This window comes from Fukomys damarensis, unplaced genomic scaffold, assembly GCF_012274545.1.
Source record: "Fukomys damarensis isolate Sample0158 unplaced genomic scaffold, DMR_v1.0_HiC HiC_scaffold_22, whole genome shotgun sequence".
In the NCBI taxonomy this organism is placed as follows: Eukaryota; Metazoa; Chordata; class Mammalia; order Rodentia; family Bathyergidae; genus Fukomys; species Fukomys damarensis.
In genome coordinates, this window is record NW_022900934.1 from 9,281,117 (window position 1) to 9,353,205 (window position 72,089).

Here is a 72,089-nt window from a genome sequence, read left to right on the forward strand (position 1 = left end):
CGTGGCCAAGCCACTCATAGCTCACAGAGGCCACTCACACTCCTTACCATGTGACCTCCGCCATCTTCGTAGCAGCAGTGAAGTCTTATTCTTTGACTCTCTCTCTACTCAGAAATAAGCACGGTTCTCTTCAAGGGCTTACCTGAATAATCTCCCTACTTTAAGGTGAACTAATTATTTATTAAAGTTCCAGTGGCAAAGTCCTTTTTACTCATGATAGTCCTGGGTTCTTCCCATGTTCAAGGGGAGGGAGTCAAGCAAGGGTGAGGACCATTTTCAAATTCTGCCAACATCACCTGGCAATGCCTAGCATGAGACATAAGATGGTCACACAGCAAGGGAACTGGCTCACACAGCTTCCTAATAAGTCACACATACATGAAAGTCATTAACAAGCCTTGCAACTCTTGAGTCAGACTATGGGAATCTTCCCAAGCTTAGTCTGTGTGATTAGAGTTGTTTTATTTCCCTGCGTCTCAGAGCTGTCTCTTGCTCTGATGTCAGGTAAGTGGTAGTGGACACCTCATAGGGTACCATGAGGAGTGACAGATGCAATCACGAGACACCCAAGCACTGTGCCTGCCAAGGAGTAGTCACTGAGTAGCCCTGAGCTATTAGGGCTGATATTAGCATTGCTGTTCATATATCCATTGCTGTTCCTATTAAAGTTACATAACCAGAACTGAGACAAGCCTAGGCTGAGTGAATAGCATATCTGAGCAAGGTTCTGTAGCGCGTGCAGTTTAACATGGGTTCTGGGAGCGAAAGCCCCAGTCACTGATGCATCAACTCAGGGGTAAATGCCAGTGGCCCCTGGCAAAAAAGGAAAAAGAACATCTGGCGTGTCAGCTCCATTTTCAAGATGACAACTTTTTATAGATTCCTCACACGATAACCAAAGGTTTCTATAGAAGAAACCCTGAGATAGTCTAAAATACGGATGGGAACACTTGTAAGATGTAAAAATCTTCAGAGTATAGTCTCCACCCAAAACGTACAAGCAGCTAGAAAGAAAAAAAAAAAAAAAGGCCTCCTCCCTCTATCTATCTAAGCTGTAACTAGATTATCTTTTGCATTCTCTTTCATTCAGACAAGATTGTGTGTCAGGCTCTATCCTGCAAGATACAACTTATTTCAGTTCCTTTTGCTATATCACCCAAGAGAAGGCACTACAGGGACAAAGTGTGGGGTTGTCCCATCCTTGGGGACTGTGTCCTTTCCAGGAGCATCATCTTTCTTCACTGGTGAGAGACAAACAAATGTTTTCTATTTTTGCCTTCAGCAGTGGCTTCTAAAGTGCAAAATATCAGACCTTCATTTATATTTATTTTTATACTAAAATAAGAAAGAAATTAAACTGCGTTATCCTTGAATAAGCAGCTTGACACTTCTCTCACCCAGTCTGCATTGGTTGCATGTGATATTGCAGGAATTCTGAGACAAGCTGGGAAATCTACCACCCAGGAGGTGCGGGAGAAGCAGGGAGACTACAGAGTTCTCCCTCCAGCCTACAGCTTAGCCAGGTTTCTCCCAATTTACAGGTGCTCAGTAATATGGTGGCACAGACTGCACCAGCTGCACTTACCTATAGCAGCTCTCACAAAAAGCACTAGTGATTTAAAGATTACCGAAGAGCCACCCGAGTTGAAGGAAATGCTAGAAACACTAGCATCTATGTACAACAAAGAAAGTGCCTCCGTTTTATCTTCTCCCACTCCTGTTAGGAGCTCTTTGTCACTTACATCGTGACAAAATAGTAGTGACCAGTGATCTGTTAAGAAACTAAGCAAAACAAAAAATGAAGTTGGTAAGATTATTTTAAAACATAGATTTACATTGAGACTTGTGGTTCAATATTTTCTATACTGGCTCCAAAAGGTCAGGGACTTTGTATTTATCCATGTTGATTCCCTAATCCTTTTTAAAGGAGGCATAAAGAGGGTTATTTAAAGTATACACTCAAAGAAATAGAGAGTGGGCCCTCGAGAAAAGAGCTCTATAGTTTGGAGATGGGAGTATTTATGTGTTTTTGGCAGTGAAAATCTGTAGAATTTGTGAATGTATAGAAAATTTGTGTTTGGTTTACAGTAAAAAGTAATGGCCCACCCACAGGTTTTAAAAAAATACATTTTACAAGTGTAAAGATGACCCATTTTACAGGGGAAAGGTAGGGCACAGTCTGGTGTATTTTTAAGATCTAAGGGTCTAAGAGACAATCTACAATGTGGGAAAAAAATTTTACCAGCTGTTCCTCAGACAAAGGACTATTATCAAGGATATATAAAGAACTCAAAACAATCAGCCCTCCAAATATAGAGACCCAATTCAAAAATGGGCATCCAAAATGAACAGAAATGTCTCAGACAAAGAAGTAAAAGCAGCAAGTAAATATATGAAAAAATGTTCCACATCACTGATCATTCGAGAGATGCAGATGAAAACAACACTGAGATTCCACTTCACCCCAAAAAGAATGGCTGCTATCAAGAAATCACACAATAACAAATGTTGGCAGGGTTGTGGGGAGAAAGGAACCCTTCTCCATTGTTGGTGGGAGTGCAGACTGGTGCAACCACTATGGAAATCAATATGGAGATAACTCAAAGAGCTTGGACTGGAGGTCCCATTTGACCCAGCCTTCCCTCTGCTGGGTATCTTTCCAAAAGAACTAAAAGAATCATATCACAGAGAAGTATGCATACCTATGTTTATAGTGGCACAGTTTGTAATAGCTAAATCTTGGAAACAGCCCATTTGCCCATCCGTTGGAAACTGGATAAAGAAGATTTGGTTTTTCTATAAAATGGAATATTACTCAGCCATAAAGAATGAGAAATGGATTCATTCATAGGAAAATTGATACATATTGAAGATATACTCCTAAGTGAAATAAATAAGTCACACATGTGTAAATACCGAATAGTTTCCCTGGTGTGAATAATCTGCAATAATATATAAGATCCTAATAAGATTACTGACATTTAGAAATGGGAAGAAAGGAGCTAAAGGTGTAGGGAAGGTGGGATGGGTAGGGGAAGGGTAATAAGGGAAAAGAAAAAAATGTGAGATAATGAAAAGATGAAAATAAAGTGTTTGTAGATGGGGAGGGGAAGAGGGGGTGAAGGGAGGGCAGGGGTAAGGGGAAAAACTGAGAATCAAGACTTGTCATGTAGAGGTACAAGATCCCAACAATGAATGTAACTGTACTATATCCCTAAAATGTACCAATAAACTCAATTAAAGCTGAAAAAAAAAGATCTAAGGGTGATCCTCATGATCCTCAGCTAAACCTGTAGTGACGAGTGGAGCAGATTATATTTTCCAGAGATGCCTCAGCAATGTCTCCCATTCCTTCACTATGCTGGCTTATAATATCATCCTGATCCTCTGTCATCAAAGGGTTTAGACCAACTCTCCAGACCTTAAATCTGAACAGGTGGTAACTGCTTTGTGGAACAAACTGTACTAGAAGGAAAACTGTATGACTTCTGAGGCTAAGTCAGGAAAGGCTACACAGCCTCCCCTTTAGATGCTGGGTCAAAGGGAAACAAGATGCTAGGTAAGAAGCTCAGCTACACCAACACCACTATGGACTAAGCTCCCAGACAAATGGACACCTGAGACATCAGCCAGTTGAGCCTTCAGGTAACAACAGCCTTAGCCAACATGAGGCTGCAGCACATGAGAAACTCTGAGTGAGAACCGGCCAGCTGAGCCTTTTCCTAATCCTCACGCACAGCTCATGAGCAAAACAAAATTATGGGTTGAATCTGGGAATAAGCTGTAACATAATAGTAGGTAACTAGAGCAATGAACTTCATCCTAACTAGATGTTATATCTTGGGGTATTTCTAATTAATGACATGAAGGCATCACAATTCATGAAATATGTAAAGCTAAGTATGCAGTCCATTTTAATACTAATGTTGTTAGTGAGAGCAGAGTTTTATACACTATTAGCGCATCTAAGTAGATTTAAAGTCATTTGTTTCAGTTTTATCTTTTCCATTTGCAACAGACTGAATATTTGTGTTCATCCAAAATTTATTTGTTGAAATCCTAAATCCTAAGGTGATGGGATTAGAATTAGGATCTTCAGTGACACTCTCGTGAATGGATTCATGTCCTTACAAAAGGAAGAGATTCTTTGCCTCTTTAGTCACATCAGGCTACATTGAGAAGTCTGCAACAAGAAGAGAACACCCACCAGATCCAATCATGCTGGCACCAGGATCTTGAATTTTAGCCTCCACAGCTGTGAGAAACAAGTATTTGATGCATCAATCACTCACTCTGTGGTGTTTTTACTGCAGCAAACCCAGACGGACCAAAATGCCATTTAAAATCCCAAGTGTTTATTTATGCTTTACTGTACATATGTCAATATTTCAGTGCAAGTGTATCATTTTAAGCAAATACCCAACTGTTGGGAGTCCATATTCAAACTATTCAAAAACTAGGGTACCTGATTAAATTCCTAACCACTGAAAAATAAACAAAATAAATCAAACCATGTCCAAAAGTCTGCACAAAATTCTAAGGGACTCTTGGACTTCTGTTGCCCACACCCAAGCCTCCTATTAAGAAGTCCCATCTTCCATACTCCAGAAAGAAACACACATAGAGCTGAAGCACCATCTAGGTTGTGATTTTCACTTCTCTTGGGTTCAAATCCTTATTTTACTCTTCTCTACCTCTGTGTGTCTATGAAAGTTACTCTGTCCTCTCTCTCTGAGCTTCAGTTTCCCAATCTGTACAAGCATATTTTTAAGAGCAGCTCCTAAGATCATGATGAAGATCAAGGAAAAAATTTCAGTAAAGAACCTACTTGATGCAGTACCTGAATGGCAGAGCAAATGGTCAGTGCTCAATGAATCACAAGTGTCAACATTCAGTAAACCTCAACTGCCACCTCCAAGGTCACCCTAGGGGGACAATGTGCAAACCTTGCCACATAAATGGCAAGAACAGCAGGAAAACTTGAGACCATATATGAGACTCTTAGTGATGATTTTAAAGGCTAAAAATGGGAAGGCAGTCAGTCCCACAATGATGAAAAAGAATAACTATAATGATTCCAAAAAAGGTCTCTGGGCATAGTAAGTGTCACAGGATACTTGAAGCAACTAAACTGTAGGTAGAGAATCAAAGTAAAAATGCTTAGTCCAAGCCTTGAATATGTTCTAGATGCTATTCATCTTTATTTTATTTTTAAAGGAGAAGGAGGAGATACCTAAGATTTTGATTGGCTTGATGATGTAAAGCCATGGACAGGAACTTGGAATCTACCATGGTATCTGTGTGAGACTTTCACCTCTACTCATCTTCAAGCCTCTACCCTCCATGGCTAAGTGGTAGCCATCTCTGGAGCAGAATGAACATTTCTTTATTTTTGAAGACAAAATAGCACAGTTTGGGAAAGAGTGGAACTCCCAGGAGAGAGACTTTAATTTAAAGAAAGAGGAGTTGGTTGCCTAATTTCCATTAAAGAAAATTTGTATAAGAGTATATAAGAAGACAAGATTTTAAAGAAACTTCAGTAGCCATAAGTCATATAAAAGTTGGGTTCTCTTTGCAACACAAGAGTGGATCTGAAATTTTCCAGGTAGCCCAGGAAGAAGATGCAGAAATAAAACAGGATTATCACATCTCACAGGGATGGACTGGGCATCCTGAGTTCCTGAGTTCATGACTATTGTGCTCTCTCTCTCTTTCTCTATCTCTCTCTCTCTCTCCATTATGGCTTTTCAAAATTTCTGTGAAATGCTTAAACACTGATGACCTGAATGAGTTTGTTCTCCTCTTAAACCCAGTTATCATCCAAGATCTTCATCTAGTTTTTTCTTCCCTAATCTGCTGGAAGTGCCCACCTCCATTTTTAACAAGGTGTTGAATCGGATAAAAGTGTACCCATGCTGCCCAGTAAAATAGGTCATAAATGACATATTTATGACAAACAATAGACCAAGAAGAATATTTGTAACACATATGACAGAGTGATACTCATTAAAGTGTTAATAGTTCCTACAAATAAATAAGAAAAAGCAACAATCCATTAGCTAAATGGACAATAACAGGAAAAGAAATCCAAACTATGCTGAAGCATTAATAAAAAATATAATAACAACAACAAAATTGAACACATGCTACCCATTAACCTGATAGACATTACTAAATGCAAAAACACTCTGGGTTGGTGGTAATTTGGGAAAATAGACTGATAAGAATATCAAGTCTTGTAAGCTTTCTGAAAAGCAATCTGCCATGTACACTTAGGTTCAAATCATACCTACCTTTTGAAGTAGCAATCTCACCTTTGGAAATATACCCAAAAGCAACAGTGTACAAAAGTACATGCAGAGGTATATTTGTGTGTGTGTTTATGTATGCATACAAACATGCCTTTGCATCTGGTCATAAAACTATAGAGAAAGAAATAGAAGGATGTGATTTAGCCTGCTATAGCTGTTACTTTAATAGAGATGGTGATAAGAAAAGTATAGAAAATAATCCCTTATACACTACATTGCTCCCCTTGCTATATTGAACTAGCATTTGTTTTATAATTTTTTGAAAATTAAGAAAAAAAATAGCCTTGCAACTTTACTGTGTGATCTTCAAAGAAGTTGCATGTCAAGCACACTGTTCCTTCTCATGGATATGGATTTGCAGCCTAAATATCGCAGTTCTAAATGGTGGATCTTTGCACTTTGGACCACTGAGAACTGAAGGGGCCAAATAAATGCAGCTGCCTGTTCTAGTGAACTGGCTGATACAGTTGTCACATGGCAAGCCAGGGAAGTGGAGCCCTATCAGCTCGAGCCTCATGGGTTTGAACTAAAAACAAACAAACAAAAAAATCACATGACTTCCCCACAGTACTTGAGATGCTACTGCCGGAAGTAGGAGAGCTGGACTCTTCAGGCTAAACAAGGAGGGGCGATTGCCGCATGAGCTCCCAGACTCCCGGGGACCATGCTGTAGCACAAAACCTGCCATGCAGTGGACATAGATATGAATGAAGTCAGCGTGCTCAGGACGGTGGAAACACCTGGCCTGCTGAGTCAGAGTCAACACGGGCAGTTCTACACACTAAGAGTGGGAAAGTCCTGGATGCCTCTGCTACTGTCCACACACTTACTAGCTTGAGGAGGAGACCACGGAGGCAGCACTTGGGGACATGTCTGGAGGCCAATCACTGTGTCCCTCCTGCCCTGCCACCCGTTGGCTGTGTGACCCACAGAAGTGAATTCACTTCTCTGAGTTTCAGGAAAGTGGAGTTGATGATCAGTGGCAGGGACCGTGGCAGCTTCACCTGAGATGTTGTTTGCTTCAAAACTTGCTCAAAGAAATGGAAATCCTGCTTGAGAGGCATCCGCTGCTCCCTTGCTCACCAGTTAGGTGAATTTGGGCAACTTACACTCAAACTTTGTTTCTCTACCTGGGAAGAAGTGAACCTTTTGTAAGTTCTGTTTTGTTGTTTTGCTTTCTGGTGTTAACGTTGCTGATATTCTACCCTGTGCCCCAAACAAAGCAAGCACTGGAAGTAAGTGAGCTGGGGAGTTGTGGGGATTCTTCTCTTCCTCAGACTTAAGTCCAGTGAGATCAAGGACGTGCATCTGTCTTAGCTGAGCGCTAACGTGGCGGGTAATAGGTGTTCCATACATATTGGGTACACAACTAAATTCTTACCATTGAGTAGATGCTATTTCAATACTCAACTTTCTCTTCTGTGATGTCCTTTATTTCCCACATTTCCAGGTGGGGATTTTACATTTCATGAATCTTGATCCAATAGCTGTTTTGTCTTGGGTACTTGTCTGTCCTGTACCTACAGGACAGTGAACAAGGCACAGAGTGGCTGCTCCTGGGGGTTGACATACCCAAGAAGAGGGTTCAGATGTCAGTGATGGCAAAGCCTAAGAAAGAAATCCAGTAGAAAGGGAGTTCCAAGCACGTGGTCAGCAAAGCCTCCTAAGAAAATGGCCTTTGAACTGACCCTGAAGAGACATGGAGGAGCCAGATATGGGGAGCCAGGTAGAAGTTCAGAGCTAGTGTTGTAGATGGAATTGTCTTCAGAAAGGTATGCTGAAGTCCCACCTGTCAGGGCCAGGGAGTGTGATCTTACTCGGAAATGGGGCTTTTGCAGTTGTTACCAAGTGAAGATGAGATCATACTCGAGTAGGGTGGCTTAAAGCCTAATGACTGGTGTCCCTGTAAGAAGAGAAGAATGGAGAAATACACAAGAAAAACATCATGTGGCAACAGAAACAGCTAGGGCGATGGGGTCGCAAGCCAAGGGCCACCAAGGACTGCAGGAAACACCTTCCGTTCAGAAAAGGTACAGAGAAGATTCACTTAGGGTCCTTGGGGTAGAGGGGAGTAGAAAAATCCTGAGACACTTTAATTTTGGGTTCTGCTCTCCAGAATAAACTCCCATCGCTCTAGCCATCCAGTGTGTGCTGCTTCCTTGAGTAGCCCCAGGAAACAAACGCAAGTGGGAATGAACTTGGCATGTTCAAGGAGCAGAAGGAGGAGCCCCAAAGGTTGACTGCAGAGCAGAAGGTCAGGGAATGAGGGCAAAGAGTTAGAAGAGACAGTTCAACATCAAAGCACCTGCTCAGCCAGGGCAGGAAGAACGCCTGCCACTCCGCTGCGATGGAAAACTGGGATGGGATCTACCAGCAGGAGAAGGGTGTGGTGTGACTCACATTTCTCAAAATTCCTCAGGAATCTGGGTTCTTGGGATTCATGCAGATACTGGTCACTGGTTAAGAACACGGGGTGCTTTTACTACCTTGCAGCAGTAGCAGTAACACGCTAACAGGAGTGACCATCAACTCCTAAGCAAGCCCAGAAGCATCCTTCAGAATCCAGAACAGCACGTCAGATGCTCATGCTCCTTGAGCCTTCAGATGTTTCTCCCTCAAACCATAATCTGCCATCTCTTTCCTATCTAAATTTACTTATAATGTTCCAGACGGGGAAGCCTGTGTTTTCTGTGAACGTGGATTGACACAAGCATGTACACTGCACATTTTGCTCAATGGCCTAAAATTATCAGGGCACACTCAAGGGAGAAACATGTAACAGTTCCTGCTACATATGGCCAACCTGTTTTCTATTTCTGAGTATGAAAATGCTGCATTTTGTATGGGCTTTTCCCCCCACTGTGATTATTCTGTTTTTGTGACTGTGTATTAGTTACCCTGGCAACATGGTAGACTCCGATCTGATTGGCCAGGTTGTCAGGTTCATTGCGGGAGCCAGGGGCCCAGTTTTGAATGGCGCATGTGTACGTGTTAACCGGAGTTTCTGACAAGCTTGGTCAGGAAAACCTGATGGTGCAGAACATCTGCATCATTCTGCCTGCCAAGGGAACCCTTCCGCTACCTGCTGTGCAAATGTGCCCCACATTATTTCTGAGAAGATACAAGGGCTCAATTCTGACTTTCAAATATCTGCTAGGCAATGTGTATAGCATTAGTATGTGCAGCCCATGGCACAGAATGCATTTCTTTGTGATGAGAAATTAATTCTCAAAGAAGCTAAATAGTCCGATTGCTGGAGCATGGGAATAGAACCTGCTACAGAAACTTAATTCAAGCTCGCTGTGCAATCCAGAGGAAGTCACAGACTTAGCCAAATCCTTCATCTTCTGTAAATAAATGTCACTCACAAAGAAAGAGCCTCGTCTTAAGAAGGAGATCCTAGGAGCACAATGCGCTAAAGATTTAAACTGGGGCAAAAATTATATCCCAGTTAGCCACCAGTATTGAGTCATTTATTTATTCAATTTATCAGACATCTCCTTTACTTATTAGTCTAGCTCAATTTATGTACCAATTACCAAGCAGGGGGGACCAAACCTCTATCCATAACTGAAAAATCTTTCTTGGCTAATGAATAAATAATTCCAACCTAGAGTAGAGTTAAGTACAGACTGGTGCCTAAAAATGCCGTAACTACATATTTCCTTATTTGCATAAATTTCTAGGTAGCCATCCCCGACTCGTTTCTTTTCAAGGCTTGCATTTCAGAGGAAGTACTGCTGCCTACATCTACTACATTCTCCACTTGAGCATATTTTATTTAATGGTGCTATGTAACCAGCATAGTCTTAATATAGACATAAAAATCATTGGCAAGCAGTCATTTTTCACCTGGGCTAAGTGTTACAGGATGTTCAACTTGGATAAAACTAACATTTAGGCTGTCCAATTCAACGAGGTAAAGAATCTGAAGAGAAAAGAGATAAGAAGCGCATTCCAAATATTCTTCTCCAAAAGAGCTGATTGGCAAGGTAATAATTAATTCTTTTGCTAAAGTTAAGAGAAAAAAATGTAAGCCTTCTAAAACTCATACTACCACACCCCTCAGCCCCAAGAGGCTCAGTGTGATCAGGGAATCAGCCAATTTCTTCAGGCTTTAGCCAATAAACCCAATGATATTTAACTCCCAAATATCACTTGCTTTCTGAGATGTCTTGTGTGGCCAGATTTGGTGAGAAAGTCTTATTAGCAAGGTTACCACTAGTGAATACGCATTAAATGCTGATACCTCTGCTAATTGGCCCAGACATGGCACAATGACATAGCCTTAGATTTGTGAGAGGAGTGTTAATTTGAGTGTAAATACTTTCACTGTGTCACAGTTATGATAGCTCTCCTTTGCTCTGTCTATGTTGTGTCCATGGCCTCCTAAAATGGCAGTGGCCTAGGACTCTTGCCCCCTATGATGTCTGCTTACCCTAGGATCTGTGTGCAAGGACATATATGTGGAATGATCCTTACTTGGTCCTGTGGTATTGGTTAAGACAAGTTCTCCTGCAGGAGACCCAGCTGTGAACTGCTCCCCACTGCTAGGGGTGGTGGACTTGGAAGCCATCCTCCTGACTCCCTCTTTCCTAGACCTTTGAGTCATAGGCAAGAGCCACAGCATCGCAATCAGATCTTCAGAAAAGATCCAGCAAGGCAAGGAAATGAAAGATGCCATGCAAGTCTTTTGGGTTGGAATTAGTTTTAGAAAAGTCACAGTGAGGCCAAGGTAGGGAGTGGGAGTGGGAAACAATAACCTCATTTGGAGCCAACAGAGATCATCTGAGAGAAAACAAGAACAGACCGCAAATGAAAGATTCTGTAAAAGCCTGGAGACTAGACTCCGGGACGTGTGAGAGACAAAGGACTCCGGCATCAACAAAAGACAGGAAAAAACTTAAAACATTACACACAAAGCCCTGCAGTCCTACATACAAGCCAAGGTACATACACGCACCAACAAAAGCAGGAAAGTGGAGAACAAAGGATGTCATAGCAACCTCTCCGAGCCGTGTTGTTCAGACTGCAGCACACACGGTCATCCATCAGGGTGCCGCCTTACCCCAGCGCCACCTCCACGCAGGGACCACGGGGCCTCCAGCCAGAGGTCTCCGGGCCCTTGCAGCCCACTTGTCTCCCTTCCTCTCTTCCTCCTTCCTAAAAGGATCCAAGCCAGGTCTGTGCCAAGTCTCTCACTTCTTTGCCCAACAGATTTTCCTGCGAACAACAGAGAAATGCAACCTGGGCCCAGCATCCTAATACACACAGCCCCCAAAGGATGTTTCCCAAATGGTCCCAGATCCGGATGAAGTCGGGGAGGCGTCCCCTGTGCCCTCAAAAATAATCCCCTGCTCCTTTGAAAACAAAGAAATGATAATAGCCAAAGGAAAAGCACATAAACACGCTTTGGTTGCCATTACGAAATCCAGCATCCCACTGTTCAGATTCACTGGGGATTGCGGATTTCCAGTGGGATGTAAAGCTCATTTACCTGTGCCTAATTCAGAAGAGAAAGACTCATTTCTTCTCCTCTCTCTTCCTCTTAAACTATAGGTCCCTTCTGTATTAATAGACCATCATTTCTTTCTACTTGCCTGTGGCTGGGGTGGGAAAATACTGTGCCACTGGGAAAGCAGGTGGGGTGGCCTGCTGCTCCACCAGCAAGATGGAAAAGCAAAGAGAACTTTCACAGAGACCTAATGGAGCTATTGACATGTGTGTCTGGAAATCTAAACTTAGCAAAGTGTAAGGCAAGAGCAGGCTTTCTCACTTTATTTCTGTATCTGGAAAGTTTCAGCGGCTGGTACTGTATGAATATTTATTAATGCATTGTGAATCAGAACCTGTGATTATTACTCAAACTATCTTTTTACCTTACAAGCTTCAACTCAGAAGAATAAAAACACATCTGCTTTTGCTCTTCCCATATTTTATTCAATGTTTTAACATCTTTGCTGTAAATATCTCATCCATTACGATTCAGTTGTGACTATATTGGCTTCACATCTCCTGTTTTATTACTGTCATCACAGTGGAACAACGCACTGTTAATTCTGTTAACTAACAAGTTTATTGTTCGAGCTAGTCAGCGATCTCCCATTTGTTGGGTCCACGTGTTAAAAACAGAACTGGTTATAAATCAAAGAACGGCCTGAATGAGGCACGTTCCCTTTGTTCAGATGAGTGAGTCTTTATTTGAGATTGTCGCTTACTCTGCTGTCAGAGAGGAAATCAGCAAACCCAAAGACAGGACCAAATCCATCTGTATCAGATGAAGAAGTTGCACGACCCTGAAAGAATTTGGCTCTGGAATATGCAAGCACGCTCAAACTTTCTGGGTCTCAGCATGCAACCTAGAGCTCTTGCATCGTTCTGTTCCAATTTAGACCTTGCCAGCTGCCTTCTGTCAGGTTCTTTCCGTAGGTAACTTGCTACTTTCTCTTTCTCCTCGGTGTGGAAACTGAGCCAGTGAGCATGATCTGACAGTGAAGAAGGTGTGCTTGCGAGTCCAGAAAACCTCTCTTCTCTTTCCAGCTCTGACATTTCTTACTGAAACAGACTTGCAGGATTTACTTACTACCCGGGAAACCTGCTGCCTAATGGGAGCAGCAACAACACCTATCCAACAGGGAGCGGAGGTGATCAAATTAGCAAATGGGTACGTAGTTTCTTATCCATTCTCACTCAACACAGGAAATAGGAATCTCCAGATATCTCAAGCACATACAGCAGCCGCCCCCACCCCTTATCTGGAAGAGAGATGTTCTGAGACCCCCAGTGGCTGTCTGAGACACAGAGTACTGAGCCTTCTGTACGTACACACCTACAGAAATGTTGGCACAGAAACGTTGGCACACTAATAACACTAATAGAGGGCCGGGAATTTAGCTCAGTGCTTGTGCATCACAAGCACAAGGTTCTGAGTTCAATCCCCAGTACAAAAAAAAAAATACTAACAAAACAATTTTAATAATATACTATCATAAGTTATGTGAATGTTGTCTCTCCCTCTCAAAATAGGTTTACATATTTTAATATTTCAGATGGTGGTTGACTAAAGGAAATGAAGCTGGGATAATGGGAGGAGGCTACTGTAATGAGTTAGTTTGGGTATCAGGTGTGCGGCAGTTGTTTAGTACTAAAATGATGTTTGAAAACACACCACACACACACACACATAGTGGCTTAGAGCAATTAGCATTTATTTAAAGTTTAGTCCTGCAGGTGAAATGTTTGGGCTGGGTTGGGCTGCACTAAGCAGTTGAGGCCATTCTAAGCTCATTCCATGTGTTACCTGTTATGGCTGTTGTGTCTGGGCTGAATGTGTATCTCCCCGATGCATAGTTTGGACCATTTCTTAGCCAAGACAGAGGAGCCAAAGGACCTTGGGTGAAGTCTGCTCACATCCCATGGGCCACATCAGGCTGCATTTTGCTTGCAGGGGGATAGGAAGGAATAGATAAAATGCACCATCCAGAGTAGCTGGCTCATAGGGTGACCACCATCCTGGATTCCCAGAGTGTGAGATGTTTTCCAGGAAGGACTTTCCGCACTAAAACGGAGCAAGTCCTGGCAAATCCAGGACAAAGTTAGTCACCTCTGGCATTGCACATTTGCACTGCAATGGCATAGTTGTAAGGTTAGTTGAAGAACTAAAGTCTCAGCAAGTAGGCTTCAAAGTTTTCCTGTGGAATTGTTAGAAGAGGGACTTCCGGTTTGAAGGTCAAATCACAGTTGAGTACCATTTCTGCTACCCTCACAGAAATACTAACAATTGTGGTGGGTCCAAGCTCGTGATACAACCTGCTCTTATTCCTCCAGTGTTAATCTTCTCCCTGGTGTAGCTAAAATTATAGGTGGACAGGTTACTTTCTGAGATAGCCGATTCTTACAAGGCTGCCCTCAAAAGGACAGAGTCAGCTTAAAGAAAATGTTTTTAGAGTATTTCTATTCCCAAAGACAAATAGGAATTTTGAAGACGGTAAAAGCCTGTTTCACCTTGTTTTGCTTCAGCTATTACTGTACTTTTTTTATTCCTCTTTCTCCGAATATCTAGGCATTGGCAACCTCTAATAAGTTCTGTCAAATCCTACCACATTAGCTCAACCCTTTCTTTGTAATCCCATACAGTTACAAAATAAGAAGAAAGAATGTGATCCAAAAGCATCTGAAAGACACACCATAGATCTTGGCCTGTACCTGACCTATTCTTAAGAAGGGAGGAAAAAATTTTCTTAAGGTCATTGGAGTCCACTACTATCAAAGCACAAATGAGCTGAATTTATTAGGGAAAATTCTGTTTCATTACAGCTAATTTTTCTAAGATACAGTTCCTTAAGGAAAACATACCTTAGCTGTGATTCTAAATCTGCCTCCTGAGAAATCTTGGATGCATGCTGATCATTTTGAATTCCTTGACGCCCTTAACTTTCTGGCTGCATGTTAGAAATCATTTTTAAATGAATTGAATAAAATTCACAAGTGTTATATGCCAACAAATGATGAACTCACAGGAAATATGACTCAAATCTACTTTTTTCATTTTGTTTTTCCCCCATAATAAATAGAAATGAACAAATGTGGTTTTAATGATATCTTGGAGTGAGGGCTTTTATTGATATATTATCACTTGGAAGCGTGTAATGCTTTGGTGAAATAAACTCCATTCTGCATATTTATAACCAGATTGAGAAAGGTGTGTTTGTTATTTTGCATGACAGTTCCTAATGATAGTGAAGTTTTATATATGAAGATATACATGCACCATCATAAAAGTGAACAATATTTCAGCTTACAAAATGTTTCTTGGATTGAAGATGCTTTTGTACTTACTTAGTTTCCAATTACTTTTTTAACCTGCGCTCACAAACTTACAAACACCTTTCCTTCCTTCCTGTAGAGCTATAAACATGCTCCAAACTGTGTCCATTGAGACAAAATTTGGAGGATTCTTCTTAGAGGGACAAGGCTTTCCTTGGACAGCTGAGCTTCTTCCGGTCATCAGCCACTTGCAGTTTATGCCAGATTAAAGTATTTGGCTTTCCACACACACATAGAAAGTATACTGGCTTCAGGAGAAAAAGGAGTCCACGGGATCCGCTGTGTAGAGGGCTGGCTGCAGAACAATGGTGCCAGGATATGGTGTCTCCCGACTCTCACATCACCTCTGTCAGCTTTCTTCTGAGATGGCCTCTCCCCACCAAGTCCCGAGACAAGAACACCCCAGAGCAGCTTCTTGGTTTCACATGTGCTATGGAATAGAGTGCCCACCCCCACCCCTTCCTCCTTCCTTCCAATGGAAGAAAAGTCAAAGGTCAGCCTACCGATGGCTCAGCTGCTCACATGCAATCTCCAGACCACCTGCTGTAACCAAGGGTGTATCTGTTATCTACTGCTGCATAACAAATTACCACTGTCAACCTTAGCAGCTTAGAGAATATACACTTATCGTGACTAAGAGTCAGATAATAAAGTATCCAACTACAGTTTCTCTACCTCCTCCAGCTCAAGGTCTTTTAAAAGCTGCAATACAATGGGTTAGGATGCCAGTCATCTTAGGTTCACCTGAGGCAGGATTTTCTTCCACATTTGCTCACTGGCCACTGGCAGGATTCAGGTCCTTGTAGGAAGTTGGGCTGAGAGCCTCAGTGCCTCACTTCCTGTTGGGCAGGGATCACTCCCAGCTCTTTGCTGATTGGCTCCTACATAGTGCAGTTCACAGCAAGGCAGCTGGCTTCCCCAGAGAACGGAAATCAAAGAAAAAAAAAGTGTAAATCACAGTTTTCGGTAACATAATCATGGAAATGGTACCCTATTGCTTTTGTCCTATTTGACTCATTAGTAACAAGTCAAAAGTCCATCTCCCATTCCAAGGGAGCGATCACACAAGGTGAGGCCAGCAGGTGGAGGTCATGGCAGTCAGCTGTATCAGGAACTGCCCACAACCAATATGTATATCAGTTTAGGTGAACAGGGGCTCACCCAGGCCTGAGGTGGGAGGGGCAAATTGACCACAGCACTTCCAGAACTATCAGTGGGGTTACCATCACAAAAGGAAATCTGCATGCAACCACCATGTTTGCATGCGGTGTGCCTGTGGCTGAGTGGACACCTTCGACCACTTCTCACGGAACACAGTCTGTGGCTGGGTCATCACCATTATACCACCAGCCACCTTTTCCTGACTCCGATGGCTCTGTGAGTTACGAGACAACATCTTCAGAAACAGAAAGTTAGAACTATAGGGAAAACAACTACGTAACAAAACAGACCTGACAATACTGGAGTAGCAGTTGAGATGGAGCAGATTCGTGTCTGTCACTGAGGCTCTAAGGTCCCACACAAAGGGTCTGATGTTTTGATTCCTGTACCATTGGCCCCAAGCCATGTCCTACTGTTCTTTAGCACTTGAAAATCGTGTGTATCCTTTCATCTGTCGTGAGAAAGGAGACCTGACGGCAGCCATTTCCCAATCCTAGGGGTCTGAACCCCCATATCAGTATATCAGTATGGATGTTCTTTGCTTAGGAAACCTTCGCAACAGCTGTGAAAGGCAGCATCAGGGGTTGATGCTACAAAGAACCAAAATCATCTGTCTAAGAAGCAGGGAAATTTTCAGGTGTCCATTAGCCCTGGCATGGAATGAGAACTCGAGAAATGCTATGTAATCTGCAAAGGAGAGGGGAACCTCAGGCCACTGGAGCTGGGCATCCCTGACACCAGGGTCACGTGATGTCACTGCAGCCTAACTACTAACCATCCCTTTGCACTTTGTGCATAATGAACAATGAACTGCGTTCCATAGGACAGAAGTGCTCAGTAAGATCCACTGATGCCTTGGTTCACGTACGCTTGTCAGATTGCTCCCTAATGTATTTATTTAGAACTGAACTTCCTTCTTTCCATCTCTTCTTACCAGGACCCAGGGACGGGAGCTTCCATTTACCCCTTCAAATGTAGCACATGTTGGAAATAAGAAATCCAGATGGAACCATAGGTGATGAGTGCGTCAGAAGATCATGGCCAAGGTCAATCATGCAGGTCATTTGTTCTGTTTTGATGACTTGCCTGGCCTCAGATGCCACATTCCAGGAAAGAACCTAGGGGAGCGGAACACACAGGGCTATACTCCTGCTCTTTTGTTTGTTTGTTTTTGGGGGGGTACCGGGAATCGAACACAGGTCCCTGCATTTAGCAAAGCAGGCAGCAGAACCACTGAGCTAAATCCCCAGCCCCTCAGGGCTATACTCCTAGATCTATTTCCCACTGCAATTCTAACTTCAGAGACATTTCTTTTGACATAGGAGGGCTCTGTTTGAATATTGCAGATTGACAAGCTCATGCACTGTAAACTGTGGACTTGGAGTAACATTGTGTTGCTGTAGGTTCATCCTGTAAAACCGTACCTCTCCCACACAGGGCACTGAAAATGGGGAAAGATATGAAGTCAGGAAGCACACAGGACCCTGTACTTTCCACTCAATTTTACTCTAACCTTAAAACTGCTCCAAAAGATAAAGGTTATTGGAATATCAGGGAGTATAACTCTGTAGGCAGCCTAACCCAAGTATATAAAACAAATAATTATAACTTTATACCAAGCTATGACTCTGGAGGAAATATATTTATGATATCAACAAATGCCTTTGAAGAGTGAGGTTATGCGTAAATTTTTTTCTTTAGTGCCGATTCCTAAATCTTTGTCAACCAGCAAATCATCCAGGCCGTCCTCGCACTAGAAAGCGAGGTGGGCCACACAATGACTCTGTACTCTGCAAACACGCAAAACCGCATTCTTCACCAGCAGTACGAACCCCGACTTTTCAGAGGCTTTAAGATTGTCAAGAAGGGAAGGAAAGAGAAACATGACCAGCAGGTGCTAAGGGGTAGTTAGACAGGAGAAAAAAGCTCTGATACGCTGGCTGACTACAGATAATAATAATCTACTGCACAGTTTTCAAAGTCAGAAGAAAGGATTTTGAGGGCTGGGGATTTAGTTCAGTGGATCCATGCCCAACTGCAAGGTCCTGAGTTCGATTTCCAGTACTGGGGGAACAAAAGGATTTTCAAAGTGAAGAAAGGATTTTGAGGGCTGGGGATTTAGTTCAGTGGATCCATGCCCAACTGCAAGGTCCTGAGTTCGATTTCCAGTACTGGGGGAACAAAAGGGATTCTGAAAGTTTTCACCATAAAAAATAGTAAGTGATGACATAGATATTTTACCCTGATTCAAACACTCCACAATGTATACGGGTACTGAAACATCACCCACTAACCTACTGATAGATAAAATTTTTACATTTTTTGTATCAGCTAAGATAAATTTAATTTGAAAATATTTTTCAAAACATTAAAAACCGTCTTGTTGCCTATAAATGCCTATAGAAATAGAAAAACAGGCAATTAATATTTACTGTATACACTATAATTTAAAACATGAGACTTTGAGAACTAAAGTGTTTATTTCTTCTTGAAAAACCCATCATGAGCACTTTGAACAGCGAGCACTTGGCTTCTCTGGCTGCATAAATGACAAAATGGGCCTCTTTCCCACGCTGTGAAGGTCACACTCACTTCCAGGCTCGCATCTGCCTCCTGCAATGTGCCTTCAGTGCTCTCTGCTTCGTGAGGTGTCTCTGCAGGTTCTCCTCGCAGGTGGGTATTTGCTGTGGGACTTCGTCCTGGCTGTCCCCACGGTGCCCCTTTCTGTGGATACACACAGGGCACCGGCCCCTGGCCCGCCCACACTCACAGTGTCCCCAGCAGCGTCGTCTCTGCCTCCCTGAAACTCCTTCCTTCCGCTGTTTCTTCCATTGCTCTACTTAAGGTCAATGAGCTCTCACTTCCGCTTGGTCTCTCTGATCCTCTTTTGTCTTTGTCACTGATTCTCTTTTGGGATCACTCCGTTATAAAATATCATGTGGATGAAGCTCTGGGAGAGGAGAGGAACACAGCCGTGTGCTTTGCTGTCTGTGCAGGACTGAAGTCCACACGCAGTGACCAGTCGCTGAGGGTCTTTGAGGCAGGAGCGTGAGCTGTGCCTCATACACGTGTTACTTACCCTGGGACTTGTAGGCTGAAGATCCAGCACGGAAATTTGCACTCACAGTTAATGTGTTCTGGTGACTGAAAACTGAACTGTACTGTTGAGTTCTATTTATTGAAAATACCAAAGTTTGTACATACTGGACTCCTGCAAAGCAGTGGTATACCTCAATATTGGGAGGGAAAAGCTTATTGTAAGTAATGATTCCTTGTTCTATTTTTTTGGTCCACAGAAGACACACAGACTAAAGACAGGCTAGGGAGGAAGACACGGGACTGGTGGAGTTGGCTGATTTATGGCCCTAGAGACCTCATAGAACATTCTGTAATGCTATTTTGTTCTGACTCCCTGTGAATCCATACATCTGGAGACACATATATTTATGGAAAATGCTAAATATTTTTTTCTCCTACCTTATGTCTAAGTGGGTCATGTTGGTAATATTTTGAGTAGTTATTACATTGAAGCCATGGTATTTGCAAGTGTATGCTGAATGTAGCTGCAGGAAGCACATGGCCGGGACACTGAAGGCCCCACACAAAGTCTTTTAAATATGACCATTCGCTGAGAAACTAGAACATCTTGGATCAAAGCAGAGAAATGCAAAGTCAACCCACACTCAACATTTTTAAAGCTATCTGATTTCCTTAATATAAAATGGATGGAACTCAATCATTTTAAATGATTTTTATAATACAAATAGGAAATCTAAAGAAATATGAAATTCCAATGCAGCGGTAGAAAAGAAATCCTTCATAGGATAAACATGTATGGCAAACATTTTTCTTAATGGATAACTTAGTCTGCCCAGACTGTTATAACAAACTACTATAGACCAGGTAACTTATAAAGGGCACACATGTATCACTTACAGTTCTGGAGGGGAAAGTCCAAGATCAAAACATCAACAGGTATGGTGTCTGGTGAGGACCAACCTCTGGGTTCATGGATGGCCATGTTCTCACTTCTCCTCACATGGTGGGAGAGTTAAAGGGATTCCCTGGATCTGTCTGAGAACACTAATCTTACTCATGAGACTGCTCCCCTCGCAACTGAATCACCTACCAAGTCCCCCACCTCCTAATATTATCGTATGGTATTTAGGACTACAACATACGAATTTGTTGAGGTTATAAATAGTCTGCAGCCATTGTGAAAATGTAGAAAAATTGCTGTCAAAACTAGCAATTAAACAAATTATTTCACAACACTCTTTGGAAGTTCCCAGCTTGTACATTAAGAGAGCAAATGAAAAACATAGGCTTTGAAAGAAGCCAAGTACATCAAAATCTGCTGCTAAAAACTCACCAGTGAGAGTAGAGTTAACAAGTGATTACATTTAAGGGGGGTAGTTACCAAAGTTGACACACAGAAGATGGGCATTTAAAATGCCCTACATATTAGAAATAATCACTTAGAAAGTATACAGAAGCACCAATGTGATTCCTAAACCAGCAAAACTGGAGGCAACGGATTGAAGACATTAACACAGATAAATACACATGTCAATGTTTAGGGGACTAGGTGACCCGTGAATTCAGGGACAGTGACATCCAGAGGACAATATCAGGAATGCGCAGGCAAATATTGCCTTTGTGACATGATTCTGTCCATTCTGTGAAGCCAATTAGTACCTGAAGTCATTAAGTTTACTAGTCATATGTAACTTAGTGACCTTAGGTCTCTCGGTGCTCTAAAATATTATTAATTTGCTTAGTGCCCTTTGTTTAACAGTCCTTGGAAGCTTAAGGCAGCCTTGTGATTTATCAAGTTCAATCAATGCTCAGAGACTGAGTCAGGGTTTTTGGGTCCATTAGTGAAGAATCACATCTTTCCAGAGAGGCAGGCTTCTCCGGGGCCCTAAACCTCTCCTTTCCTTGAGAGTCAAGACCAAGGTGTTCATAGATTCTCCATGTATTGCTGAATGTAAACCCCTTTAAAAGATTTTGACCATTTGTGCCACATCACCCTACCCAGAAAGACGCACAATCATGAAGTCCTGCGAATGTTTCCAGGAGCTCACGGGCTCCCTGAAGCCTCTCTCAGTTCAAGCATCCTCCTTCCGCTGTATCTGGCACATCTGTTCTTAGCCTCATTAAGCCTCATCATAATGGTTCAAAACCAAGCAGTCCTTCCATGCTCTGCCTGCAATTGAGTCTGTGTGGTGCTTATTAGCCATGTGACCTTGGTTACATTACTTACCTATGGGGGCTCCATTTTATTATTTGCCATAGGGATCATAACTCTTCCTACTTCATAGAGTAATTATGAGGATCAAAGGAGGGAAAGCTCCTGGTGTAGTTACTGTCATCTAACAAATGATTAATCTGTGTTGATTACTATTTTTTTTCTTAATAACTGTCTTTGTCTTTCGGTTTTTATGATGCTGGAGATTGAACATGGGGCCTCGTGCTTGATTGATAGGCAATGCTCTAACACTGAACTACATTTCCAGAGGTGTTGATTACTATTTTTTTTCTTAATTAACTGTCTTTGTCTTTCGGTTTTTATGATGCTGGTGATTGAACATGGGGCCTCGTGCTTGATTGATAGGCAATGCTCTAACACTGAACTACATTTCCAGCTCTACCTTTTACTTTTTGTTTTGTTTCAGTTTTTTCAGGTAAATATATTTTATAATTCCTACCACAGTTTCTGAAAGTCAGCAGTATTGACACTAAAGACCAAGTAATTCTGTGATGAGAGGGGCAGCTAACCGAAACTATCTTCAGATATTTGCAAGTGTCCCTTTTGGGGCAAAATTATCTGATTGAGAATCTGTGGACTACTGAGGGTTTTTGTTTAATGGCCGAGGAACACAGAATCATACACAAAATGTTACCATTGCTGATAAAAACTTGGTGCAGTCAAGAAATCTGTATTCAAGATGGAGGAATAAAGCTCAGAGTGGGGAAGAGGAAGCCATATGTGACTGAGGGTGAGAATTTCAAGGATCAATATATGTATATAGGGAAAGGGTTGATTGATGTGAAGCATACAGATTGTGAAGGATACCAAGGGAAAAAGAAATTCTGGCAGTGGAAGGAATAAATTGGAAATGTTCAGGAGGGGAAAAATATGACTTAGCCTACAGAACACACAACATGAACCACACCTGGAAGGAGCCAACAGAGGCTGCGTGTAAAAACCAGAGAAGTGAGGGAAATGGTTCTGCGGATTCCACAAGAGGTCCCCACCATTGATTCAGGACAAGACCTCTGAAGGGCATATTAAATGGATCTGGGATTAGAGGGGAAACCCAGTAAATAAGAAAGAGAGGTTAAGAGCTCTTAGACAAGGACCAGAACTAACGATGGGCAGACACTACTGTTAACTTTAAACAATTAACACAGTGGACTTACTGCCACAGCAGATGAGATCAATGCCTTGTGTGTGTATCCCTGTACATAACCATACGGTCATGTTGTTTTGTATTCTAAGTAAATAAGTTTATTTAGGGCTCAACATGAATCATATTTGGAAAGTTCTAGCAAAATGCTAAGGAAAGGCAACTTGGAGAAGTTAAAAAGCCGGGCCTGATCATCAGTTGTGCAGTCTGTGGATGGGATACATGGGCCTCCCATTGGATAGGGATAGGCAAAGCCTGTTGCTTTCCTGGTGATATTGGGAGTGCCCATTTCTGGAGCACTCTGCATGCAGCAGGTGAAGTTGTTCACCTGTCCCACCTCCATCACCTCATGGCAGTCTTCTGAGACAGCAACAGTTATGATCTCCACTTTACAACTGAGGAAACCTAGAATGCACGCGGTAAAATGCCTGCCTGCAGCTGCTGGCTTCTAAGTGAAGATCTGAGGCCCTGCGGTCAGGCTGAAGGACTGACCCCTTAGCTCCTGCACTGCATTCTTCTGAGGCTCTCACTGATCAGAGGGGCCGGGCTGTTCAATTCACAGGGTCCAAAAGTGCTCAAGCCAGGGTTAAACAGATGAAGAACTTGAACAATGGCCTCTGCTCTGTCTAGAATTTAATCTTATCTCATTGGTTTGTCACTTTGCAATAGAACAGCATCTCTAACATGTTATCTGTGTCACAAAGGTGATGGGGTAGAAAAGGGAAGGGAAATATGTAAGTGTGTGTGTGAGTCGGGGGGTGCGGTGGTTTCTCCTTCATTAGTTCACCTTTTCAGTGATCTAAACCAACCCACAGAAGACAACTTCTTCAACAACTACTATTTGCTTTTCCATACACCAGACATCCCCATGTAAATGATCTCGCTTCTAGAAACATTTTTAAAAATCTTCCAAGATTGGCATTATCCTCACTGTTCAGAGAGCAAATCAAGCAAGCTCAGCTATCAAGAGATGGAACTGAGACTAGAACCGAACTAGATATGACCCCAGAGTCTAAATTCTTTCCATTTGACCACAACAAATATATTAAAACAGAGAATCCTGTCCTCCAACATCATTTCCATGTCTCCAAATTTTTTGCCATGTGTGACCAATTAGCACACTTGGCTGGAACATGGTGCTAATGAGGCCAAGGTCAGAGGTTCACTTCCCTTGTGGGCCAAAACTTGATGCTTCCCTTCCCACAGTCACAGGCCCTGGCCTGGACCACAGCTTGTTCCCTCCAAGGAGCGTCATACTGGTCATAAATGCAGTGGAGAAAGTCTTAATAAATCACACTAACTCCAGCCGTGCTGTTGGAACAACTCTGAACTCGTGCCACACTGACAGTGTGACTGTAAACATAAACAAAACCAACACTGTTAGTAGTTGAGTAAATTAACCAGTTTTGCTTACATTCTATAAATTTGTAAATGCAATCTTTATGGCTCAATGGAAATGTGACAATATTTTTAACACTCAAATATATTAAAAGAGATGGTAAAATTTTCAAGATATTGAATAACATGTGTAGTAGCACCTCAATTACTTAAATTCATCAAGAAATGAGTTATTCTGTATATGTAAATTAGCTCGCATAATGCAAGTGTCTCCCAACACCCAGATATTATATATTAGAAATGATAATGGAAATCTTTCAAAATAGAATTCACACTTTTCTGCATATGAGAAAAGGGGCACAATTTATCCTTGATTTTTATTATTTATAAGAAACACAATTTAAACAAAGTAATTTTTTAATTGGGAATAAAGTTATGAGCAAAGTTACATGAAGCTGAAAAGTTGACGTTAATAGCAACCAAGGTAGAATTTAAGGTTAAAGTTATAACAGAATAAACAGAAATATGGCAATGTTAAAAGATAAGTTTTCCAAAGGAAATACAATAATCATAAACCCATGTGCACCAAATAATGCAGTACCTTCACTAAGTTCCAGTGTTTTTCCTATGTATTAGTATTTCTTATTTATTAAATCGTTCTTAACACAAGGCTCTTATGGCTACAGCTTCCTTTGCAAAAAGTCATATACTGCAAGTTTGTATCTTCACATTTTCCTATTCTCTGTCCAAATATTACCATGTAGACAGGACTGGCCACTCTGACTACTCATCAGTAATCCTGAGATCTGGAGTTGTTTGATAACTGACCCCTAATATATAGGAAATCTTACTGTCACAGGAAAAATTAAAGATATCCAGAGCCCTGAATTCACCTATGAAATTTCATGAGGTTCCCAAGTAGAGTCTACCAAGCTTGGAATCTGCTCAGCAAATCCTCCTGCCACCTAAGACTACTCTTTTTCTGAATAACATAACATTTAAAGGTTCCAGGTATTAGACCAAAGCCCTATGGAAAAAGAAGCCTCAGATGTCTCTTGGCCCCTTTCTTAATAATCAGTCTTGATCCAGATCATTAAGTTTTTACCACCTTAAGAGTCACAGAAACAATGAATATAATAAAAAAAATACTATTTCTTCCTGTATTAGCTTCCAGTGACTACTATAAGAACATAGCACAGATTTGGGAACTTAAACTGACATAAATGTATTTATTCTCTCTTATTTATGGACACAGAAAGCCTGGCGTGAAGGTCTTGGCAGGGCCACCCTTCCTCTGAAAGGTCTAGGTGGTGATATGTTTCTTACCTTCTGGTAGCTGCTGCCAATTCTATTCAACCTCTGCCTTAATTTTCACATTGGCCCACCTGAGTAACGTAGGACGATTCTGTCCTCTGGAAACCTTTCATTAATCTCATCTGCAAAGACTCTTTTTCTAAATAAGATAACATGGACAAGTTCCAGGGATTAGGATCCAATATCTCTGGGACAACTATCCTCGTCTGTTCAGGCTGCCATGACAAAAATAACACACAGTACACAGCTTAAATATCCAAAGCTGTGTTTTCTGGGAGCTCAAAGTCCAAAATGAAGGCTGCATCAGACTCAGGCTCCGGTAGGTGGTTCCCACTGGCTTGCAGAGGCCTCCTTCTCATCCTCATGCAGCAGAGGAAGAGAGCTCAAGTATCTCCCTGGTGTTATAAGGATACCAGTCTATCAGAGGTGGCCCCATGTCACTTTTATCACTGCCTTGAGCCCTATGTCCAAATGCAGTCATGTTGGAAGTCAGAGCCTCAATATATTAACTTAATGGAGGAACACAGTTCAAGTCCCACTACACTTCCAACCCCAGAAGCATATGTTGTACCACATTTTGTTTCAGCCCTGCCATCATCTTGTGGGTTTTCTCATGGCAGAAAGCTCTCTACTAAATGGAAAGCATTCTCAAATCCATCTATGTACAATGAGCCCGTGGCATTCTGGGCAAGAAAAACAATAAAAATGTAATCAGAAAATATAGTTAATGCTTAAATTGTAAAACATTTATTAGAGCAAAAGCTACATTGCTGTTAATCTCCTTGGAATATTCCCCTTCACTTCAAACACACTTACCCCATCATCCTTGCAACTTTCTGAAGCAGTTCTGGAAGTCCTTTTCATGAATGTCTTTAACTGTGTGTCCTGGCTGCTTAGACGTCCTGAATTGATTTATAACATTTATCTCTCAAGGTCATATTTACTCTGTGGAAGAGCCAGGAGTTGCACGATGCCAGGTCTGGTGGTGACATTTAAGACCGGCCACAAGGAAAATTCATCCCCATTCTGGGCTTTTACAAGATCCCTTTAGATATGGACTTCTCTACTTTAGCACTATTCACACTTGGGGCTGGATAATTCTTCCAGTGGGGAGCTCTTCTGTGTGCTATGGGATATTTAGCAGCATCTGTGGCCTCTGCCCACTAGATTTCAATAGCAGCCCAGTGGTGATAGTCAAATTGTCTCCAGACATTGCCAAATGTCCTCTGAGGGCAACGTCACCCTGTTGGAAACTACTGCACTGGAAACAGTTCAGAGAGAGAATAATGAGTTCACTTACTCAGGGGATGATTATTGAATACCTACTATGTTTAAGGCCCAATGAAGGTCACTATTTGCAGGGTCATTATTGCACAGTACAATTGGGAAGGCAGACAGTAAGGATTGAACTTCAGTACAACACAGTAAGTACCATATCATAAGGAAGCTATCAAAGACACTGGGACCCAAGATGAACCTTTCTTGCCTCACCAGTCTATCTGGGGGATTGAAAGGATGAGACTTGTGATGGGGTGACTCTGCCTCTATTCTACCAAAGCAGTTGTTTGTGTATGAGCTGAATATATAAAAGGAATTGCAGGAAATACGTTATTCAGCTATGATAGTCATCATTTACAAATCTTGGCCAAGAAGGACTAAGAAAAATGTGTCAGTTGGGCTGAAATGAAGCATCCATTCTCCATCTCCTTTGTGTGTGAGTGTGTGTGTGTGTGTGTGTGTGTGTGTGTGTATGTGTTTTCTTTTTGGAATTGAACCCAGGCCCCTCACACTGAGCTGTGTCTCAGCTTTTTTTATTTTTATTTTTTATTTTGAGATCTCCCCAAGCTGCTTAGCTGCCCAGGCTGGGCCCCAACTTGTGACCTTCCTGCCTCAGCCTCTGAGAGTGCTGGGATTACAGGTCTGTGCCAAAAGGGCCCACTCTGACCTCCTTTTCTTTGTTCCCCAGCAGTCAGTTCCCTGAGTCACACTCAGGTGTTCCGTCCCCAGATGTGTAGACTGACTCCTTCCTGTGAGAGGCTGACACTTTTTGTTCCTGGTAAACACAAAGGTTTACCCCTGCTGAATGGAGGGCAAAAGAGAGGTTAAATTAGTGAGAACTTAGCTCACGAACAGCACTGCTAATAATTTTTTTTTTAAGCCTCACCTAATTTGACACAAACCATTCCTCTAGAAGTCTGGAGATAACCCCGGTATTATTCTTACCCTATTGTGTTTTCTCCCCATCATCAATTATTAAATCTATTGACAGAGAAATAAAACAACTCGAGGGTACACTAAAAAACAGGGCCTATTTCACTTGAAGCGTCATCTCAACTATCAAATGTATTTGTTCACAGAAAGCCTTGGAACAGACAATATGTCCCTTTGCTGAGCTGTTTGCGTTTCCGTAAAATTAGTAATTGGAGAGGGAATGCTGCTAATTCCCATTTCTCCATTTGAAAGTTACTGCAGGGTCCTTTATCAAATTGAACACAATGTAGCTGTGTGCAGCAGAAATGAGTTAACCCATTAGCTGTCCTGTGATTGCATTTAATCACAGGAGCCCCTTAAAAGCATTCTCCTTTAATCGTCTTCTTTATCATCACTCCTGATTCTGCTGATCTCACCTTAATTTGGCCATTCAGAAATTGTTCTAGAGCATGCTCTGTGGCTCACATGGATTAACTAATCAATTAGCGCAATAATTTCCACTTGTATACTGCTTGATCATTACAAGCTCATTTTGATACGGGCAAGGAAGGGCTTAGTGTTGTGGCTCAGCCATGACGATTCCTCGAAATTTATTAGAAAAAAAGTAGTAGACGCTAATGCACTGAACCAGTGATGCCAGACCCTTATTGCTGGGGGTGAGGTTAAGTTTATTTAAATGTGTAAAAATCAAGAAAATAATAATGCAAGCGTCTCATGCATAGAGCAAAAAAAAATCACTGAAGGGACTGTGGAATGAGTTATCCTAGCTAAGGGCAAGGGCAAGGGCTGAGACAGACCTGGACAGGGCTCTGCCCCACCCCTACTAGGGCACTCGTGATTTGTGACAAGTTTCTGATCTCTGGACAGCCAGCTGTAAGGTCTGAATGGGGTTAATCAGCTCGTATTGTTGTAGTGAGCATCAAGCCAGACGACCCATGTATAATCCAGTGTTATGCCTGATATATAAGCCTGTAGGAAATTTAAACATAAGGAAAAAAGGTTTCTTTGCCATGTACTATCACTATATGCTCACGCGCACGCGCGCACATACACACACACACACACACACACACACACACACACACACACACACTGCCCTTCTAACTCAACAAAGAAGCCAGTTCTAGACAACAAATATAGAGGCTTTTTCACCCCAGAATTGGCCATCGACAAAATAGGAAAAACTGGGGGGCGGGGTGTCAATTCAGTCAAAAGAAGCCCACAGACTTAGTTGCTTAGCTGATTGTTTAAGTGATTAGTTACATAGTCTTGTTTCTCTGGGTCATCTTGCACAGGATCTGAAATCCTCAACTCTCTTGACATTTGGGGCTTGTAATTCTCTTTCATGGGAGAAGTCCTGTGCATTGCAGGAAGTTTCAAGGCATCATGGGTCACTAGCAAGTGCATGCCCATAGCATAACGATCCCTTAGTTATGGTCACCAAAAATGTCCCCAGACATGTCCAAGTGTCCCCTACATTCAATGCTTATGATACCACTAACTTGACTCTCGCGGGTGTCTCTGTACATTTCTCTGCAGTCCATAGCCTAACTGACTTTGGAGACCTCGCCCAAATGTAATGACTGACCTGAGTATGGCCTGTTGAACTTAGCTAAAAATCCTTTTACACAGAATTGCCTGTTATTCTTATTCAAAGAATTTTATAAATTTCAGATTTAAAGAATATCTATCCAGTTCGCTGAAAATGCCTGGAGTGCACATGCATACGTGTGACCATGGCTGATTGGCCGAGAAGGTGCTGGTGGGAAAAGGAGGAAGGGTGGGACTCTAGGGTTCAAAAGAAGTGACGGCCACAAGGTCGGAAGTGGCTTGGCTTCAGTCTTCGCACAAAGCGACTAAATTGTGGTCTTGACACTGGTGGTCACAATCATGTTGAGGACACAAAGCTGCTTGGAGCAGCAGGAGTGACCTCTAGGATGGCAGCCAAATCCTTAGTTTTGAAAGTTATTAATCTTTACATGAAATTCCTAGTCAGTGGCAGGGGGAGTATTAGTATTATTTAATTTCATTCAAATTATACTACAAAAAAACAATTAAGGTGAATAATTATGAAACGAAGGTCAACTCAATTTTCTATAATAATGTTTTTTGTTACCAGGCTCATTATTACTAATTCCTTTCATAATCTTTGCCATCTAACCTCATTTGTTTCATTTATAAGTGGCAAGAAATGCACATCATAAAGCAGCAATGAAATCAAGACAGCAGCATGTCACTTTGGTAATCTCAGGAGAAAGTAATTATTGTCTCTGGTTAACCTTTTAGGGAGAAGCTCATCTGCATATTCTCAATGTAGGTGTTACATTTGTCAAAGTGAAATTTTCCTTTTCTGATGGTTTAGCTGTGTGGCCTAGCTGGAGAGGGTAGAGACCAGCATAAAGTTGAGGTTTTATCCTATGGTCCTGAATACTTATAAGCCAAATGAAAAAGCACTCAAGCAGATTTTAAATGGGCTTTTAGTGGAAACCAACACACACACACACACACACACACACACACACTCATTTTAAACATTCAAAATCATCTTTCTTATCCAGCTTTAAAAAGAAAAGATTGTTCATGTCAATTGCCAACACACTCATATTTGAAAGCCTCAGGATTTAATTTGCTGCAATTTTAGCACTTTGACCTTATACTGTTTAGGTTTATGAAGAATTCCAAAAATATTACTACTAAGACATGCCCTGCCTTCAAACCCTTACGTCTTAGGCATAGAAATTCTGCTTCTAGAAACTCACTGTAATGCAGAGCGGGTAAACTTTCTGGTGATTAGCACCCCTACCCTACGGGTGTTTAGGTACCATCAATAACACCCTTTTGCTGCTCACTAAAGAAACATTCAAAAGCACATGAATGTAGCCCTGTGCTCCTAGGCCCTACACCATGGTACTTTAGTAAATATACAAACAAAAGCAGGATTGTAGTAAGTATTTTCAAAACCATGGGCAGGGTGGAGGAATAGGGCAAACTAAAAAGATCCTAGCGACAGTAACAGAGCCCGGGCCATGGCACTGCCTGCACCTTGAGGGTCAGGTTCCTTACATACACAGAGATCGCTGCATTTAACACCTGCTCCCCTCTTCACAGGGCTTTCTCTCAGGATGAACCTGATGCTTAGCCCATGGGGGCAGAGGCCAGGTGTGCCACGTAATCAGTGTCTGCAGGAGGGACCCTCAGATCTGCAAAGGACAAGAGTTGCTGGGCAACCGTCTGGCTCCCCAGGCAGGATTAAGTCTCAGGTTCGTGTAGTGATGAATTTCTCATTAGTAGTACTTTGACCTGACAGTGTTAAATATTACCTCTTTACTATCTTCTGATCCCTACTCCTTTGACTCTGGGATGGCTACCAAATGGGTTACCCAAATCTGCCTTTGGGGAACCTATGCTACGGTCGGGAAAAAATAATTTTAATCTGTTTTATGAAAGGAGGGGAGAGTCTCCCCTGCGAGCACCTAAGGGGAAAGTATTTCATGGAAGCAAAGACAACAGCATGGCACACAGCCCTGAGGACAGCAGCTGTTGTTGCCAGGAGAGTCTGGATGGAGCCATTGTGACAGACGCCCAGATTCCCACTGAGCAGTGCATCATGAGACTGAGACCAAGGCAAGGACCAGCTCAAGATTAACTGGCCAGCCTCTGTCAGGAGTGAGAGTCACGTCCTAACTGTACCTCCATTTCACAAATGAGGAACTCAAGGTTAGGGAGGCTATGGTACAAAGTGGCTAGGACATACGGAATGAGACTCTAAAAACAGGACCATTTGATTACCAACTCCAAATTTTCAATCACTCTTCTACCAAACCTAATACTTGGCTTAAACCTATTTTTCCCTCCAGATTTACACTAGGCTGGCTATTCTTTTCCTTTTTGCATCTTACTGACAAAGGTCTCTGCTTAGTCTGCAGCCAATAGGACAGATAATAAACTCTATTTCCCACAGTACTGGAAGACTAGAGCACCTACACTCCTGGCCAATTTCTGGTACACCAGTTTGTGAACATCAAGATATATGTCCTCCATAAATTTCCAGAGACATATTAACGTTCACCTCCATAATGCCTTAATTGTACAGAAACCATTAGACAAGAGTGTTAAGGTGACAAAGAAACCCATGCAAATGGTAAAGAAAGAGAGAGAGATGCCTAAATTAAAAGGGGTGAAGGGTCCAGAGCAGCCTTTCATGGAGAAAAAGATTCATGGCGATGTTCTGTCTTCCCAAGAATGGACTGCCTCATAAATTATCTCAACATGATGCCAGCAAGTCAAGGGGAACTTTTTTAAAGTAGGATTTTGCGAAAGGTTAAATTAAAATGAAGGTTGAACAATTATTTTTGTCCTCCTGCCTAGAGGGGCTTCTGCTAATGTTTGTGTACAGAAGTGTTAATGGCAGGATACTTCAAAGCCTTTCCAGGGACAATCATGCCATTGGTGAGAAAGGATTTGATTTTGTAAAAAAGCGTACATTGTAAATGATATTGAAAAATAAAAAGACAAGATTGCATGAGCTAAGTGCCTTATTTTTGTTACTGCTGGTGGGGTTCCACAGATCCTCATTGTGCCCGTAATTGGGGTTTTTAAAGTAGAAATGGAGAAGTGTGTGTTTTCCTTTGTCTGTGAAGGTAGCATTTCTGACCCATCAGTGGAGGGCCACACACTGGAAATTTTGCTTCTGAGAAAGAAAAGACATTAACTCTTGGCCAGCATTTGATCAACGTGTTCAGTTTGCCCTCCTGTTTTCCTTGATCCAGTCCCCTTAGATACTACACTTAACATCACAGGAAGGAGGAAGTTGAGCAAAGTCAGAAAAACTAACAAACTCTACTCCAGCAGGCACCGAGCACCATATGAGCAGAGAGCAGAGCATCTACAATTCAAAATCCAAAATCTGAAATGCTCCAAAATCCAAACCATTTTACGCACCAGAAGAACACCATGAATGGAAAATCTCATGCCATGAAACCTCATTTTAAGCACAAAATTATGGAAAATATTGCCTAAAATTAATTTCAAGCTTTATGTATACATGAAACATAAGGGATATTTGTATTTGAATCCACCTCCCATCCCCAAGATACCTCATTATGTATATGCAATTATTTCAAAGTCCAAAATCCAAACAGTCTGGTTCTAATCCTGTCAGATGAGAGATATTCAACCTGCATGTCCCACTGACTTCTAGCCTTCAATACCTGGCCATCGACCGAGGCACATTTGCTGCGAGCAATATGAAACTGCAATGTAATTTGAAATAAGAAAAGTGATTTTTCTCATACAACCAGAAACTAGACATGGGGGTCACTGCTGTTATTATTAATTTTCTCAATGAAATAATCCATGAAATCATGTTTTTTCAGCATTTCTCTCCTCTGGGCTCAGTCTGAGTTAGGTCTCCCTTTGAGATCTCCGAACTGCATTTTTTTGTGAACGGGAAAGCTCTCCTGGGAGCTTCCTAGGGATTTCACTTTACATTTCATTGCCTAAAATGCTGCTTGTGTTTGCTCCTTGATCCATAGCAGAAGGAATGGGGAATGACTCAGACGAGGCAGACCTGCCCATAGGTTTGGAGACACAGCAGCCTTTCTCAGTTACTAAGGCCCTGACACCGGGGAATAGCGGACCCAAAGTCCATGGCTGCACTGGGAAGAAGAAATGGAAAACTGAGAAGACGTGGGTAATAGCAGTCTCTGCTAAAATGAAACTTTTCAAAACTGTGTATGGAGAACACGTTGAGTAAACAGTCTCTTTTGTGTCATTTATTATGTTCTTTCTCAAGGGGGTTGATTTTTTTAAATTTTTATTTGCTTCTAGTGACTACCTGCTGCCTCTACCTTGCTAGCATTCATCCTTTCTTTTTCTTTTTTTTTTTTTTTTTTTTTTCTTGTTCATTAAAAAGCCCACAGACTCGGTCAGTCCATGTGTTTCACGGGTGCTGACCTCCTCCCTGCTAGAGAGAGGCAGGCGTCCCAGACCAGACCATCAGTGTTCCCCAGCCCTCCTGCAGAAAGGCTGAGCCAATGAGACTTGAGAGTTAATTCAAAGGATCTGTGGCACAGTTTAATACATCTTCCTGCCAGAATCACTAGGTGTTAAGACTTGCAGCCATGTAATCCTGGACAGTATTTGTGTTGGGCACAAAAACTGTGGAAAGAATGAATTTCAAAGGCGCTATTTAGACTCTTGCCCAGGCATGCCTGGATGAGCTAAACGTGCTCTTAACTGTGAACTTTTTGGCCCCATAACCTGGTGAAAGAAGGCCGTATTCTTTCTTTTCCCTTAGGTTAGTTTGAAAGAATTTTTGTCACTTGCGAGTAAAGATTCCCATCTATTTTCTATCTATTATATCTATTATGCTGTGAGTGTTCTAAGAACTGGGCCTCTGACATATTCATCTTGTCATTTCCATCGTCCCCAGCACCTGGCAAAATGTTTCCCAGCCTTTCTGTTATAGGAGAACCCCTTTCGTGTAATAGTGGTGTTGCTGTAAATTTCTGTTGAGTGAGAAAATAGATCACAAGTGCTGCCCTGAAACTAAGGATACTTTGTGTTAAGTGAATTTGTATTTTATGACTCACAAGTGCCTCTGTCTTCATTTTAAATCAGTCATATATAATGTGCAAACGTATTACCTGTTTATCTAAGACAGATTTTGGTCTTCACGTGGATTTGTGGTGTCTGAATTTAATAACCGCCAGGAGAATCCGGGGACCACAGCCTGAGATGCTGGAACAAAAAGGTGGGAAATGGAGATACAAGGGATGCATAACGACTGACCTCTTGAAATATCCCTTTCAAATGACGGACTTGTGTAAGAAATATCATTCCAGGAGGATATTAAGTCTCCGTGTCTAGAGATGGCTGTTACAGGAACTTCTAAAGCTGGACCCTGGACAGAGTACGCACTCGCAACTTCATTTTCATTCCCACCAGCGGCATGGGACATCCATTTCCGTCCTTTGCCCTCTCTGTAGATGCAGATCTGTGACTCATTAGCGGTTCCCATAGATCCTTGCATTTGTGGCTCCCGGTATGTACGAAATGTGGGGTTGCCTGCATATCATCCATTTTCCTCATCTTTTCTAACATGAAAGAGTAATGTGAGAGGCCAGAAAGATTAGTGCCAGACTCTACTGAAGCCAGACATGATCATTTGACCCGTTCTGTCCAATCAAATGCATTTTAAAATCTGCTGGTTGAGGAATTCTTGGAAGCCCTACAAAATTGTTCTCTACAAAAGGGGAACCAGTAGGCATGGTGGAGCCACGCCTATCATCCCAGCACTTGGGGGGCTGAGGCAGGAAACTTGCTGCAAGTGCAAGGCCAGCCTGTGCTACCTAGTGAGTTCAAGGCCAGCCCAAACTACACAGCAAAACCCTGTATCAAAAGGCCAAAAGGGAAAAGAACCATTAGACATACAATTTTTACCAACTGTCCCTTCTGTCTTTGCTTCCCTGGATTATGAACATGGTGTCTAGAACTGGAGCCGCCATTTTGCTAAAAGCCTGTGGAGAGAAGCGACACGTGGCTAGGACACTAGAAACGATCAGATCCTCGATGAAATAAGAAAGCCTGGTATGATGGAATAAAAGCCAGCGGCAAATCACACCTCCGGGACCTGGAATTGAAAACAACTACTTAGCAAAGAGAAAGGAAAGAGGAGCTCTGTAAATCAAGAAACAGCCAAGAAGAAATCTAAAAATCATGGAGAAACAGAAGACAACAGAGACAAAAACAAAGCGGTCTGGAACGCTAATCCCAGCTCTTGGATCTTACTTGATTCCACAAGCACAAGGTAAGCCCAGAGGGGGCAGGCAGCCCCGGTGATAGACAGACAGGCAGTGCTAGCCCGAAGAAAAGCCCTCAGTTAGTGTAAGCTGTAATACAGACTGAGGCGTTACCCTTGAGAGCGACTCCCTCCGCATAGCAGACTGGCTTTGGAGAAGAAATCCACTGCTGCAGCTGCCATGTTAATTAGGAGGCAGTTTGAGAAAGGTCTTATTATTTAAGACTGATCTACTCCAGAAATCAGAACTCACAGGGCACCCACCCTTCAGAGTCTTTGGGGTCCCCCTCACCACAGGGACTGCAGGACATGACCTCAGCAAACAGTCATGGAGAAGTGGAGGGCCAGTCACAGATCCCTTGAGAAGTTTAATCAACTCAGGAGGCAGAGAATAGGATGGTTCCTCCCATGGTGGTGAAAAGCCAGAATGGTGGCATGTGGTTTTCTGAGGGGGCTGGGTCTGAATGCTGGGACCGAGTCCAGTGGACTGTTTGGACCCCTCCTCACCCACTTCTAGCATAGAACTTCGTGGTCTGTTTGCTTTCCCCACCCACTGGTGTGATGAGGGATGCACCTCTGTTGCACATTTGCCATGTCTACGGGTGTGCCGATGTTTTTCCCAATCTTTATTAAATTTATTGGTACATTTTAGGTATACAATACAGTTACATTCATCATTGGGATCTTTCACCTTTACATGACAGATCTTGGTCCTTATTTTTCCCCATTCCCCAGCCCTTCCTTCACCCCTGCCCTTTTCCTGTTTACAAAGACATTGTTTCCATGTTTTTCCTTTTCACATATTTTTCTTTTCCCTTCTTATCTTCCCCTACCCCTCCCACTTCCTCTACTCTATTAGACTTTTCTTCCTAGTATACAATATCAATTATACATTTTGATCCTTATTTACACTTTTACTTTTTCACACCAGAGAAGCTATTTGGTATTTACACATTACTATTAATGTGTAATTAATTATTATTAATTTCACTTGAGTATTGCCTCAATGTGCATCCACTTAGCTATAAATCTCTCTAGTTTCTCACTCTTTGTGGCTGAGTAGTATTCCATTTTATTTTTAAAAAACACACACCTTCTTTATCGAGTTGATGGGCAATTGGGCTGTTTTGGGTGTGCAGATTGAGTGGTACCCGGAGCAAGCAGTATACCTCATCAGCCCATGGGCCACAAAGCTTTTTAGGGATAGCAGAGGCTTAGTGGTGCACAGAATGCTGCAAACACACACTGAAAGCCTCTGGTACGAATACAGCCTTAAAGCAGAAAGCCAAGGCAGGACTCAGTATTCACACAGCGAAGAAGGGGTGTGGAGACACAGCAGGCCTCACCTGTTACTCACTCTCCTGCCCCCATTTACGGCAGATTCCAAAGGGACAGTTCCTGAAAAGCAGCTACCTACACAAGCACCTCTACATGGAGGACATTTTTGCTTCTTTCTTTGTTTTCTGCTGTTGTTATTTTTCTCATTTGTTCTTTTTTCTTCCTTTTTTGTTTCTTTGTTCTTTCTGTTACTTTTACCCAGTATATTAAATTTTGAAAAACTATTTCATTGGATCTTATCTCATCTTGCTCTCCTTTTTCGTCTTCTCTTTCTTTTTGAGGCTTTATTGCTTCCAATTTTCCCTTTCCCTGCCACCTCCATTTTTTATTGTGTTAACCATTATTGATATTAATCTTTTCAGGTTACTCCATGTTAGTATTGCTAATTTTATTTTATATTTTCAATCGTGGTATTATTGCTGCTCTTAGTGGGTCTTTCCTTATGTCAATAATCAGTTTGTTTTGAGTTTATATTATTGTTGCTGATTTCTTTTCTATTTTTATTGGTGGCATAGTTGCTGCTTTTAACTGATTTTTACTCTAACTAAATACTCGATGTTGTTGACATTACTGTAGTTTGTTTTCTTCTTTCTGAATGGTGCTGGGGATCGAGGTCTCAGCAGAAGCCTGGACACTAAGGAGATCTTGAAATAAAAGTGAAGAAATATCTATCGCAAAAGATGAAAAATATCTCAACATATAAACACAAGAAGTGTGAAAAAAACAAGGCAATGTTAAAATTCCCATCATTTGTCAGTAAAGGAATGCAGATATTGAAGTAAATAAAGTTCCAGACAAACAATTTAAAAGCCTGATGTATAAAATGATTAGTGATTGCAGAAAGGATATGAATCAGCAGCTGAATGAATGTATTAAGGAAGACAAAGCAGGATATGAAGGAGGAGCCCAACAAAAGGAGACTCCGAAGAAGAACAAAACAGAAATCCTGGAAATAAAAACAGATTGAGACAAGTAAAAACTCAGTGGAAATTCTCACCAATAGACATGACCACACAGAAGACAGAATCTGAGGACTTGAAAACAAAGTTGAGGAATTCACATATACAGATGCTAAGAAAAAAGAGAAATTATCAATAAAATATCCAAGAACTCTGGAACACAGTCAATAGCCAAACTTGAGAAATATTGGTGTAGAAGAGGGCACTGAGCTAGAAAGAGTAGCAGCATAGAAACTATAATAAAATAATAAGAAATTTCCCAAATCTTGGGAAAGATGTAGATATCCATGTACAGGAAGCATTTAGAAACTCAAACAGAGATGGCCAGAAAGGAACCTCCACATATCATACTATAGTTAAAATGGCAAGAGTACAGAACACAGAGAGACCAAGGAAAGATGTAAGAGAGGAATGCCAAGTCACTTACACAGGAAAACCCATCAGAATAACTCCAGATTTTTCTGCAGAAACTTGCAAAGACAGGAGGGCATGGAATGATGTATTTCAAACTCTGAAAGAAAATAACTAATCAATCTAGATTACTTTATCCAGCAAAGCTATCTTTTAAAATTGAAAGAGAAATAGACCTTACAAGTTTAAGCATAAAAAAAAATTCCTGTCCATTAAGTCAGCATTGCAGAAGATACCTAAAGAAATTCTACACACAGAACAGGAAAAGTAGATACAATATTAAGAAATAGCCAAGCATGGTAGCAAATGCCTGTCATCCCAGCACTCAAGTTCAAGGCTAGACTGGGCTACATGGTGAGTTCAAGGCTAGCTTGAACTAAATACTAGTAAGACTTTGTCTCAAAAATGAAAGAGAGAGGGAGAGAGAGAGAGAGAGGGATGGATTAGGAAAGAATTAAATAGACCTTAATGTAATAACTCTGAATGTAAATAACAATTCTTTAACTAAAAGACACATACTGGCAGATTAGATTAAAAAACAAGACCCAACTCTTTGTTGCTTGCAAGAGGCATGCCTTACTAATAAAGACAGACTCAAAATCTCAAAGGACAGAAAACAATATTCCATGCAAACAGAACCCAACAGCAAGCAGCAGTATATATACTCATATCTGACAAAGGATGATTAGTCAGATAAGACAAACAAAGTCACTACATAATGGTAAAAGGAAGAATTCCCCAAGAAGATACAGCACAGGTAAATATAAGTGTACTAAGCACCAGTACCCTGAGTACATAAAATGAATACTCCTCAACATAATGGGACACATTGGTCTCTACACAGTAAGAGTGGACAACGTCAGCACTGTACTCTCACCAGTCCATGGGCCATCCAAACAAAAATCAACAAAGAAATGTGAGAGAGCCCTGAGTACATAAAATGAATACTCCTCAACATAATGGGACACATTGGTCTCTACACAGTAAGAGTGGACAACATCAGCACTGTACTCTCACCAGTCCATGGGCCATCCAAACAAAAATCAACAAAGAAATGTGAGAGTTAGACTGGAGCACAGATCAAATCCACTTCACAGATATCTACAGAACAGTCCATCCAATAGCCAAAGAGTACACATTCTTCTCAGCCGCCATTTGAGGCAAAGAAAGCTCGTGGAATGTTCTTCAAAACATATTTTAAGCCATGAAGATCATATTTTAAGCCATGAAGCAAGCCTTAACAAATACAAAACACTGAAATGATTTGTTGCACTTTTCAGAACTTAATAGAATGAAACTAAATATTAAAGATAAGACAAAAATACAGAAACTCTACATATATAGAGATTGAGCAATTCACTTGGGGAAAAATTGAAAAATTCCTAGAATCAAATGGAAATACTACAAACCATAATCTCAGGATACACATAGAAACTTTAAAGAGGAAAGTTTATAGTTATGAGTCTCGATATCAAATACCCAGAAAAGTCTCAAATAAATATCCTAATTATGCATCTCAAGATCTTAGGAAACCAGAACAAATCAAAACAAACACAATAGAAGAAAAAAATATAAATAAGCTGAAATTCATGAGATAAAAACTAATACAGTGATACACAAGACCAATAAAACAGAGAGCTAATTCTTTGAAAAATTAAACAAGATGGATAAACCCCTGGCTAAATTACCCAAAGAGAAAGAATATCCAAATCAAAATACAATTAGAAATAAAAAAAGAAGATGTTACAATAGACACTACTGAGATCCAAATGGTTATTAGGAACCATTCTGAAAATCCCTATATTTTAATAAGTTACAGAATCTAAAGGAAATGGATAAAATTTCTATACAAATACAACCTACTAAAATAACTGAAAGGATATAAAAACCTAAACAGATAAATAATAATAAATGAGGTTGAAGTAATAATTAAAAAGCCTCCCAAAAAGGAAAGCCAGGGCCCAGATAGATTCTTTAAAGAAGAACTAATAATAATCCTCCTCAATCTATTCCATGAAGTAAAAAGGCAAGAAACGCTTCCAAACTTGTTCTATAAGACCAACTTGATGCCAAAACCAGACAAGGACACAACACAAAAAGTAAACTGTAGACCAATATCCTTCATGAACACAAATTCAAAAATCTTTAATAAAATACTTATGAGCCAAATTCAACAACATACACCAAGATCAAATTGGTTTCACTCTAAGTATGGAAGGATGGCTCAGCATATGCAAATAAATGTAGTGGACCACATAATTAGAATCCAGGGTAAAAATCATATGCTCTTTTCAATTGATGCAGAAAAAGCCTTGGACAAAATTCAACATCCCTTCCTGATAAAGGAAAAAACATGATATCGAGGAATCATTTCTCAAAATAGTAAAGGCCATATATGATACCATCATTCTGAATGAGGGAAAACTGAAACCATTTCCCCTCAAACAAAGCAAGGGTGTCCAAGCTCATCACTCTTATCCAATATAGTGCTTGAAATTTTAGAGCGATTAGGCAAAGGAAAAAATAAAAGATACCAATAGGAAAGAAAGAAGTCAAATTATCTTTGTTTGTGGATGATAAGATTTTATGTTTAAGATGCACTGCAGACTCCACCAAAAGGCTTTTAGAGCTCATAAATGAATTCAGCAAAGTAGCAGGATATAAAATCAACATTAAAAAATCAATAGCTATACTATACACAAATAATGGACTAGATAAGAAAGAAATCAGAAGAACCATTGCATTCTCAATAACTTCAAATAAAATAAATTACTTGGGGGATTGATGTAACCAAGGAGTTAAAAGACCTCTACAGTGAAAATTTCAGAACACTAAAGAAATTGAAGAAGACTCTAGAAGACAGAAAAAAAAAAAACTCATGTTCATGCACTGGCAGAATTAATATTGTCAAAATAGCCATATTTACAAAAGCAAATGCAGATTCAATATAACCCCCATTAAAGTACCAATGACATTCTTCACAGAAAAAAATAATCTTAAAATTCATATGAAAATGCAAAATACCCAGAATAGTCAAAGCAATCCTAAGCAAAAATGACAAGGCTGGAGGCAACACAATACTCAATTTCAAATTATACTACAAATCTGTGGTAATAAAACCTGCATGATACTGGCACATACAACAAAATGTAAGCCAAAATAAAAGAAGAGAAGATACAGGGAAAAAACATATGAAAGGACAGCCGCCTGATTCCTGGACAAAGGAGCAGAAATATATGTTGAAGGAAAGACTGCCTCTTTAACAAATGGTGCTGGGAAAAGATGGATATCAATTTGTAAAAATTTGAAACAAGATCCCTATTTCTCTTCCTGTTCAAAATAGATCAGAGACTAGGTATATGACCTGAAACATTGAATCTGCTAAAAGAAAACATAGAGGAAACACTTGAAGAATTTAACACAGCCAAAGACTCCCTGAATAGAACTCCAATAACCCAAGATATAATAGTTACAACCAATAAATAGAATGACATCAAATTAAAAAGTTTCTGAACAGCAAAGGAAACCATTAACAGGGTGAAGAGACAGAATGGGAGAAAAATCTTTACCAGCTACTCTTTAAACAAAGGAATAATACTTAGAGGATATAAAGAATTTTAAAAGCTTAACACTAAAAAAATCAAATATCCCAATCAATAAAAGAGCAAATAAATTGAAAAGATACTTCTCAAAAGAAGTACAGGGCTGGGGATTTAGCTCAGTGGTTCTACCACCTGCCTAGCAAGTGCAAGGTCCGGAGATCGATCCCCAGTACAAAAAAAAAGCACAAATGGTCAATAAGTATATGAAAAAAGTGCTTAACATCTTTAGCCATTAGGAAAATGCAAATCAAAACTACACTAAGAGTTCATCTCACCCTAACTAGAATGGCTGTCATCAAGAACACAAAAAACAAAAAAATCTTGTCAAAGATATGGAAGAAAAGGAACACTTCTACACTGCTGATGAGAGTGTAAATCAGTAGAGCCACTATGGAAATCAGTATGAACATTCCTCCAAAAACTAAATATAAAGCTACCATTTAATCCAGCTATGCTACTTCTTGATATATACTCAAAGCAATTAAAGTCAGCACACTGTAGGATCACCTTCACATCTGTTTAATGTAGCATAAAAATCACAATAGCCAAGGTATGGGACTAACCTAGGTATCCACCAGCAGATGGATCAAGATCATTACACACACACACATACACACACACACACACACACGCATATATATTCTGTCACTTGCAGGGAAATGGATGGATCTGGAGACCATCTTGTTGAGGCAAATAAACTAGACTTATAAAAACAAATTATCACATGTTCTTTCCAATATGTGGAATCTAATAAAGTTAAATAGGAAATTGTCATTAGACAAGAGGAAAGGAAAAAGAGTGAGGAAGTGAGAATTTAAGGACAGGTAATAAGAAGGATAGATATGAGCAAAATATAGTACATGAATTGAATGCTTCCAAAAATGTGAAACTGAGGAGATGGTTGGGCAAAAGAGATAATGGAAAGGCTATGAAAATGACCAAAATATGTTATGTGCAAATAGGAATCTGCCAAAATGAATCCCATTGACTTGTATAAGCAATTTTTTAAAAGGAGTGAGAAGAAAAGAAAACACAACTGAACTTCATACTCATGATGGAAGAAACATAATCCTTTACTTGTCTTCTAAATTTGTGGTAAGCAAAATTTTAGTTTCAGCTTTTCCAATCACATGGGCTCTTTTATAATTACTCAACACTGATCTCACAGCACCAACACAAGCATGGGCAACATGCAATGAGTGCATGTAGCTATATTTCAATAAAACTTTATTTACAGAAACAGAGTAAGCTGGGCTTGCCAGAGGGCCACAGTTTGCTGAACTCCATCCTGAATGATTCTCATGTCTACTAGCTATAAAATTATTGTATATTACTTGTTCCTTGAAATTACTTATCATAGTGCTAAGTCTATAAGAATGTTTTGTAGACAGGCTAGGTGCCTTCCATTTTATAAAAGTTCTAGGATAAAGTTGTATATTACTTGTTCCTTGAAATTACTTATCATAGTGCTAAAAGTCTATAAGAATGTTTTGTAGACAGGCTAGGTGCCTTCCATTTTATAAAAGTTCTAGGATAAGCACATATAAAAGGAAATAATATTTCTCCCCCCCAAAATAAGAAAGACCTATGGCTCAATACAAAGACACCAAATATTGTGCATCTTCTCAGGGATTAAGAGCTGGGAGACACAAAGCTGGTAGGATACTACTAAGGAGAAAGTTTGTTAAGGATAAATTATAGAAAAGTCAATGCAAGTGACAAGATTTTTGTGATAGTCAGCTTTCCTTCACTGTGATGGAATACCTGAGAACAACAATGTAAAGGAAGAAAGGCTTATTTTGGTCACAATTTCAGAGTTTTTCAATACATGTTTGTGTAGCTCCTCTGCTTTAGTTCTGTCAAAGCAGAAGGATGTGGCAGAGGAAAGCTATCCACTTGTGGCAGCCAGAAGCAATCAGAGATAGTAAGAGAAAGAGGAAGGAGTAAGGGACACGATATACCATTCAGAGGCATGCACCAGTAACCTGACTACTCCAAATGGCCATTCCTCCTAATAGTTCATTTATCCATGAATTCACCTGTGGAGTAATGTGCTTATGATCCAATAACTTCTATGGGCTCTACCTCTGCACACTGCTGCACTGGAGATCAAGCTCTCAATACATGAGTATTTGGAGGGCACTTCACATATAAACTATAACATTCCATCCCTGGCCCTTAAAGCCCCATGTCCACTCTGTTATGCAAGATCCATTTAGTCTATCTCCAAAAGTTGCTGAAGGCTTAAAAATTCCAGCATTACTCAAAAGTCCAAACCCAATGTCCCCTCTGAGACTCAAGGCAAACTGTTAGCTTTAAGCCCCCGTAAAAAATCAAAAAGAAGCTACGCAAGATGGAATAGCATAGAGTAAGCATTTCCTTTCAAAAAGGAAGGAGCACTGTAATACAAATAGGACCAAGGCAAGACTCAATCCCACTAGAACAAATGTCAATTCCCATAGCTCAATGTCTGACATCCACGGCACCAAGATATAAGCTCCATGGTGCTTGAGAGGCCTTGGGAGCTGCATCTCATTTGCCCACTCTCTTGGGCTGGCTCTACTCGTTACCTCTGGCTTTCCTTGGCAGATATTCCACATTCCTGGCGTCTTCTCTAACTTCCTGAGTCTCCATTAGAACTTTGGCTTTGTTCTCACAGCTTCTGAACCACACGGTCAGGTGGAGTCACTGCAATGATTCCACTTCTCATACCAACCCTCCAGGTTAGTCAATTTTTTTGTCATTATGGCAAGATAACTGCATAGATCAACTTAAAAAAGGAAAGGTTTGTTTTTTTCTCACAGACTTGGAAATTTCAGCCCATGATCAGCCCCAGTTCCATTTATTTTAGCCCTGTTTCAATGCATAAATGTCATGATACAGCATGTGGCAGAGGCAAACTTCTCACCTCATGGCATCCAGGAAACAGAGAGAATAAGAGAGACAAGAAGGGGCCCAGTGTTCTGAATTTTCTTACCTTGACTACCACCCTACAGCTTTTTTTAAAAATCAAAGCTGTGTGAATCAATAATTTCTTTTTTTAGTTAAGCTAGGGCTCAGTAAACTCAGATCTGGGGATCACGCCTAGCCCATCATGTTTTATATCACCTGTGAGCTAAGAATGACTTTTATAGACAAACATTTGTAACCAATTTGATGATAGAGAAAATGAAATTTGAATCCCAATTAAGTAAAATGTTTTCCTCCTCAAAATAAGATTTCTGTATTATTAGTAGATCTATGTTACAAAAATGTAAGTCCAATCACTAGACTTTGAATTTCATCAATGAAACATTTGTGAAATTTTATCTTCTTTTTGGTCACACAAGTGCTCACCTAATAATCTTTACGTCACCCCTTGGCCTGTGAGTTCCCTTTCATAAAACCAATTTCTCAACCCTATGTTAAGTTAGTATATGTCAGTTTTCTGCATGATATGAATTTTCAAAAATCACATCAAGCAGTACTATTATTTTAAGGGAAGTAATGAACGTGACAATTTCTATGTTTCTTTCATAAAAAATCTAGCCATAACCACTAAATTAACTTCCTGAAAGGTCTCCAGCCATCAGCCCCAGCTCCCTCAAACTTAAATATGGTCCTCTTAGCTGTTGTTTCTGTCCTTTGAGCCTTTGTTTGTTTGTTTTTGGCCTTTGATGCTGTGATTCTCTGTCTCCTATACTCCTATCAGAAATCAGAACAGATATAGACCATAGGATGGTGTATGCACTGTAAAATAATCACTATGTGATTATAGGGACCTCACTACTTTTCTATGTTCCAGCACATCCATTAACAGTGAGTCCTTCATAATAGATTTTTATTGAAATTTAACAGAATTAACTAATTATTTATTCTCAAAAGGTAGCACTTTCCCTGGAGGAAAAAATAAAAGTCAGAAGATCTGGCTGTGTTTCTGTATGGATGGCATGGACTATCATTCTAATAAAAGAACTACCACTATCCAGTTTTATTTTTCCTAACTGGGTACAGCAGACAGGACTTCCAGCGTCTTACATGGTTACTAGCTCATGACTGGTCATTGAGAGCATGCTGGACACAGTGATTGGCTCAAAGATGGACACATTACCTAATCAAAGCCAATCAGATCAAAATTTAGGAATGATGCTTGAGTTTAAAGATGGGCACATGACCATGTTTCAGCTAATCAGATCTTATCACAGAGCATGAAGGTATATGTAGAGGGATCACAGAATCTTTTGGAGAGCGGGGGAGGGGAACTCCTAAGAAAGAAGTCAATACATAGGAAAGTTGAGCAGAGAGACAGAAGATAGAGAACAAGGGCTGGTAATGTAATTTTAAAAAGTAGATTCAGTGGTGCCTGAAGTTAGAGCTATTACCCTGGGCTATTCAATTACATGAAGAAACTCTTTTTTTCTGCTTGAGCCAGTTTAAGCTGGGGTTTCTATCACTCACAATGGAAATAGACAATCACTATATAACGTGGCTGTCTGAGGTAGTGTTCTAAAAACACAGTCCCTGAGACAAAGATCCAAATGTGAGTCATTTGAGAAGTGCTCCCAGGAAGTACCTGTTTGGGCCAAGGAATAGAGACAGGAAAGGAAGGCAGCTAGAATACAGTGTTATTCTAGAATTGGCTAACCCTGGACAAGCAGAGCTCAGTCCTGCCAGAGAACTGACAGAGACAAGGGAGGACACACACTTCAGAGCAATCCTACTTCATTGCTCCAGGAACAAGAAAAATGGGCTTTCTATCCTCCATGTGGCCATCACTGGCTCTGAGGCTGTTGTCAGGGGTGTTAATGCCTTCATACCTGCAGCCTGGCCCTAGCATGAGAAGGCTCTCAGGAGAAGACTTCACAGGCCTGGGGGCATGTGGGAGAACCCAGAGGCACGTGCTGGGATGTGCTGGGATGCTGACGAGGAAATGCATGCTCACTGGGTCTGCTGTAGTGACCACCAGCATCTGGCTATTCCTGAGCTCATTAGCTTCACTTAGGAAATTGGGTGACAATCATATCTGTGATTTCTATTTTATAGAGTCATTGCAAGAATCAACTGTGATTGCATGTTGGAAAGGACTTCCTTAACAGGCAGCAGGAGGTTAAATCTACAATCATGCAATACTATTATTGTGGTGTTGTTTCCTCTTCCTTACTTATTGCAAAGAAGCAAGAATCAGCTTAGGTGGAAAGCACAGACCACCTAACTTGTGCACACATTGTCTCTTATGTATTAAAATGCCCCAACAAAGTGGCTTAGGGGGTCACAGGAACCCTCAGCTTCCAGCCGTAACCATGTCGTCATCTCTTTCTCTGTCCTGTCTGCCATCTGCTGCCCCTCCTGGAATAGTGCTATGATTGCCTTCTAGAAGTCACCCTCTTCTACATCATCCTGATGAGTGAGGTGGGCCGACCCCCTGCTCTGACTCCAGAGGTAGAAGAATTGAGTCCATTTGACAGAGCAGCAAGAGATAGAGGCTGCTGGGGACTTGAGAGCAAAGTCACCACAAGCCCTTGATGGCACTCACTTCTCCTTCTCTGTCTCTCTTTCCGTTCTCACATCAGGTAAAGAAGTATCACTGGACTGGGGACAGAAGACCTGACACTACACCAAAAAACTGACCTTGAGTCTCCGGGCCTTAGCTTCCTTTGGCCTTACTCCTCTCAGAGATGGGAGCTCAGTGGGCCGAGCTAGAGCCAGTCCTGCCTGTCACCCAATGTTTGTGGTCAGTCCTTGGCAACTTCTTCATGAGCTCCATCATCTGTACTCCTACAGGGAGTGAGAGGTGGGCAAGCCAGGCTGTAGAGAGAAGACAAGGACATCAAGTAGCTAAAGAGCTGATGTCTGTCTGTGTCCAGCAAGAAGTATGGAAAGTAAGAACGGGTAATGTTCTGGGGGAGACAGCTGCAAACACCTCAACAATAAGACAGGTGGATGTCACGTGTCCTAATAGAGCGTTTCACTTCCGGGCTTCTCTTCCTCCAACTCCAAAACTCCAGTTCACTCACAGAGAGAGGAGAGGAGGAGCGACAGGGAGGGGAGGGGAAGAGAAGTACAAACTGAGGAACCTTCCACAAAACACCTGACTGGTACTCTTCGAATACTAGTCCGAAAAACAAGGGAAGACAGAAACTGTCACAGACCAGAGAAGTCTAGACGGACGAGACAACTCAAATGCAAAGTGGAATCCTGCCTGGACTATCTTGAGACCCAAATGGAATGTCAGAGAAAAGTTAGTGAAACCTTAAGTTCCTTTAATGGCAATGTGGAAATGTTGTATTCTTTACAAATGTGTCATAGCCGTGTGGGGTGAAAAACATTACAGGAGCTTGGTAAGGGCTATAAGAATTCTGTACCATCTTTGCAACTTTTCTGTTAAGTTGGAAGTCATTTTATAAATGACATTTTATTTTTAAAAAGAAAAAAAGAATCCCCTTCCATCTTGCTATTTCCTCCATAAAGCAGTCTGAGGGGGCAGGCCCAGAGAGGAAGCAGAAACAGCCTGGAGACAGAAGTGAGTATCTTAGCCAGCAGTAACGCACTGAATTATGCCCTCCCCCAAATTCTCACGTTGAAACCTTCACCCTAACGTGACGACATTTGATGATAAGCTGTTAAGGAGGCAATTCAGATAAACATGGTCACCAGGGCGCAGTCTAAGCTAGTGGAACTGGTGTTCTTCCGAGTCAAGGAAGAAACCACAGCCTCTCTGCAGACACACTGGAAAGGTCATGGCCCATCACAGAGAGCAGATGTCATCTGCAAGCCAGGACCAGGTGCTTCAGCAGAAACCGACTTGGAGGGGCCCCTAGATCTTGGCTTCTAGCCTCCAGAGCTAGAGTTCTTGCAAGTTTCCCAGGCAAGTAGACCAGGAGACAAGCCGTGCTCGATGGAGAGGAGAGGGGAGGGGAGGAGAGAAGGAGAGAGTGGGAAAAGAAGTTGAGCTGTGGCGCCATCACTGTCACCCGGGGCGTGTGAAGCCGGGGCCGTCTTGGGTGCAGTTTTGGGTGCAGTCCGGACTAGGGTGAGAGGATGGGCATCTATAGTCTACACCGGCCGGAGACGGGGTGCAGAGACGGGGTGCAGACGGCGCGGGAAGTAGGTAAAGCGTCTCTCTGCAGCTGCAGCAACCCCTGAGGTGCGATGCGATGACACCGGGAGAGCAGCCCCAGCGAGTGCCTCCTGCTCCCTACAGCGACCGCAACCCAGGGCCTACCCTCCTGGCAGGGCGGGAAGAAGCAAGACAAGTGAATCCCAGCCTCAAGTCTTGCTACTCCAATTTCATATCCCTCCTGCCATAGCTCGGCTGCCCCTAACTGAGGGAAATGTTTAAAATGAACGAAAAATTGGAGTTTTAAACCAGAGAGTATTTTAACAACTCGTAGGTAATATACGGTTGTGTGAGCCACCCCAGATATCCTGATGGGATCCACCCTCCAAAGGGAAAGAATTCACTTGAGCAGGAGCTCTTCACTCATGGGAAAAATAGAACCCCCTCACTCAGCAGGCCCGCTGTGTGCGGCTCATGCGCTGTGATCTTACAGCAAAAGCTCACTTGTCCCTTAGAATGCATTGCATTTGGGGAAAATTTCACAGTCCTCATTCTACAAAGCTCCATATGACCCGGTGCCCTCACCAGCTTTTCTCTCTCACCGTCAAATTTCTTTGCACGTCAGAGCCTTTGCGTTTTGTCAATCCCTTTATCTGAGATTCCCTCCTGCTCTCTCTCCACAATTCCTGTTCATCTTTAGGGTCTCAGGTTGAAAAACGCTTACTTGGGGAGGCCTCCCCCAAGCTACAGGCGCTCGGAGCAGCTGGGAACAGAGATGTGCTTGACTGTCAGGGTGAAGGGAAGCAGGCTCTGGAGGAAGTTCCCCTCCCAGCCACGACACTGGGCAAGCCCAAGTGCGCAGGCACTTTTCAGAACTCTGGTTTGCATCATCTGCTAACGCCTCATTGGCCAAAAGCAAGTCACATGGTCAACCCATGACCAATCAAAGGGCAAGTACATTCAGTTGCGTGAGAGAAGTGGAAATGTCAGGTGACCAAACAATGGAAGACCCAGCGAGAAGTGAAAAAGCAAAGCATTAAGGCTAATCATTCAACAAACCTCATCCGGCCCATTTAAACTCTCTACAACCGGCCATACCTGATGTTTTTTGCATTGCTTTATTTGCACAACCAAGCACAGTCTATGTGCGCGGTAAGTGTCTCTTAAAGTTGTGCTAAACAACATTTTAAATTCCAAAGAATACGGTGCAGATGAACTTTTGTAACCCTATCCATTTCAGAGACAGGAACGGCTTATAATGTGAGGCTGCATGAAATATATTCCCCCAGAAAGGTAACGGCACATGTGCTAGGCTCTAAATCAGCCATCAATGAGCTACTATCACCGTATCTTCAAAGGATTACACAAACGATGGCTTTGAAGAATGCCTTCGCCTTGCCAGAATTATGATTTGTTATTCATCTTGTGGATTTTTAAACAGAACCTTGTACTTAGTATTCAAATTAATGACTCCAATGTATTTGCCTGGGTTTTTTTTTTAAAGAATCATTTTGCACAATACATGTAATAGTTACATTTCTATGATAAACTTACTTGGTAAAAGCTTTCTCAATTTTATCATTTAGACAAGTAGATATCAGTAAATCACACTTGAAAGCCAGAGTAGTGGAGGGGGAGAGAAGCTTGCAAACCAGGATGGGAGGCAAGCCTTCAGCTCCATAAGGACGGCAGAAGGATAAACGAAGGAGGAAAAGGCTAAACCTACATAAAAGACCAGGAAAATGTTTCAGAATAATCCCCCCACCACCGGCAACCTGTTATCTTGCACTTTCCTGATTAGATTCACTAAAAACCCTTCTAACCTAAGAACAGTTTGATGAAAGCTCAAGAAACTTGAAAATAGGTTTAAATTCTGGATTTATCCTTTCCTAACTCTGCAAAACCACCCCTCAAAATAAAATGACTTAAATTTCTATGCCTGGATTTCACTGTCTGCAAAATGGGACAGAAGATCAGGGGTGGTGGATACAAAACAAGTTCTTTCTCACAAAGATGCTATTGAGATTTAAAAATCAGATACATCATTTATGCCCAAATGCCTGACCGTAAACCCAGGCTGGTCTCTGAAAATTATTTCATGAACTTACTCCAGGATAAGAAAAACACAATGGCATGGGCTGGTTATGCCTCCCCCCAAACAGGTCAAAGTTCAAGCCAGTGATATCCGTGAATGTGACCTCGGGAATGTAATCGAGTATGATGAAGTCATTCAGGTGGCCCCAGTTCAGTACCACGGTGTCCTCACAGACAAAGGGGAGGGCCACCAGAAGAGCAAGTGAATGCGCCACGACGGCGGAGGCCGCCATTGGGATGGTGCAGCTGCAGGCCGGGAACAGCAAGGACAGCAGCCACCGCCAGACCCTGGGAAGAGGCCAAGAGAGATTGGTTCAGAGTTCAGAGTTTCAGAGGGCTTGGGGTCCAGACGGCACTTGGTTGCCTCCGCTTGATTTTGGACTTCCGATCTTCAGAACTTTGACACAATGGATTTCCGTTGTGAAGCACCCAGTTGGGGATACGTTTTGCAATAATCTACGAAATTAATGCAGATAGTAACACCAAAATCTTAAATACAATTCTATGTTAAGTGAATATTTCATCGTTAAGTTTTTATCCAAGGGTAGAATTGGCTTGGAAAGGCTATTTTTTGTTTTTATTTAAATGTTCCACTTCTTAGTTTTCTCTCCTTTGCCCTCTTGTTGAGACACACGTGTGCCCCTTCTTGTGGTCTCATACACAGACACAGATAATCACTTGCACACATCCATGTGCATCATATAACACGAGACCACTTTCTCTTTCTTGGGTGATGGAGTCTTTTTGTCCTGCTCATTTGTGGTTCTTAAAAATGTGCTAAACGACAGTTTAGTTACTTTGAAATCTACTGTTATGGATGTTTAGCTGAGTGCAAAGTAGAGAAAATTAAAAATAATCAATGAATGCAGTGTGCTGCCTGGCCAGTGTCATCAGCACTTAATTTACTTATTCCCTCAAGCAGCTGGTATTAACTTTGCTGTTTCTACTACTAGTTAGCCATTGCACAGTTGCCTTCAGAACCCCTCCCTCTGGAAGCTGAGATGGCTTAGTCATAGGAGGATCTTTACCACATTTCATTTAAGAGAGCAAAAGGGTTAAGTCTTATTTGATCCTGTTTTCACAAACAGGTCTCAAATTTTGCAAATGTTTCTCTCTCTCTCCCTTAAACTCAGCTGCGAATGGTGCAAAGGGGAACTGCAGTGGACACTGGAGATGCTTCTGCTATCTTCTTAGGCAGACTATGTCCAGGGAGCATGGGGCACACTCTAACCACAGACAACTGAGACCCCTTGCAGGAGGGTTTTGCAGCCTGCCTGAGACATTGGGCCCATCACATGAGGTGGCTGGTTACGCTGGAGACTTCGTCTTCTTAAGCAAGCTGTCAACTTATTCATGATGGGATTTAGGAGGTGAATCCTTTGGCTCCTTCAGGCCTTCTTTAGAATAACTCTAGAGGGCCAGGGATTTTGCTCAGTGGTGCCACCACCTGCCTTGCAAGTGCAAGGTCCTGATTTCAATCCCCAGTACCAAAGAATGACTCTAGAGATCTCTGTCTACACTGTTGCCCCATTTGCGCACAGTCCTGCCTTGTTAGACAATTCACCCTATGCTTGCAGTTCTACTCCTTCCTGTCTCATGTTTCCACCTCTCTGACAGTACTTCTGGCATCAGCTCCCACTCTGCTTGCACTCAAATCATTGCCTTGGTATCAACAGTTTTCAAAATATCATCTCAGTTCGACTCTTAAGGACATTTTCAGACTCTAGTAGGGAGTCCGGAACTGAAAAGGAGAAAACTCAGTTCTTTTTCACTAATATGTTCAAGCAACTGCACTTTTGAAGGTGGTTATGACAATTACTGTTGGTAACACCACAGTTCACCCAAGTAGCAGAAGGGTATTTATGTGTCTGCTCCTAGGCCTCTACTTTTCAACTGGAAAACTCAAATCTCATGTGGTAATATTAGCCTTAAAATATCTTTTTCTTAGGTGACATAAAACTACTTTTAAATTTGATTTCTCTCTAGGTTTGGTTGTTTAATAACATTGTTTCAACTATACATCAGCTGTAGTACCGTCTTGGTGACTACCAAGAAAACATTCTGCCCTGCTTGGTCCAATGGGAAGAGTTGTGGCTTGGGTTTACACCCATGGAAGCCCACTGTAAGCATCTGAGCTCTCTGTGAAGTTAGAAATACATCAAAGCACGACAAGTCTTTGCATCCAGTCTTCAAGTCCAGTGAGGACACTGAGACTATCCAGACCTTATGTTTGATCTTAGATTTTATTTCACTCAAAGGCATGATGGGGAAATTGGGTGACTTGAATGAAGTTTGTATATTACATGTTAATATTACATTGACTTTAAATCTTTAGCTATGGTAATTGCAGTTTTGTTATGTAAGAGAATTGAGAATTTTATTTTAATAAATAAAGAGTGAAGCATTCATGGGTGAAGGAATATCATGTCTACAATGAACTCTTAAATTCTGTAAAAAATCAGGTAGATGGATACATAGATGATAGATGATAGGTGACAGATCATAGATAAATCATAGAGATGATGACATAAAAACAGAGACATAAGCTGCATGTCTGTGATATATAGAGATGGAGACATAGTAAAGAATGAGGGAGAAAAAGCCAGTGTAGTAATATTGAGATTTGGGGAATCTGGATACTGTTTACTTAGAAATATTTTGTACTATTTTTGTAACTTTCTTTAAGTCAAAAATTATGTCAAAATAATTGCTTTAACAAACACAGCCTTACCTTTTCAACTAGCAGTGTATGTGTGCGTCGCACAGGGCTGGTCTATATCCTGCATGTGTTTCAAGAAATAAAAGATCTCTCCAAGGGCATAACTTACAACTGTGTAACTCCTGTAACTAAACAAAGAAAACTGCTTATATTTGGTTTGGAAAGAATCTCTCCATCTCATAGCTGAGATTGTACTCCACATTTGGTCTCTTTTCACTTAAAAACAAAGTGTTTGAAGATGGCTCAGCAGCTAGAATTTTATCCCTACACGACTTGAGTGCTTTGATTACCTTTGGCACACTTTATTTGGACGTTTAAGTGAACAACTTATCTTTATCCACATGAGGATGGTAAACATACTGTTATCGTAATTAGCTCTTAATAGTTCCATTATTTGGTTCTAGAGTTTTCCTATTACAATACTTCCATTGTTCCACATGCCTATGGACTTTTAGAAAATGATTGAAGGTATTATTAACTCTTTAGAAGTTTTTGTCTCAGCAAAAATAGTACATCTGTCTTTTAGCCTCAGTTGATTCCCATCACTCAGTCATTTAAATTGTAGTCCTGAACTAGTCATGGAATATGCCCTCTCTATCACACAAAGCACATGAAACCAGAGACATAGAGTGTTTTGAGAAGAGCTTTTCCTTTTCCTTTCCAGCTCCAACAGATTATAATTTCTAAATGGAACAATAATAGTATTTCCTGCCCTACATGATCTTCCAAAACTTATCACACTTCATCAAGATGTGAAGTCATCGTCCCCTGAGTGGGCCTTTTTGTCTGTCTCGGGATAAACTAGGCCATATATCTTCTGAGTGCAGGTCACAAAAGGTAACCTGGCTTCTACCAAGTTTAAAGCATTTGCCTTTAGAATCCAGCCACCATGCTGTAAGGAAGTGCAGGCCACATAAAGAGGCGAGTTGGAGAGGAGTCGAAATCCCCATCCCACAACCACATAACTGCCAGTACCAATTCAGCAGCAATGCGAGGGAGCCATATTGGATGCAGGTCCTGAAACCCTTAGTCAAGCTCCCAACTAACGCCAAGTGTAGTAGCGTCAGGCCTTCCCCAGAGAACTTTATCCAAATCCAAGACTCGTGCACAGAATAAACATTTGCTCTTGTTTTGATCCTTTTCATTACAGAGCAACTTGTTATGCAACAAAGCGTAATGAACATATCATTTCAGGATGTAAGAACCCCAAGCCTTAGGCAGTGCTTGCAGTTGCTATAATTTTCTCTCACGTTCTAAAATTCGGGGAGGGCCTCTATTAATGAATTTCTTACTACCCATCTGAAGCATCAGCAGAAAAGAAGAAAAATATTTCACAGATCCTTCTTGCTCAAATGTGTTTCTCATGTGTTCAGGAATAATGTTCAACCAAGGTGAGATGGGAGAACTACTCTGCACAGCTAAATCCATAACACAAAAGATCCAGCCAAGTTAGCTCTCTTCCATTTGCCTCTCTAGGTCCCTTCCATCTCTCTCCATGAGGTGTAGAGGGCTGAACTGTATGGATCATAATGAAGGATCCCCACTGACTTTGGAAGGACGGATTCCCAAGAGCACAGAGGCAAAGCAGCGATTCAGGGTGTGAAGATCTGTGGAAGATAGAAAAACAGGTAGGAAGGAGTATGCTGCTAAATATCTAGTAACCAGCTCTCTAGGGAGGTGAAATGGATGCATAGATAATTGTAAACTTTACTGATGTAAAGGATGAGTTGCATACGATTTATAAATAATAATAAAATATATAATATTTCTTTATTATAAATTCCATAGACTTAATTGATTCTCACATTGATTTTCTTCTTAGCTCTTGTATTCAAAGTCAACCCATGCATGCTTACAGTTGATAAATGAGTGTGGTTGGGGCGTAATTATTGGTTAATATTTTGGCTTACAGTAAAGAAGTTAAAATTAAAGTGGAAATATTAAAATGTGTGTTGAAATTTAACACATTCACCAAAGGCTGGATCTGATCAGTTTTGGAATACTGGAAAATTATTTCCTGTTTTTTGGTGCTATTCACAACAACTCCAGACAGGACACTTTTTCAAGTTTGATTTTGCATTATTATGAAGTTTCTTTACCATTCTTAAGACTAGACAACCAGCAAAACAATAAATAAAGCCTTGAATTATAACATATAGAGGTTCTGTGTTGTAAATATGCCCACCCTGGCCATTGTAAGCCGCCATTGCATCAGCATCACTGAATGTGACACTAGAAAAAACTCCAGTAGGATGCCAGTATATCGTTTTATCACATCATACAACATCCAAATATCAAACTTCAGAGTGTTAGCAATAGCAAGATATCATGGAGATGACCAGGAAATACTGAATTTTGAGAATTTATTATGTTTAGTACAATTTATTTAACTGTAAGCTCACACATTTTTAATAATAGCTTTTTTTAACAAATAGTTTGCAAAGTTCCTGGAAATTTAACAGCTGATTCTCATCAAATGGTATGAGCCAGATAGATCCAGTTCTCCCGAAAAATGGAGAATGCATGATGTTGATCCAGAATGAGAATGAGCAATGGTTCCCAAACTGGGCTACCCATAGGAACCACTGAAATGGATGGCTTTTAATATCCCAATGCCAAGTCAGGTGGTATGGTGTGTATCTGTGTTGCCAGCACTCTGGGAGTTAAAGGTAGGAATTGGCCTCCTTGAGCTCCTGGGGGTAAGTATGGTCAGCACCTCCCTCTCTCCCAGTGGTCCTCATCCCTGACTATATAAAGAGATAATAATTCCCAAGCCCAACCCATAGGGACTCTGATTTAATTGGCCTAAAGTGGGGCCTAGGCATTTTTTTTTAAGTGTCAGGGATTGAACCCAGGGCCTTTGCACTGACTTACATCTCTAGTCCTTTAGTTTTACTTTTAATTTGAGACAGTGTCCTGCTAAGTCACCGCATTGCCCAGGCACTGGGACCTGTATTGCCTACACCCAACTCCAGTGGGTGGAAGCTGTCCACTCTGTAGAAGTGCCACCCAAATGTACCGAGGAGCTCTCTGAGCCCCATCGGGACTGCTTCCCAATGGTCAGTTCTCTTTTAGTTGATAACTCAAGACACTCATAAGTAACTCAAAGGAAGAAAGCTAACAATACAAAAGTGCTATAGACTGAATGTTTGTGTGTCCTTGAAATCTTAGCCTTCAAACCAGTGTCACTAGGATGTGAGGCTTTGGGTAGGTTTTGATGCCATGAAGATGGGAGCCCTTGCGAATGGTATTCACACTTGTTATAGTTTAGGACTACGATGTCCCCTAGAAGTCTCAGTGTTCAGAGGCAGGCCTTCTGGAAGGTGATTCTATCGTGGAGGTTCTATACTCACCAGTGGATTAAACCACTGCGGGATTGAAGGAAGGTGTGACCTAGAAACATGTATTCTTATTCTCTTACTCTCCTCCCACCTCTCTCCTCCATGAGGTGGCAGCTTTTCTCCTCCAGGCTCTGCCGCCATGTTGTTTCTGTCTTGGAGCCAGTTGACCATGGACTGAACCCTCTGAAGCTGAGCTAAAATAAACCTTCTTTAAGCTGTGGGTGTCTAGTATTTTGTCTCAGCAATGGGAAGCCTGACCAATTCAGTATCTTATAACAGAGACCTCAAAAGCTCCTTCCACCATGAGAGAACATAGCTAGCAGATGGCTGTCCATGAACCAGGCAGTGTACTCTCAAAAGAAACCAAATCTTTTGGTCTCTTCATCTTGGCCTTCCATCTTACAAAACTGTGAGACCTAAATACCTGGTGCCTACAAGTGGTCCAATCTCTGGCTTTCTGGTACAGTAGCCTAATGGACTAAGACAGGCAGAAGAGTCACGTGATCAGTCTGTGGGGGGGCTACACAGTTGTAAAACTTATCTGTTAGGCAAGGTCATATTGTTTTAATGCCATCATGTCCTCCAGGCCTCACCAGTGAAGAAGCCACAGCTATACTCACCCTCATTTATGGATGAGGAAACAGACTCGGGGGTTTGACCAGGGAGCTGAAAGTCACACAGCTAGAAAAGGGCAGAGCTCAGCAATGGATGGAGAGTCTAACAGATAACTTTACTACTGCAGCTGCCTCCTCTCAAAGGGGCTTCACCTCCACCTACATTATGATTCTAGATGCTTGGCACTTTTATGGGGAAATACCAATCTGCGTTCTACCTTTTTGAGGTGAACGCCAGGGTCTGTGGTCACAGAAAATAAAGCATGTTCCTGGAGCGACTGACAATTGGCTACTTAAAGTACATTGAACAAGGGTCATTCCTTGCCGTGTAATCCTGTAGATCAGGAAGCATCATTTCCTTTGACAGTCAACATTAGGACCAGCTTTAGAATCTAATGTGCTAGGATTGCAATCCCGATATCTCTACTCACAAGTCCCTAAACCCTCATTAGTCCTTATTGTTCTTGTTGGTCTATGAAAGGAAATAATGATTATTTCATATGGTAGTTATACATTTACAGAGAATTTATATACAGTGACATGAGCCTCACCTAAGTAGGTTTAAAAGTGTTCACTACTACTTACATGGTATCCTGGTTTTTAGATACTCTCATTTGTTTTTGTTTTTTTAAAAAAATCCTGAGCTGGGGATTTAGCTCAGTGGTTCCACTGGCTGCCTTGCAAGAGCAAGGACCAGAGATGGAACCCCGGTACCCCCATAAAAATCCAAATTTCTTGTGTATTTGAGGCTTTTTTAAATGAGAAGATACTGAAGAAACCAGGATAATTGTTGGTAGGAATATAAAATGGCACTATAGAAACTAGTTTGAAATTTTACTTTAAAGTTAAATATGGAAGACTATACACCTCAGCAATTCCATGCCTAGATATGCATCAAAGAGAAGCAAACATCTACATCCACGATAGGACTTGTATATCCATTATCGTAATAACCAAAACATGGGAACAATACAAATATATATCAACTGATAAATGGATAAACAATACAGTGCATCCATAGAATGGAGTACTATTTGGCCAAAAAAAAAAAAAAAGCAACATACTGGTCTATGAGACGATATGGATGAACCTAAAAAATGCTATAGTAAGGGAAAGAAGGTAGAACAAAGATAAGAGAAAACAAAAAGTCACATACTACAGGGTTATATCTGCATGAAATGTCCAGAAGAGACAAACTTTCACAGACAGAAAGTAGATTACTGGTTGCCCGGGGTTGAAGTGGGAGCATGGAAAGACTAAACATGGGCCTGGTGGAATCTTTCCTGGGATAATGGAAAAGTTCAAAAGTTGAATGTGGTAATTGCACATTCCTGTAAGTTTTTTAAAAGTCATTGACTTGTACCGTGTAACAGGCAAATTTTATGGACTGTAAATTACACCCCAATGGGCTATATAAAATTACAAAGTTGGGCCAGGGATTTAGCTCAGTGGTTCCACCGCCTGCCTTGCAAAAGTGAGGTCCTGAGTTCAATCCTTGGTACCAAAAAAAAAAAAAATTAAATTAAATTAAATTAAAAAGTTAAGGCAGACATGAGTCATGAGTTTTCTGAAACAGAATTTTGTTTCTAACTGGCCCGTCACATATGACAAGGCCTCTCCCACTTCTCCATTTTTATACCTAGAAGAAACATCCAACACTTACATGCTTTTAGGCAGAAATGAAGAAAATACCAACAACCACTGTGTATGGATGCACCCTATTATCACACCCCGGGGTGCACACACAATTTCCCACAAACTTATAGATGAGAAAGCTGAGGCTTTTGCAAGTCAGAAACGATGCCCAAGGACTCCTGGTAAGAAAATGGCAACACGGGGACTCTGCCCTAGCAAGTTGAACCATCACTTCTTTGCCTAGTAAGGAAACCTTTTGCACACCCATTCTAGACATATTTGTAGCCTCTTCTGATCTAAAATGAGGACATGCACATCAGTTCACAGCAAATAGGTAAACAGTAAAGAAATACAAGCACACTCATTTAATTGACAGAATTTAATCTATATTATAAAAGTGAACATATATAATCACTTTACTGATTTAAGAGACAACCTGAAAGGATGGCAGAGGTTGAATCTTTGTGAGTTATAAAAAGAAATCCATTTACCTACCTTTGACATTCTAATAAAAAGATAAGATTATGATTCTTGAGAATTATATAGATGATAAACACAGAATAGCTAAAAGACAGGGACAGGGCAATAAATAAAACACCACATTGTGAAAAGCCAGAACAATCAGCATGTCTAACAATACATAAATAAATTACGGTATATCCATGAAATCAAATATAACGTAGTTTTAGAAAAGCCATGTTTCACAGAATACTTAATGACATAGGAAAATGTTTAAGCTGTAATTTAGTGAGAAAGACAGATTATAAAACTCCATAAAGAATACGGCATCAACTTTTAAAAAATAATAGTAACTACACATATATATACACAAATCATTATGTGTATATATACACTACATCTGTGCATGTGCAGGAGTGTGTGTGTGTGTGTGTGTGTGTGTGTGTGTGTGTAAACTGGAAGAAAAAAATGAACCAAAATAATGTTAATAGTGGTTGTCTCTGTGTGGTGGAATAGTGCTTGAGTGGTTTCCTTCCCTACACTTTTCTGCATTTTGCAAATAAGCATACCTCACTTTAAAACTGGAAAAAAATATAGACATAGCCATGGTCACAGGAAAACCCAGTCATTAGAAAAATGGAATCCATTTTTACGTAAGCACTTGCTCCGGAAATATACTCTTATGTGACCATGGCATCAGCAGTATACGTGTGATATTTTATGTGGAGAGATGGGATCCTGCTCCTGGAGCACACTTTCCCCTTTGATCCATCCAAAGCCCCCTTGCAGGATGCTCCCCGCCTGCCCCTTGTCCTCTGCCGGCCACCCCCTCCCCCAGCCCTAGACAACTCTGTTCAGATAAAACAGGGCCCTTTCTGTGTCCACCCTCTGACAGCTTTGGAAATGATTTAGCTTCTGCTATGATGGATACTCCCTGCCTGCAGTGACAGATGGGCAGCATCTGAAAAGAGACGACATGAAATTTGAAAAATGATACGCCTGGTGGTGGGCAGACTCTTTTTTTAAAGAAAAGTTGACAGAAGTTTGAAATATAGCAGGGAGGCCTGCTCTATCATTTTTCTCTCTCTCTCTGAAGAAAGCAGTAGCTGTCCTTTATCAATATGCTCTTCAGGGAAGAAAACCTATATTCAAGTTGAAATGAATTCTTGTCCCCATTACACGGGGCAAGCTATAGAAGTGAGTTTGTTCATTCACTCGCTCAACAATTTATTGAGCGCCTATTATGTGGAGGCTGGAGATAGGAGGATGAATTAGGAACAGAATGCAGTAGAGAGACAGACAAGGATGCAGGGCAATTGGGATATCAGGATGCAGAGGGTGTTTGAAGACTCCGGAGGGACTGGAAGAAGGGCGGCCAAAATGCCTTCCTTGTGAAAGTGACAGCTGAAAAGAGTCCTGTCGATGCTCAGATGTTTGGTACCTTGCTAAATCCTGAGCATCTGCCTATGAATGATCCATTTAAGAACCTAGGCCAGTGTTTCTGGTGTCCCATTTCACTGTCTCCAACAGTTCCTGTTCATCTCTGGGCTGTGGGTTGGTACATGCCCAGAGAAATCCAGTTCCCTGAACAGATTAACTTCCAACTGCTTTGTTCACCTCTGCCAAGCAAGCACTTGCCCCAAAGTCAGCTGCCTCTCTCCTCCCTCACAGCCGCCTAATGCACGCTGCTATTCACCTGGTTGGGAGGCTGCAGCATGTGATGACAGTGTTAGGGCTGAAGGTAACAACACAGAGGACAGCAAGGGAAATGGGAGCCACCCCACACCTGGGGCCCAGGCACATGCAAGTTCAAGGCTTTTTATTTAAAAATATATATACATATATATATATATTTTTAAAGGCTTTTAAAACTCTACTAACAAGCCAGCAAAATGCAGAAATTCTTAGGAAAGAAAATTACCTTTATGTAAGAAGATTCTCTAACTGGAAGTTGGGGACAGCCATAATAGATCAAATAGAAGACAGAGATAAAGTTTGTGTCTTGGAAAGAAACAGGGGAAGAGACGTAGAAGGATGGATGAAAGGAGGTAAGAAATGGGAAGGAGGAACAAACATCAAAAGAGTGACTCCTTTGGCTGGAAGAGTGAGAGCAGTATATTATTTCTGAAACTGTTTAGCATTGGTATAAGACTCCTGCATCTCTCCAAGCTTGCAGAAAAGTCCATTATACACAGAAATGCCTTGTGTGACAAAACAGTTTACAGAAATTTAAACAGACATGGAGTCTTATTGTGTTAGTCAATATAGCATAAAACATAAACAGTGTGTATTACAGATTGAAAGTTTTTAGAGAAGATATGTAATTCAACAGAAACATGAACTTGGACACATTTTCTCATAATGCATAGGAATACTGAAGAGAGCAATAGATTTTTCTTTCTTCTTTAACATCCCTAACTCAAAAATCTGGAATCAAAAACCTGAAATACTCCAAAACCCAAAACTTTTTGAATAGACATGACACCACAAATGGAAAGTTCTTTACCATGAAACTTTATTTTGTGTACACAATCATTAGAAATATTGTGCAATATTACCCTCAGGCTATGTCTGTAAGGTACAGTTCATATGAAAACATAAATGAATTTTGTGTTTAGACTTTGGTCCCATCCCCAAGCTACTTCATTATGTGCATAATCCAGAAAAAGTCTGAAATTTGGAACACTCTTGGCATTTTGGATAAGGAACACTCCACCAGAAGCGTGAAGTGAGTGGTTAGTCAATCTTATCCAGAATTCAAGCAACAAAGACATTCTGTCCCTAGCTAGCCTGTGTGATAAATAAAAATAGGAACAAACAGGGAGTGACTTATTGTGATTATAAAAATACATCCACAGGACATAACAAAGATATATGACCACAGGAGGAAACATGGGTGATTTTTATCTTCTTCATTTGCTTATCTCTATAGTCTATTTTTTCCCAATCCATATCATCTATTGCTTTTATAATGAGAATTTTTCATGGAGTTTATTGATACTTTTGGGGTACACAGTACAGTAACATTCATCACTGAGATCTTGTACCTTTACATGACAGGTCTTGGTTCTTAATTTTTCCCCATTCCCCTGCCCTCCCTTCACCCACTGTTCTCTTTTTTGGTTGGGTCTTTCCCTGGTTTTGGAATCAAAGTAATTTGTTTGCAGAAATGAATTTGAAAGTATTGCTTCCCTTTTAATTTCATTGAAAAATTTAAAGAGTAGTGGCAATAGTTATTCTCTAAATGTCTTGTAGAATTCAGCAGTAAAGCTATCAGGACCAGGGCTTTTCTTTGTTGGTAAATTTTTAATTATATTTTCAATTTCACTGATTGTAATTGGGGTGTTTAGAATATTTTATCTTCTTTGTTCAACCTTGGTAATTTATATGTAGCTAGAAATCTGTCCATTTCTTCTGTGTTTTCCATTTTATTAGAATACATTTTCTCAGAGTAGGTATTGATGATCCTCTGGACTTCTGCTAGATCTGTTGTGACTTCATCTTTTTCATTCCTAATTACAAGGATCTGAGCCTTTTCTTTCCTTTTTATGACAAGATTGGCTAAGGGTTTATCAATTTTATTTATTCTTTCAAAAAGCCAACTCTTCAAGTCATTTTTTTTATCATTCTCTTTGTCTCCACTGCATTGATTTCTGCTCTGCTCTTTATAATTTCTTGCCTTGTACGAGTTTTGGGTTTTCTTGCTCTTCTTCTTCTAGGAGCTTAAGATTCATCATCATTAGGTTGTTTATTTGAGCTCATTCTGTTTTCCTAGTGTGGGCATTCACTGCTATGAATGTTTCACATAGAACTGCTTTCATTGTGTCTCATAGACTCCTGCACTTTGTATTGGCATTATCATTTATATGTAAAAACTAATTCCTTTAATTTCCTCTGTGACCCATGGATTGTTCAGGAGAGTGTTGTTCAATTTCCATGTGTTTGTGAAGTTCTTGTGGTTTCTTATGCTATTGATCTCCAGCTTAATTGTACTATGGTCTGATAATATACATGGGATAATTTAAATTCCTTTGCATTTATTTAAACATGTTCTATGATCTAGTTTGTGGTCTTTTTTTGAGAATGACCCATGTGCAGGTGAAAAGAATGCATATTCTGATTTTGTGAGGTGGAACAACACTTTGTTAAGTCCATTTGTTCAAAAGCTTGGTTCAGTTCTAGCATTTTGTTGTTGATTTGTTTGTCTAGATGATCTGTCTATTTGTGACAGTGGGGTATTTAGGTCCCCCACTACAGTTATAATGGTGCTTATTTGGTTTTTCATGTCCCTTAATATTTGTTTTGTATAGTTGGGGGCATTAATATTTGCTGCATCTATATTTATGATTGTCATCTCTTCTTCTTGGGATTGTTCCCTTTATGAGGATGTAGTGGCCTTCTTTGTCTCTCTTAATTAGTTTTGGTTTGAAATTTACTTTGTCTGTGAATAAGATAGCTACCCCTGCCTTTTTGTGGGCTCCTGTCGCATGGAAAATTGTTTTTCATCCTTTTACTTTCAGTCCATGAGTTTCATTTTGATCTAAGTGTGATTCTTGTATACAACATATTGTTAGATTTTGTTTCTTAATCCATTCTGCCAGTCTATTTCTTTTGATTGGTGAAATGAGGCCATTGATATTAATGGTTATAACTGATGTGTATTGACTTATCATTGTCATGTTATTGTCTTCTTGTTGGCTCTTTCTAATCTTTCCCCCTTTCCATTTAGTTTCTTGCCTTGCCTATTTGATTTGCTCTGTTGGGCCTCATGGTGTGAACTTCATTGTCTTTTTCTAGGATATTGTTTAGAATTCCTCATAGTGCTGGTTTGGTATTCACGAAGTTTCTCAGGTGTTCTTTGTCATGGAAGTATCTTATTTCCCCATCCATTTTGAAAGAGAGTTTTTCAGGATACATCAGTCTGGGTTGAAGGTTGTTTTCTTTTAGGACTTGAAATACCTCACTCTAGGCTCTCCTTGACCTGAGGGTTTGTGTTGAAAAGTCTGCTATGATTCTGATGGGCTTTCCTTTGCATGTGATTTGTTTCTTTTCTCTAACTGCTTGCAATATTGTGTTCTTCTGTTGTGTTGCTGGGATCTTGACTATTATATGTCTAGGTGTAGATTTTTTTTTTTTTTTTGATCATGACTAGTTGAAGTCCTATATGCCTCACTTATCTGTATGTCAAGTTGTTCCTTCCCCTCTGTTTGGGAAGTTTTCTGCCATTAATTCTGTGAACAGTTTTTTAATGTCATTTGTACTTTCTCCTGCTTCTTCACAGATTCCTATCAGTCTTCTGTTATTCTTCTTTGCATCATCTAGGAGTTCTTGGATTGATTTCTCATGATCCCTTGCTGTTTTTAAGAGATCTCTCTCTTTTCATGTTCACTGACTACAGTTAACCTTATCTTCCATATCTGAAATTCTATCTTCACATTCATTCATTCTTCTCTGACTGCTTTCTATAGAGTTTTTAATTTCCTGGATATCTGTTTGAATCTGTTTTATGGATTCTATTTCTTTCCTATACTGGGCATTCATGGCTTCTGTCATGGTCCTGAACTCAACTACTTTTTTTGTCTGTTTCTCTTCTAAAGTCTCTAATCATGTCTTTCATTGTGCTCGCCAACTCTGTAGTTATCTGGAGAATTACATTTGTTTTGAATTTTTCTAGAGCCTGATTGATCTGTTTTGTTACTTCCTGTGCTATGAGTTCGGGGTGTCCTAGTGGTTGATTGTCAGACTCTTCCACCTCTTTTCCCCTAGAATTTGCCATTGGTAAACTGGAAGTCTGTATCTGTGTCTTGCTTAAGTATTTTCTTATTATTATTTATGTTGTTGGTACTGTTCTTGGTTTAATTACTGGGTTAGTACTTTGATTTTCCTGCTCTTTAGGTTTTGAGTCTCTAATGACTCAGAGACACTCTCATTTCATATATAATGAGAATTTTTAACCAAAAAAATATAAAGACTTTAAAAAATTCACCCTGCCCCAGTGTAAAGAACCCAGGTTCAGGTTGTTTAATACAGCTTGAACACATCAGCTGTGTTTACTTTGTATCTGGCTACTGTGCTTATTAATTTTTTTTAATGTTATCAAAGTCAAATATAATAGTATCTTTGAATTCTGGTTCCAAGCTTTCTTTTCAGGTTTGGGTTTTACCACTTCTTAATGCCTCCCAAATCTGAGAATGATGAGCAGCTAGGATGATTCGTGCTCCCTGAAAGTCCTCTTCTCACACCTCCAGTCAGTCTAGTACCTCTCCCTTGTCTTGACACACCTGAGTTCTGCTATTCCAATTGGTGAACTCCTAGTCATCCATTAATCCACAAACATTGCCTCCTTTGGGGTAATTTCCTCCATGCTCCTCCTCTACCTTAAGCAGAATTATTCAACCACAGAACAGACATGCAGCATCGGCATTTTTCCTGGTTACTGGCTACCCCATATCAGGAAGCCTACCAATCCATGACTGTCAGGAACCAGCCATACTTCTGGGATGCATAGAATTTGCCTCAAAATTCCCCATTAGTTTGGACCCAAATGGTAAATTTACCCCCCATCCCTTCCTAGGGCATCTTGCAAAGCTGGGAGACATTTTTGGTTTTCAGGACTAGGGGATGACACTAGCATCTAGTGGGTAGAGTTCAGAGATGCTGCTCAACATTCTACAGTACACAGGATAGCATGCACAACACAGAACTATCAGAACCAATGTGAATAGTGGCCAGGCTGAGAAGACTCATGTGTTAAGAGCTTGATTCACAATGCAGCAGTGTTCCAGGACAGCACATAGCAAGATAACTGGATCATGAGGCTGCTAACCTCATAAGTGGATTAATCCATTGATGTGTTCAGAGATCAATGGGGCTGTTAGAAGATTGAAGGAAGTAGGTCATTGGGGCTATGGCTTTGAAGAGTAGACCCTGTCCCTGATCATTTCCCTTCTCCCGATCCTGTTTCCTGACTGACATGAAGTGAGAGACTTTCCCCCACCATAGCCTTCTACTATGATGTTTCTACCAACTATGGACTGAAACCTCTAGAACCATAAGCCAAAACTATCTTTGCCTCCTTTAGGTTGTGTAGGTCAGGCATTTTTTCCCAGCAATAAAAAAGTGACTAATACTGACCTGATACTCTCCATGCCTTGGCATGCTCACCAGGTGGTAAACTCCTGGAAAGCAAGGGTCATGTGTAATCGCCTACCTGTGCACCCCAACTGTCAGCACAGACAGGCCTCAATACACATCTGCACAGCAGAATCACTAAGCATCCTTAGACAAGGCGGCTCTTGCTGCCCTCACCAAAGCCACTTATGAGGAAGCAACTCAATTTCAGGTCAATTCTGGATTCCAAGCCCTGCCCTGGTGCTGTCTGGTTTGTGGCTTATATTAAAAGCACAGATGATTACTCTGCCCACAGCATCTCCATCTGAACCATCTCTCCTCTCTCTGATGAACAGGCCTCCTGATGAAGATGCTCCGACTCCCCTGCAGCGTCACCATCCATCTCTGCGAAGCTCTCTCCCTGCACCACAAGGTGGATTTCACCAATGCCACACAAACAGTAAATCCAAATATTCCACTCTGTGCCTTCTAGCTTGGGTGACTGTTCACACAGTTATTATTGTTTAATGCTGTAACTAGCAAAGAGAATATTCCCCTGGTTTCTGTAGGTTGAGTGAATTTGCAAGAGGATCAGGAAGCCATTGAAACAGAAAACAGTTATATTTAGGGGGGAAAGATACTTAGAAAACAGCACACACAAAGGAAGAAGAATCATAGAAGGGCAGCAGAGATTCTGTTGTGACTTTGGAAGGACTTGGTCTCCAGGGAGTCATTCATTTCGGGGTCCCCCGTGAATAGATCTCACAATAGCACTGAATTTACTTCAACAGCAGAACACATACAATGTGCTTTGAAGGTGCATAGCCTGTAATGAATGCTCAGAGAACACCCCACTATTGCTGTTGGTTGTACCTCCACCTGAGTGTATCATATGATTTGTTCTTGGCATTACTTCCATAGCCACAGCTATGGAAAGCTCATCTTGAGATCACTGGGGAAATTTTCTCTACATCCTCTTCATTCTGGTCAAAGCAGATGGGGTCCCCCAAAGGTGACAGACTGTGGGAGGGATACTTTCCTATCATATGGAGGCATCAAATGGCATGTGGTACTGCAGGCCCAGCGGTGCTATCATTCCACAATAGACAGAACACAGTAATGAACTACCCTGCTCTGCATGTCAGTCTTGCTCCCTGACAGGAGAAACCCTCAACCAAATATCCCTTGACACCCATCTGAAATCCTTGATATGCTTTTTGAGTTGCCAGACTTCTTAATGGTGCCAAGTCACATGTTGGTCGTTGGGTGTCCGAGCCTTCTCTGTGGGTGGCACTAGAGTTAGCTAAAAAGTGCCAGGACGAAAAGAAAGTTGCAAGGAGATGAAGGGGTTGGAAGCGAGTACAATTAAAAATAGCCTCACATTTTTTATTGGATCCTGATTTGATTTCTTCCTTGTCATACAGCATATGTTACAAATTAAGAGTGAAAGGGATATCCCTAGTTTGAAGGTGCCCCATTTTCCCAGTCTATTTTCAGCATAGTGTAGGGCCAGTTAGAAATAAATGCAACAGGATTTATGTCTCATCATAGTTTTTAAAAGACAAAAAATAGTTCCTAGTGTGAAAGGGTGCCAAATCTCAGTCTTAAATGAAATTTTGTTTCTTGCTAAAATTCACTGAAAATGGTCATTTATCTTGGAAACTATAATTTACACTTCACTATGGATGTGATAGAGGAAACCTAGAAGGATTTTTGGAAAAGACAGTGGATGTGGGGGCACAGAAAGAAACACTGATTCTGGCTTTCCTTCTAGCTCCTGTTTTTCTTTTCTTTTTTTCCTTTCTCATCAAGATGTTCAAATGTTTCTTGTAATGAATTAAATGGATCACAGGAACTATGATTCTAATTTGAATTATGATTATGTCTCCCTGCTTTTTACAGCTCTTCCAACCACATATCCAGTACAGTACTCTGAATCCTGTGAGTCAAGGTTTTCTGAGGGCTGCTATAATTCGGTCAACCACTGTGCACTCAGTTGACATCCACATTGCTCCAACAACGTGAATGTTCGTGCTATAATATGTTTAACAGAAACAGATGATACACATCTGTCCTCCCAGCCCTCACAATCCAGCTTAGCCTTGAAGACATCATAGATGCAGGCACTATGTTCGTGTGCTCAATAAATGTCTATTGTGTCATAGTGCTGGGCCTTGTGTCAAATGATAGGCATGTGGCTGAGGACCTGAGAGCATGTTCTCCCCTCATGGAGCTTACAATCCACATGAGAAGACATCATCAAAAAGCCAGGAAATCAAGCCACATTATGATCAGAGGTAGGAAGGAAAGAGTTGCAGTGGGGGAGAATTAAAGAGTGGTGGTTCCATTGGCCTGAGGAGGTAACAGAGAAGAGCTGGTTTACTATATAGACAAGTGCAGGTACAGGTGAGAAGTTAGGGGCTGGGACTCCTAGGCAAAAAGAAAAGCAGGTGGTGTGAGGTTCTCTGTGGAAAAGAATTCACCTGATGTAAAGAAGAGCCAGTGAGGCAGGAACAAGAGTCTGAGTTGAGGGCATGCAGGAAGCAGGAATCAAAGAAAGTACAAGAGAAAGCAATAGATAACAGTGGTTAAGTAGGAGCTGAGCATTCCGGCCCTCATCTCATGTTTTCTGAATGCTGCTGTTCGTGGTAGAATGTGGCAGAGAGGTGAGAGGGAATCTGCAAAAACCTGCCCTAGCAGGGCAGAAGAGAGACAAGAGCATCTTGCAGTGCCCACCCTCAGGAAAGTAAGTACCCACTCTCTGGAAGGTGGAACAAAGGATGCAGACGGGTGTCAGGTGCCTCTTGGAATGGCCAAAGTGGGACCTGCAAGGTAGAAACAAGAGAATCAAAGCTAATTCTTGGGCTTCCGGTTTGAGAAAGAATTAGCAAAACTGAGCCATTGCAGGACAAGATCAGGAGTGAGCTGAGGGAACAGTAAGGAAATGGTTCTGCAGATAATTAGGGGACTAGAGAGAGTGACAGGGTCAGGGCAGGTAACACAGGGAGACTGTTTCAGAGAGGGGCTTTTTAGCTTTGAAGAGGAGAGGAAGAGAGGTAGGTCTGAAGACGACAAGATCTAAGACATGGAAACTGTCAACCAGATGTTACATTCTCTGTTTCCATCCACTTGACCCATTAGTAGAAGAAGAGTAGTTACAACATGCAAACCACAGGGGCCCAGGGTGTGGACTCAGTAAGAGTGAGCAGTGTATCAAAGTCCTGCCACGTACCACTGTCCTGAACCGCTTCTCTGTGCCTCAGTTTCCTCATCTGTACAATAGAGTTCATCACAGTTTCTGCTATACAAGGAACTAATGAAGATTACGTATCACACAGTAAGCTTAACCCAGGGGCTGGCTCCCGGACAGAATTTAGCAGTACTTTTTTTAAATTTTATAAATGCTGAACCTTTCAAATGGCCAAATCTGTTTTCCTATGGTTGGTACCTGTCAAGACTTATTCTGAAGAACCTTGAGGATCAGGGACTCACTAATGTTTTATGATATTTTACCTCACTTTATAGTAGTCATTTATGACAAGACCAAGATGACATAAACTGCCATAAAGCAAAGCAGTGCAATCACACAAATGACCATAAATCAAGAGGTGCAACTGAAAAGGGTCATAAAGGGAAGGAAATTGAGGGAAACAGGAGAAAGGCAAGGAGTAAAGTTGGGAGCTGGAAGCACAAACTTTGAAAGACTGGAATTTCAATTGAGAGCAAACTTTTTAAAAAAATAGCTAGATGTCTTCAGGGGTTGTTAAAATTTCACATACACATTTCCAGGCAAATATGGCACACTCCGTGGTTTCGGAGAGAAATACATTATTTCATGTCCTATTCTGTTATTCATTTCTTATTGGAAATGCTGTTTCTAATCCTATCAGTGTATTTGGGAGCCATATTGGACTTTAGAGATTTTTTAGAATTCACAAAACTAGAAATTATTTTTTGTAGTTCAGGAACTATTGATGTCCCTCGATTCTTTTGAGTCCCACTGGCTACAAAGGATTTCTTAGGAAGGAGAACTTTTTTTTGAGCCTTTCTTTTCTCACTTGAATATTTCTTTTATATTATTTTTTTCTGGAGCTTACTATAATGAATAGAGACCCAGGAAGTATATAGATTCCATATGCTTACAACAATTCTGCTCAGGTAAGTGCAAATGAACAGGAGTGATGGATAGAAAAAGCAAATATTGCTTTCAAGACCTTTGTTGGGTAGACTTTGCTCGGCTTTTAATCAAAATCTCAAACTAGGACAGTTGATTTGGACCTGTTTCTGATTACAACTTTCCCAGTGGTTTTAAGATAATTCAGGTAACAAATAGAAACTAGGTGGCAAAAAGACACAACCATATAAAAATCTTACCCTCTGTTTTTCTTATGAAGAAAATATTTGTCACTAAATATGACTCTCACCCCAGGTGGTATATTTAAAAACACATGCAACAGATCCAGTCCAAGTGATATAAAAGTCAAATCCCTTTCCAGATGTGTTAAGAATCTGCCTGGCTAAAAAAAATTCAGTTCATTTAATATGCTCAAACTGAAGGATCCCTTTATAACACTATTTCCAAACAGTTGTATTTTTGTTTACATTAGAATTTGTGTGTTTGGAGTTTTCACAAAGCGGATCACAACTGTTCTTCAAAACACACTGATCTTTGATCTTCAGGGCCTCATCTATCCTGTACCCCAGTATAGACATAACACACAATGCCGGTTTTCCCCCAGAGCAACACTTCTGTAGGTGATAGGACAGGCTGGCAGGAAGGAATTAGTGCAAGGAAACCTGGTTCCACATCACACAGCTATGAAGTCTACACCTTCCTCACTGATGTTTCTATACCTGGTAAAATGCTAGCTCTCCTACCAGTTTCTACCTGCTTTTGGATGCCCCTTTGGAGAGAAAGCTGGGGTTTCCTTTTGTTTTATTTTGTCTTCATTGCCTCCAGGTACTGCCTCTTGCACTCTCAATTCTGATTCCCCTATAGATCTTCCTGGTATTGAGAGTCTATTTTTTTAACTTATTTTGTTTAACTTTTATATATATCTTGGCTTTCAATTGCCCTATATGATCATCCTCCTATTTGACTGAAAATGACACATTTTTTGACCCAGACATAACAATGTATGTGTGTGTGTGTGTGTGTGTGTGTGTGTATATATATATATATATATGGAAAATATTTGGGCAGCCAGGCTTAGTGGTATATACCGATAATTCCATCACTTGGGAGGCTGAGGCAGGAGGATTGCCATGAGTTCAAGGCCAGTCTGGACAACATAGTGAGATCTTGTCTCAAAACTAAAAAAATAAATTAAAAATCAATTTTTGAGAAAAATTGATGCATAATTATAAAGAAAAAACTAAGAATACTGAAAATGTCC

The 72,089-nt window shown here is 40.9% G+C and overlaps 1 long non-coding RNA gene across 3 annotated transcripts; it reads right to left on the reverse strand.

The window, feature by feature from the left end:
* Nucleotides 1-18,839: 18,839 nt before the first annotated feature.
* On the reverse strand, nucleotides 18,840-49,601 carry LOC104858097. Of its 3 annotated transcripts, none has more exons than XR_779044.1 (4): nucleotides 49,324-49,601; nucleotides 47,293-47,469; nucleotides 34,222-34,315; nucleotides 18,840-19,248 (listed from the first exon to the last, which is right to left on the reverse strand). It is a non-coding gene; the product is annotated as an uncharacterized LOC104858097 (long non-coding RNA). The 3 variants fall into 3 exon arrangements; XR_002025159.1 differs by having other exon boundaries at nucleotides 34,222-34,671; XR_779045.1 differs by lacking the exon at nucleotides 18,840-19,248 and adding an exon at nucleotides 27,260-27,442.
* Nucleotides 49,602-72,089: the final 22,488 nt, after the last annotated feature.